Genomic DNA, 65,966 nt, shown 5'->3' with positions numbered 1-65,966 from the left:
GTCACTGTTTAAAAATAGGGGATCACTCATTTAAGACAGAGATGAGGAGAATTTATTTCTCTCAGAGGTTGTGTGTCTTTGGAACTCTCTTCCTCGAATGGCGGTGGCAGCAGAGTCTTTGAATATTTTTAAGACAGAGCTAGATAGATTCTTGATTAACAAGGCAGTGAAAGTTTAACGGGGGTAGGCAGGAATGTGGGATTGAGGTTACATTCAGATCAGCTATGATCTTATTGCATGGCGGAGCAGGCTTGAGGGGCCAAGTGGCCTACTCCTGCTCCTAATTCATATGTTTATTTGTTTATATGATTCATAGATTGGGATTACAGCATAGTGTAGACCAGTGGTTCCCAAGGTAGGGTTTGTACACCCCCAGGGTATGGCCGATGTCTCTAGGGGGTAATTTTTTCTTAATTCTGTAATGGCTGATTTTCGGAGATAAGAATTTTTTTTTAACCTCTGCTCCCTGTTTTCTGTAGTTCAGGTGTTCCTGAACACAAATATCTCTGGTGCTCAGGCTATTGTGATGCTTCTTGCCTTCCTGCTGTTTGCTGCTCTTCTATTCACAGGTTGTGCCCATCCCACAGGTTTCTTCTAATACATACACTAGTGAGGTGGAGTTTTGCCTATTAACAGCGAGCATAGGAAAGAACAGCCTGTGAGCAGCGGGAAGGTGAGTGGCCGTGCATAAGCCTGAGCACCGGCGCGGCAGTGGGTGCAAGAGCAGCAGCTGATGACCAAAATACTGTCTGAGTGTGACGGGTGGCTGCTTGACCCACAGGTGGGCTACTGGGAAAATACTGCCTGCCTGGCCCTGTCCATCACCCTGGTGGAGCCGTCTCACAAAGGTACAAAGGGTGATTGACGGGGGGGAGTTTGGAAGAGGGGCTGTTGAGTGAGTGCATGGATGGAGGTTGGGAAGAGGAGCTGCTGAGTGAGAAAGTGAATGAGTGAGTGGAGGCAGGAGGGTTGGGAAGAGAAGCTGTTGAGTGTGTGAGTGAGAGTGGGGGAAGGGGTTTGGGAAGAGAGGCTGCTGAGTGAGGAAGTGAGTTGGGGATTCAGGGTTGAAAGAGGGGCTGTTGAGGGAGGGTGAGTGGGGGAGGGAGGTTGGAAAGAGGTGCTGTTGAGTGCATGGAGCGAGGAGGTTTGGGAAGAGAGGCTGCTCATTGACTGAGTGGGGGAGGGAGTGTTTGGAAAGAAGGGCTGCTAAATGAGTGAGTGAGTTGGGGGAGATTGGGGAGAGGGGCTGCTGAGTAAGTGAGTGGGGGGAGTGGGTGGGGGGGGGTTGAGAAGATGGGCTGCTGATTGAGTGATTCTTTGGGGGAGGGATGAATTGATATACTTCTCCCAACTTCAAGTGCTTATGCTCCAACAGAGAAGCTCATCCATCACATTAAAGGCAAGTAAAAAATGATAATTACAGAATATGTTTACCTGTCATGTGTAATTATAATGATTTACAAAATGTGTGGTCATTAGAGATGTAATTAAAAAAAACCTCCTGTGGGGGTGCACAAAAATTGGTAAATTTGAATAGGGGTTCACAACCAGAAAAGTGTGGGAATCACTGGTGTAGAGGTTCGTCTGAAGGAAGCTGTACCCTACTTGCAACTCAGTGTAGCACATCTTACAGTATCTGAATTTGCAAATTGTGGAAAATGTCCTTTCTCCCTGAACTGACACTCATCCTATTGATATGGATAAATATTAATTCCAAAATATGAATTTAACAACCATTCCCTGATCAGCTTTGAACAAGGTCTTCAGTTTGTTTGCTTTCAACTACAGTCCATAAGAATGCCTGGCAACTTCCGAAAGAGTGGCTTGGTGAATTTAGTAGATGTGAACATAAGTAGGTACTGTTGCCTGACAACTTAGAATCAGCTTTTTTTCTGATTATGTTATTTATATTCTGTTTAAGATTTAGTCCAAACTTATTTCTCATCAATTTCCTGTCAGTGACATTTCTAAAACCACCATTGTGTCTAGTATGTTCTAGAAATTCTAGAGCAACTTTCCAATTAAAGGCAACAAATTACATAACCAATGATCTAAGGGACAATAATTATTGAACTAACGAGGCAAGAAAAAATACAAATAATGATATAACAATGGAATCGGAAATGAGGCAATTACTTATATCCATCAGTTAGGTACCAACCAGACATTTGAAATGGTCATTGAGGTATGGAGTAACGATGTAAGAACAGTGTGCTGCGGTATTATCTGATCAGCACTTGAGGTTATCATACACTTTAAAGTTAGTGATGAATTAGAGCGAACAGAAAATGTAAAATCTCAATAAATATATTTTACAAGGTTGTCAATACTTTCCATTTTGTTAATGATTTATTGATTTTTCATATTGATTTATTTTAATATACAAAAGTCACTGGGATATAAATCCTCCATCTCTCTTTCCCTGTCCATCATTTACTCCAATTAAATTCAAAAGTGCACATTTATTAAATTGCTACCAGGATTGCAAAGTGACACCACAATAATATTGTACAGCAGCGTGGTGCCAGTTTTGGTTAGTGAGTAAATTACAAGCATGGTACACCTGAGATGTGCTGCATCTGTAAGTACTGAGGATCTGGTGATGTTCCTGTCCTTCATTTATCAACAAACTTCAAGAGCAGGCCCTCCACATGGTTGGCCCATGAACCAAAGATTGAAGGGAATATCCAAGTACAACTGGGCTCCCAAGTACAACTGGGCTCCTGGCCACCGGTCTTGGCACTTTCTGGCTGTTGATGAAGAGCTGCAGTGTGAAGTCCTTGTGGCCTTTTGATCATGAAGGAAGGGAAGCGGGAATCAGTAACCATTTTTATGCTTGCCTGAGTGATCATTAATCTATTCCTGGGACCCCTGAAGAACTTGCCTGTGGGCATTTTGGGGCAGTTCTTTGCACCAATTTTCTTCAGCAACCTTCCCCCACCCCCAACAACACCCCTCCCCCGACCCACCACACTGGGAAAATTAAACAGGATGTAGGGTGCATCCCATCCTACTTCATTATCACCTTAATGATGGAACTACAGAAGACATAGGCCAACTTACAACAACTGGAGAACTCCTTGGTTAGAGCAGGGGGAGCGAACTTCTAAAATAATGGTTATCTGCCCCATTTTCCTCTAAACCACACCTGGGAAACTGATTCCCAATTGAAAGGGAAAACTATAGTTGCAAATTTTATAATGTATTAGTTGCTTATTGATGAAACCATTTTCGTCTTTAACACATTTTAACAGGGAGAGTCCAAGGCCACAAGTCTTAGAGTTATACAGACAATGACTAGCTTTGAATTTGAATTGCTGTTAATTTTCATTTATGGTTTTTGGGTGGGATTAAAAGGGGAAGGTGTTCATGAAAAGGTTTTGGACAAACCTTCATATCTTTATATGCAACTTAATACTACAAATCACATGGAATCCCGTCATCATAACAGTAACATCATTATGGAAATTATGTGCAACCCTTCTGGCTTGTGTCTCACCCACCAGTCCTCCCCCACATCCACCCACCTTCCTTTTTAAAATAGTTTACACAAGACGTGGCTCTTGTGTAACTAACTGCCTAGTTAAAAGTTTAACCTGAGTTTAGCAAATAGCTCTTAAATTTTGTCTTTAGTTGACTAGAGATTCTTTTTGGAAGACTTAATGTAACTTATTCAGGACAATTCAGTGGCAGTACAGCAACTCAAAGCTGAGAATATCTTTCTGCAAGTAGTTGGTCAATTTGACTATAATGAATAAAAAACACAAGGCACACTTCTGTCCATAGGAAAAGGATATTGTGTATGGCTGTTTGTTATAATGTCTTCCGAAATCCTCTGGCATCTTCCCCCACTCTGCACCATTTTCTGCCTCAGTCACCCAACCAACTGCATCACCCACAAGACATGGGTTTGATATTATAAATTTTTTGCAATGTTTCCAATGGCTTTATAGTGCATGGAAGTAGTAGTATTGAGCAAATTGAATCAATCACCAATTGTGGAAAGAGGTTCACCTCTGCACCCCCTCAAGGACCTCCTAAAGTTTGGTGACCAGAACTGGGCTCAACACTCTAGTTGTGGCCTAACCAGAGATCTTTAAGATCTCTTATGTCAGACAATCTCAACTGAGTGGCAGAGGGACTACTAAATTTCCAGTCAGTATGTTAAGGTTTGAGGAAAGAAAAATGTGCCAAGGTTCCTGCTGCTCATCACTATCCAAAGATACCCTCTGGACGTGCGCATGTCTGGTCAATCTGTGAGGACAGGATCAAGTGCCTTTACATTCACATAGAATCCTAACACTAGCTGTCCAAGCTCGAACATCAGAGTAGCCACCTGAATGAACCAGTTGTTGCTCATGGATCCTTGCATGTATTCAGCAGGAAATTGAATATTTTAAAGATTCATACAGAAAATAAAATTCTGAATCACGAACTCAAATTTCCTCATCATGTTCAAGTTCACAGATCATTTCTGTTAGTGTGATGGTGCCAGACCCTGGTTTCAGCAGTACAGTCACAAGACTGCAGATAGAGACAGGAGAGGCTTTGCGTGGCTTAATACTGAGCTATACAGACCAGTTTCCATTTTCAATCTGTGCTGTGTTGGCTGATCTCAATGAAAGCAATAGTTTGGGGCCACTCTTGGCCTCAGTGACCCTGTGGTATGTTCTAAGAAGGGCCTCAAAGAAGGAAGAGAGGTGGAAGAGTTCAGCGAGGAAATTAAAGAGAGCTCAGGGCCTTGGCAACTGAAGGGACAACTGTCACAGGTGGAATGATTAAAATTGGGCATGTTGAAGAGACTAGAATTGGAGGAGGACCTATATTTTGGAGGGTTGTAGGGCTGGAGAAGATTATGGAGATAGGGAGAGGTGATGTCATAGAAGGATTAGAAAACAAAAATAATAATTTTAAAATTGAGATGTTGCTTAACCCAGAACCAATCCAGGTTTGGGTATACAGAACTTGGTGCAAGTTCGGTAACAGGCAGCAATACTTTGGATAACCTCATTTTTATGAAGGGAAGAAGATTGGAGGCTGGCCAAGAGTGTATTGAAATAGTCTAGTCTAGATGTTTCAAAGCCATGGATGAAGGTTTCAACAGCATATGATTTGAGGCAGGCCAGAGTCAGGCAATGTTACAGAGGTGGAAATTGGCAGTCTTAGTGATGGTATGGCTATGTGGTTGGAAGTTCATCTCAGGGTTAAAAGCAGGATTACAAACAGTCTGAGTCAGTCTCTGACAGTTGCCAGGGAGTTCAATGGAGTCAATGGTTAGGTAGCAAAGATAATGGGTCTGATTTTAACTCACTCAAAACTTATTCACTTACGCATAATTAAAATCAGGCCAACAACAATATGCCACTTCCAATGTTCATAAAATGTTTTTTTCACCACCTTCATGAGGCTTTATGCAAAAGTTTACTCTCTGTGCATCTTTTCTGAGAGGTAACTGCTCTTGCCCCTCTAGTAATCTACCTCTCTTCGAGGAGGGACAATAGGATGACCATTTAATATTTGGAAGGTGCAAGTTTAGGGGGATAAAGGAACAAAGGGATCTCGGTGCACAAATACACCAATTACTAAGAGTTATGTCACAGGTTAGAAAGGCCATAAAAAAGCAAACAAGCACCAAACTTTATTTCTAGTGGGATAGAATAGAAAAGTAGCGGTAATACTAAATATGTATCAAACTTTGGGTGGACAACACTTAGAGAATTGTGTGCAGTTCTGCTGACCATATAATGAAAAGGATATAGAGGCTCTGGCGAGCAGGCAGAGACGATTTACAAGGATGTTACCAGAAATGCATGGATATACATATCAGGAAAAGATTAACAGGCTGGATCTCTTTTCTCTTGAAAAAAGAAGGCTGAGGGGGGTATCTAATTGAGGTCTTTAAAATTATGAAAGGTTTTGATAGAGTGGATACAGAGACAATGTTTACTTTTGTGGGAAGAGCATAACTAGAGGCCATCAATATAATAGTCACCAAGAAATCCAATAGGAAATTCAGAAGAAACTTCTTTACCCAAAAAGTGGTGAGAATATGGAACTCGCTACCCCAGGGAGTGGTTGAAGTGAATGGTACAGATGCATTTACGAGGAAGCGAGACAAGCATTTGAGAGAGAAGGAAATAGATGGGTAGATGATAGATTTAGATGAGAAAAGATGACAGGAGGCTCGAATGGAACATAAATAGAGGCAAGGATTTGCTGGGCTAAATGGCCTGTTTCTGTGCCATCTATCTACATAAACCTTTCTTCTATCTCCCCAATTGCTGATAAAACTATGATCATTACTAATTTGGACTTTTTTCCTTTGTCCTTCTTAGAAGTAGAGGTCATCCTCCTCTCTACAATTACCATTGTGTTGAAATCAAGATTCTCTGTAGAATTCTAACTCACAGAATCAAAGGATTGTTATGACACAGAAGGAGGTCACTCGACCCATCGTGTCAGTAGAGTCATAGAGTCATAGAGGCCAACAGCACAATAAAAGGCCTTCGCCCCATCGAGTTTGCGCTGGTCAAACAAGTACCTAATCTCATTTTCCAGCACTAGGCCCATGGCCTTGTATGCCATGGCATCGCAAGTGCACTTCCAAATACTTCTTAAATGCTATGAGTGTTTCTGCCTCTACCACCCTTTCAGGCAGTGAGTTCCAGATTCCCACTATCCTCTGGGTAAAAAAATTCTTTCTCACATCCCCTCTAAACCTCCTGTCCCTTACCTTAAATCTATGCCTCCTGGCTATTGATCCCTCCACCAAAGGGAAAAGTTCCTTCCTGTCTACCCTATCTATGCCCCTCATAATTTTATAAACCTCAGTCATGTCCCCCTCAATCTCTTCTGCTCCAGGGAAAATAACACCAGTCTATCCAATCTCTCCTCATAACTAAAACTCTCCAGCCCAGGCAACATCCTAGTAAATCTCCTCTGCACTCTCTCTAGTGCAAACACATCCTTCCTATAATGCGGATTCCAGAACTGCAGGCAATACTCTAGCTTTGGCCTAACCAGTGGTTTATACAGTTTCAGCATAACCTTCCTGCTCTAATATTATATGCCTCGGCTAATAAAGGCAAGTATCCCATATGCCTTCTTAAGCACCTTATCCTCCTGTCCCACTACCTTAAGGGATCGGTGGACATGCACACCAATGTCCCTCTGATCCTCGATACTTCCTAGGGTCCTACCTTTCATCGTGTATTCCTGTGCCTTGTTTGTCCTGCTCAAGTGCATCACCTCACACTTATGCGGCTTAAATTCCATTTGCCACTGACCAGCCCATCTGACCAGCCCATCTACATTACTCCTGTAATCTAAGGCTATCCTCCTCAATGTTTACCACCCCACCAATTTTCTTGTCATCCACAAACTTACTGATCAATCCTCCTACATTCAATTCTAAATCGTTTATATATACCACAAACAGCAAGGGACCCAACACCGATCCCTGTGGAACCCCACTGGACACAGGCATCCACCCACAAAAACAACCCTTGACCATCAGCCTTTGCTTCCTGCCACTCAGCAAATCCTGGACCCAATTTGCCTTGGATCCCATGGGCTCTTACCTTCATTATCAGTCTCCCATGGGAGACCTTATCAAAAAAAGCCTTGCTGAAGTCCAAGTAGACTACGTCAAATGCATCGCCCTCATCTACACACCTGGTCACCTCTTCGAAAAATTCAATCAAATTGGTCAGACATGACCTCCCTTTACTGGCTCTCCAAATGAGCATCATGGCTTAGTGCCATTCTCCTGCCTTTTTCCCATACCCTTGCACATTGTTTCTATTCAAATAATCATCCAATTCCCTCGAATGCCTCGATTGAACCTGCCTCCACCACACTTGCTCCTCAAGGAGAACAGTCCCAGCCTGTCCAATCTATCTTTGTAACTGAAGTTTCTCATCCCTGGAACTATTCTTGTAAACCTCTTCTGCACATTCTCCAATGTGTTCACATCTTTCCTATAGTGTGACACTCAGAACTGTACACAATACTTCAGCTGAGCTCTAACTGGTGTCTTATATAAGCTCAGCATAACCCCCTTGATCTTGTACTCTATGCCCTTATTAATAAAGCCCAGAATATTGTAAACTTTATTAACTGATCTCTCTAACCGTCCTGCCACCTTCAATGACCTATGCACATATACACCCAGTTCCCTCTGCTCCTGCAAACCTTTAAGAATTGCACCCCTTACTTTGTATTGCCTCTCCATGTTCTTCCTACCAAAATGCATTGCCTGACACTTCTCCACATTGAAATTCATCTGCCACCTACCTGTCCATTCCACCAATGTTTCAATGTCCTTTTGAAGCCCTACATTGTCCTCCTCATGGTTTACAATTCTCCCAAGTTTCATATCATTCACAAACTTTGAAATTGCCCCCTGCACACCAAGATCTAGATCATTTATATATATATCAGGAAAAGCAAGGGTCCCAATACCGACCCCTAGGGAACTCCACTGCAAACCTTCTTCCAACCTGAAAAATATCCATTGACCATTACCCTCTGTTTCCTGTTACTCAGCCATTTTTGTTTTATCCATGTTGCTACTGTCCCTTTTATTCCATGAGCTATGACTCCTCTCACAAGTTTCACTCATTCTTTAACAGGACTGCGAGCCCATGGGACTGATTAGCTTCTTCTCCCTACAATGTTCCAACTTTTAAAATGTAACATTGGAGTTACCTAAACATTATTTCCTGCTTTAAACCCTTTTCAATGTTTGAGGCGCTGGTACTATGGACATCAACCCTCGATCAGGAGATTGAATTAACATAGCCATTCACCAATGTTTTATATTTTAAATAATGTTATAATGATCTGGAATCCATTATCTGAAATCTTGGTGAAAGTAGATTCAGTAGTAACTTTCAAAGGGGAATTGGCTGCATGGAGAGAATTGCAGGGCTACAGTGAAAGAGTTGGAAACGGAACTAATTGCAGCGCTCTTTCAAAGAGCCAGCACGGGCACAATGGGCCAAGTGCTCTCCTGTGCTGCATGATTTTATGATTCAATGTCTCTGCACTCTGATAAGATGGCATGAAAATAAATCCGCTGAAGAAAAAAGGAGGGATTTTCTAAAAATATGAGTAACTTTAATTAGAGGTTGCCTTAGCAGTATTTGATTTTGAGCTGGTAGTTCTATTTTTTGAAAGCTCCTCTTGTCTAGTTAGGGATTGAGCATATAGATATAACGCTCCAGTTAGTTATTTATACCATTGCTTTTCAATTTGATTTGTGATGAGTTCCTGTCTCCGGAACATTTACGGTTATACCCACTGTAATACATCATCATTTTTGTTTGAATCCTTCAGTTCAGAATACGTAAAGAAGCCGCGGGGCTGTTTCGCTGGAGTCTAATCCGCCTGCTGGTATCACAGAGGCAGCTTTGGCATCCGCCTCAGTTGGATTTACAGGAAACCAGCCGGCAGCTCGCTGAATGAACATTTACAGCCGAACATGATCCGAGTGTCGCCGCCCCGACATAGGAGCCGGGCTATGGTAATGACCCGACGCATTTTAACAACTCATTACACGGAGAGTCTGAACTGCAATGCCACGCCCACTCGACATTTGAAACGTGCTTGTGATTTTAGGTTGGAAATGTTTGCATGAATCGGTTGAAACCTTTCACTTTGTCATAAAATGTGTTTTTTTGAGATCAGTGATGGTCGAGGTCAGCTCATTCCGAACCATGGGTACCGGGAATGAGGGACAGCCCGCGTGTTCAATGTTGGGGCAGGCTTCTCGTGTGATTAGGCAAAACCCATACCGCGTCCTCACACCAAAGCACAGACACAAATTCGGCGCTAAAATTCCTCCTTGTGTTTTTCTTAGACCGGGCTCACTAAGCCACTTCGAAACTCATCTTATAATACCAGCTTTCTCAAAGGATGTAGCTCCGTGCTCTGAGACATGGTTTAATCTTTGATCATGTACAACCAAGGAGTTTTCCCTATTGTACACCTTTTAGCAGAAGGTGCACTTCTGCTTCAACACTTCACGGAGACTATCTTTTTAGTGGTTCAATTACTGGGTGTTTTTACTCGGGGAATATGAATTCTTAAATTGCTGTGGAGCTCCACATATTCAAGCTTAACTACGTCGAATTTAACGGGTTGAAAGAGAAAGAAACAGTAAGATATTGAATATTTCGGATAGGGTAAGAGGACATGCTTAGTACAGTGAGATTCACTGTTACACAGCGAACTTTGGCGCCCCTGCAGACAGCAAATCCATTGAAAAGGACCAGATCACAGGAGAGATACAGTTGAGGAAGGCCCTTGTTAGTTTAGCCATCCAGAAAGAGCCGACAGCCTTTTCACCGTCACATTCAATTGTTTGTTAAATGATCCCAGAGCTTTCATCTCCTAAACGCCCATTCCATACCTCGGTTACTCTCTGTGCGAGGAGCTTCCTGACATCAGTCTGCCTTTTCGCAATTTGTCTTTTATCGTGGTTTAGTTTGAAGTATTGTCCCAACCTACTTTTTTTTCGAAATAGCTTGTGTTCTTTGTTCTTTGTTTACAAGTTGGCATACGTTCTACTCAGTGCATATGTTATAGTTTACAAAGTAGATTGTGCTAATGAGTGAACTTTGATTCAGGGCAAATCTAAACGAGTAAAGAATGAAAACAGAGCTCATAACTTTGAACTCATTGAGCACCATGTAGTGCAATACCCTCTCCAGGCTATGACAGAGGTGCTCCAGAAGAAACTGTTGAGCATTGCCCTGTGATTCTGGTGCTGTGGAATATTTGTTGGCAGTTTGGATTCTATAACTATGAAGCACCAACATACATTTTTTTTCCTAAAAATAGACTTTATTCACAGTATTTGCACGTTACATTACCAGTGCAGTAGTATACATGGTGCAATGCAGGTCAATTTGGTCAACACAGTACATGGTACTGGTGGGTGCTTCACTCCAATTCTAATGCAGATTTGGTCACATTTACATTATATTAAACATGGGGTTTTCCACAGTTCCCCCAGCCCTTTGGGGTTCTGTGGTGGCAGGGTCTTCAACTGTGGCCTTTCCCATGGAGCCTTTGTGTGGCTGCCCAAGCTCCAGAGCATCGCTCTGCTCCCAGATCTTGGAAGATGAAAGTTTGCAATGCTTGGTCATGGACAGCTCCTTGACAAGCATGATCAGCAGGTTTAGGGCTTAGTTGATGGTCCTCCAGCAGCAACTGATGTTTGTCTCAGGGAGGGTCAGTCCCCTCGGGCTGTCGGCAGAGCGCAGAGTCCTGTGTTGCACTGTTGGTCGGGATGAGGCTTGACAAAAGGCCACTGCATCTCCTTCCTGACATTCTTCTCCAATGCAGCTGTCAGGAGGTGGGCCACGCGTTGAGGACAGCCTATAGAGGTGCAGAGGTGTGCGGTGAACAGGAAGGTTCTAACGGGGAGGGCACTAACCACCAGCAGCCAGGATATGTCTTGGTGCTTGTTTGGAAGTTCTGGCAATGAGTGTGCTGCCAAATGACCACGACAGTCTGCTCAGGGAACCATTCAATAGAATCCACTTGTTTTTCCACAGAGCCTCTAGGACCTTACGTGCAGACTGGGGCCTGATTGACCTGTGCTCAAAGGGGGTTTTCTGCACCAACTTTTCTACAAGGGACAAGTGGGATGGCACAGTCTATCTGAACAATGACAATGTGGCCAGATCCATCTTTCATTTATTCACCACTGAGTAAAAATTTAGAAAAATTCTCGCGGGATCTGCTGGGCATTTTAAAACTTGAATCAATACCACTCTCTCTGGTGTCACTCCCAAGTGGTCTGAGATGGTCAATGTGCCGTTTGAAAGCAGATTGAGAGCGGCCTCTAGGAGTTACGCGATCATTTTGAATTTTATCCTGATATTGTTGGCGGTGGTGGGCTTGGGGTTTGGGAAGGGGGTGGGGGGTGATGGTTGGGCAGTGTGGGGGCCTTGCGCCACCAGTTCCAGAAATGTAAATCTCTATTCGCTAAAACTTAATAAACATTTTGGCGAATCTAGTGATGATCGGGGGCTGTGAAAAGGTCAACTTCATAGGAACAGGAAAGATAAGCACTTCACTAACACTAAAAGGAAGACGGCTGCCAGCTGACAGTGATGTATATTCTACACGGTGCCTCGTGGTATCAGGGCTGCTTTCATTATCTTCACTTGCTCGGAATGTTGTAAAGTAATGGGAAAGATCCGCAACGTGATTATCAGACTGACCAATGAAAGCCACAAGGTGAATGTTCTTTCGATGGCCGTAACCATCATTGTGCTCACCCATGGGGCAGTCACTCCAAAGGGCAGGATGGTTTTCCGGGTTCCGGCAGCCTTGTACAATTTGGTGTTACTATTCACACCCACAGGAAACCAGTATTCCGCTGGATGTTAATTCCGAATTTAGAACTGGCTCTGGTTGGAAACCTACACAGTCTGGCAGGATTAAGATTAGGATTAAGATTAAGGTTTGCTCTGGTATTGTGATTATACTCTAGCTAATGCAGCGCATTGTACCGCTACCAGGTGTCCTTTGCGATTGACCCCAAAAGTTGCATTGCTGCACAAATGGCAGACATCACCAGTATTTGGGTGAATGGACCCCATTCAAGGAAATTGCCAAACTCGGTGCATTGCTGAGCTCCTCCGTACCAGGTTCAGTTGCGCTCCAAAACTGGCTAAATTCTTGTTGATGCATGCAGAAAAAAAATGACAGGACTTCTCATGCAGTTCCCCTTCAGTTTGAAATATGTCACTCCAGTAAGCACAATAACGAAACTAAAACTCGTTCTTCAAGAAAATGATTCTGAATTTCTGATGAAAAAGACGCTTGCATTTCAAATGTACACTGTAAAACAATTTGCTACCTGGTATGTATCTGTTGCCGGGCTAAGTGCTGCCATGTGGAAAATTGTTTTAAATTCGCAGAAACTAATATATGGACAGATTTTAGTTTTCCGGCATTAAAAAGGAGCATTGAATAACAAGCTAATGTTTACTCAAGATGTTTCTAATATTGGTTGTTAAGGGTTTGGTAAATTGTTACCATAACACAGCACGACTTGCAGCAGCCCCGATGTGTAATAGAGCAGACTGGATTGACTGGCTCTGCCCGGACTCTGACTGACACATTTACCATATGAAAAGGTAAACAGCGTCCATCAATGTCAGATAACCAAACCACAGACTGTGCGTACCGTGAAGCTTGGATCCTATCTGCCGAATTCATTCGAGCGAAGCATCTCTTTATCTGCCCTTCTCGCCTCCCCATCCCCCCTGAGTCGGGCTGCCTCATTGGGAGGTGGGAGTGCGGGAGCGCTCGGAAAAGCTTCCGCTCATTGCGATAACCGACAGTAGCTACAGGTGACGGCACATCGCGCACACCCGGCCAGTCTTTGCATTGGCTTGAGAACACCTCCCGAGTGCTCCATACCCACATGGACTGAAATTGCAAGGCCGAGCTTCCCAAAGCTTTTGAAAAGCAGAATTTAACATGTAGACTAGACAATTGGTTGCAGGTTCGATATCCCCCCTCTCTATATATATAGTCTGCCTACACTCGCCCACAGAATTAATGTTTGAGCCCATAACTGCGACCCGGTTGTGCAACGTCCGAAAGGAAGACATCACTTTAATGTTATTGGTCATTTTCTTTGTTGATTGGTTATTTTGGGGAATAGTCGCCGAATGTTTATATCTGCCTGGTGGGGGGGGGGGGGGGGGGGGGGGGGGGGGAGGGGTAGCGGCAGAAACCCTTAATGTCTCCCCTGCCGATCGTACACCTACTGTGCAGACTGGGAGATTAGTTTGTTCCCAAAGAAAGTAGTTCTGACCCAGGAACAGGAAAATGAATAACAATAACTTAAGTTTAAGGAGGCATTACCTATTTCCTACAGTCGAAATGTCTTAATTACACTGCTTTGAATATACAGAACAGACATCAACCGCTCCTAACTTCAGCACGTTGAAATCAATTAAACAGAGGATGACCCGGTGGCACCCAGGAAGTTTACGCCTATGAATATAATTAAAGGTTATCAAAGGAACTCCCAGTGCTGTTCTAGGAATAAACATCAAATGGGTGGGGGAGGGTATTAACATTTTAAATATTAGTTAGTCGCCTCTGATGTGTGGACTCAATCAGAGGGAGCGTGTGGTTAAAGTTGGCACTCAATTAACCAGCTTGATTTTTATCAATGCCACATCTTATTCTAATTGTGCTGCCCCTGTGTCCCTGACTCTCATCACCAGAAACAGTCGGAAAACAAGCTTTGTGGATTAACAGAAATACGGCGGAAACAGAAATGAGTTAATTAAAAAATTAACAGGACAACACTGTTAAGAATAGATTTTGGGAGGTCATTATCTGTACCTTTCTTCCAACAATGGTTTCCAAGCAGCAGTATTCCTCTTTAAAATATCAGTTTTATTTTAAAAAAATTAGTAATATTGAGTTTTGGAATTTCTTTTATGTAAAGGGGAGGGGTTTGGGTCAGCTTTGACAGAAGTGGTTCAGTCTTAATGTACGGAAACGAATGGACTTAAAGGCTCCTGATATCTTTTCTGTTTCCAATGCTCGATTTGTAGTTGTTGGGGGCAGGGGTTGTTGTTGAGTGGGATATGTCTGTGTTTGATCATTCCTGTTCGATCACGCAGCGGGGTTGGTGTCTCTTTAAATCCGACCTGCAGCTCCTGCGGAACTTGGCGTTGTCGTTTACAGTTCTTTGAAGCCCCATTTGGTCAGTTCCTTCGCCTCCAGGCCTGACATCTTCTCGCCTGATGAGATCCCTGATAACTGGTCTGGGAGAGATGATGGACTAACAGATAAATCCCTTAATTTCTTTAAACGGGTCTTCAGCCGTTCCGGTGTGAAAGGGCGGCTTAATGATCAGTCAGACTTCAGATGAAAGGGAAGCCAGAGGTTTAATGAATGAGCGATTTCCTGCACAAATGAAACCAGCCAAAGAGCCACAGGTCGCCCCAAAGGAACACTCAAGAGACAGGACAACAAAGGAAGCGTCTGTATTTCATAATGCAGATATACTGTACTCAGGATGAACGGAAGAGGTTCGGTGTACTCTACCAGATTGTTAAATATATCATTAAAATATCATGCGCGGGCGAACACACGCACTGTCTATCTATATATATGAAAGGTTACCCCACATCGCAGTCCAAATTAGATTAATAAGTGCAAACAGGAATTATTTAACATTACACACAAATTACACTTGGAGCCATTGAGTGCAGGCTCCCGCCCCATACAGAAAGTTTCGTGGATTTACATTAACATTCTCAGCATGTGCTCGGTGGCAGGAGACAGTTGTTTTGGTGCATTCAAATGACTGCAGCAACAACAAAGAGGAGTTTAGGAAGTCGGGATTCCCCCCCCCCCCCCACCCCGTGTGATCTGAGCACAAAAGCACTACCCAAAGGTACGGGCTGATGAAAGGGTTCAGCTCCTATAGACCTGGATTTTTAATATTCCGACGCGGGGATTTATTTTTTGGCTGGGTAAGTAGAAAAAAGCCTAAGCGAAATTCAAAAGTTTAAAAAAAAATACTTATGTATGTTTAATAATGGCCTTTGAAAGCGAGATTTCGTCGTTGCGGGTCTTTTTAATGAATGTTTCCTCTGCCTCTTTTGTAAACCACATTCGTTTTTCTCATCTGAAATCTCTTTTCTGCATAATGGGAACCAGCAGGATGCGATAGAGGGAGAATTGCGCTGGATTCCGGTCTGCGGTTTATTTTACAAATGAATAATAAAGCTGCCGAGGGCCGAAGGCAGTGAGAGGCTCAGATGATTTTTCTCCAAGGGCTCATTCAACATTAGGAACATTTTTCTTAGTAGCATATTGAGTGCCGTGTGTCTGAGGGAGCGTTTGGGGAGTTGTGTACATCAACAAAGTAAGAAAATGTGTATTTTCTTAAGTCTCATTGAGATGGGGTAAAATATGCTAAAATAAACTCGAGTGAAATAAACAAGGATACAATAGTAACAAATTATTCTTATTTTTTAATGTTTCAATTGGTTTCCTTTAATGTTGCAATAAAGTTCAACCGAACCGATTTAGGCTGGAATATAGATTGTTAAAATATAGCAAAAAATATAGTTAATGTTGCAATTTGTTGTAAAAGTTCGCCATCTGAGTGAAATCAGACCAACAATCTTGTAGTGATCATCTCTGGTCGGATGCACCGTTTCCTCTGATCCAATTAGCGGGATATTTCCCACCAATCTCCTTTCAGCGTAAACCTTGTATCCCTAAACCGACCAATCCTCTTCCTACAAAAAAAGGTTGTCGCCTCCCTCTTATCCAATCCGAATCCACGAGCCGCGGCGTGTCCTAAAATACCCAATCAGCGGCGACCGGATGTCTTGTATCCTCTTTATTCCCATTTTTTTCCGCTTCTGGGGCGCCGGAGACCAATAGGCGGCGGTGGAATGCAAATTTATGGCCAATGAGCAGCTGTGGAATGCGAAGTGTCGACCAATGAGGGTGAAGGGAACGTGGTGTGTGTTTGGTGTAGAAGGAGCAGCCGTCAGTGGCACTGAGAACAAGTCCAGAGCAGGCTACAGTGAGCAGAACAACTCCGCACTCCTATATATAAAGCAACAGCTCACGTTTGCAGACTCTGGCTGCCGGACACAGCCTCACATGCAGATGCACCAATAATTACACAGCAGGTACACCAGGCTTCACAAGTAAGAACACAACAGTCTTACATATACAGTTGTCATAACGTACAAACACATGCAGCCACACCGTGCACTGGTGACAGCTTCATATAGGAAATCAGGTGTCCGGACGGGAGACCATCATACAAAACAATCGCCGTGCCTTACGGAGAGTGTCATTACAAAAAAGGAAAGCGCCCATTGACAAGCAGCAGTGCGGCTGCAGTGAGCGTCGCGGAGGGAATACCCAAAGGCTGCTGCTGGACATTGTACATGGGCAGTATGTAGAGTGAAGGGCTGGCCGCCGGCTCACTGCACCACAGGCTTCTGCTTCTATCAACTCGACCAGTTGCCTCGACCTCACTCTTGTTTCGATCCGACGACTTAACGACGTGACTCCTAAATATTAGGTGATTTAAGGCTTGAGACTGGATCTACCTTCTTGGAAAATACTTTTGCATATCACACACAATAAAATGGATTTGTACTTGGTGGATATATGGAAATAGGTAAGATTCCTTGACATTTTATAACTTAGAAACAGTTTTTTTTAAAAAATCTGGTCGGCTTTTACAAGCGCGTATTAATACTCATAGCACAGCATAAGATTTTTTAAATCCCTAAATGAAAATGGAAAACTGATTTTTTTGCCGGAGATTATAAAATCTTCAGGTTGAATCCTCTTCCACTTGTGGAAATGGCCAATCTAGTTGAATGACCCCAGTGTTGTTACTGGAAAGTCCGCCCCCGTGTGGTGTTCTACATCCCCTCGAGTACCAGCCTGTTGCTGCTGGATTCATTCATAATTTCCCCCCCACCCTGCCCCCCCTCCCTTCTCCTCCCGTCTCTCTCTCACTTCCCTCGGCTCGGTGAATGATCGATTAACCAGAGTTGATGTGCGCTCCGAGAGGGCGCTGCTGGCTCCAGTCACCCTGCATTCGGCTGCGGGTCTTTTGATGGACCCTTTTCTGAGCCCTTTTCATTGAAACAATCGCCGGGAAGCTGCTCGCCAGGCAGCAGGAATTGAGGGGCCACGGATCCTTCCCCTTTGCCCATTGCCTGGCGGGGAGAGGAGACGGTTCTTGCAGAGTTTCGGCACAGCAACTGCTATTTGCTACAAGGTGATTGTGTGTGTGTGTGTGTGTGTGTGTGTCCGGGGGGGGGGGGGGGTGGGGGGGATCAGGCTTATCGGTTTGAGTAAGGCAGCTGGAGAAGGATTCGGATACGTGCAACATATTGAAGTGCTGCGGGACTGTAGGAGCTTCCCACTATTCTCAGATGAGTGTCGGAAGGGTTGAGAGCTGAAATTATTATTGCATGACTGGTGAGAGTTGTTGAGCTTGGGGGGTGGTGGGCAAGGGGGCGTTTTCTCTCTCCACCACCCCCCCCCCCCCCCCCCCTCCAGCTGCCCACAGTGACTGTGAAGTCGGTGTGTTTTTCAGTGCTCTTGACTGCAGCATCGCCCAAGGATCGGGCGCCCGTTGTGTGTGCGGGGAGAGTGTAGCGCCCGTTGTGTGTGCGGGGAGAGTGTAGTGCGCCTTGTCTCTGCAGTGGGGAGCTGGCTCGGCCCGGCCCCTGGAGGCTCCCCTTTTGGACTCACTTGCAATGCTGAGCCGAGTCTGATTTGTAACCCTAAAACGTGGTTTGACTTTAAAGCAAAAACACCCTGTGTGTGACGGTGGCTTTTTTGGGTTCGGATTCCCATGAGCGCCTCTCCCACAGCAGAGCGGTCTGCAAAAATGAAACACAAATCCGGTTTGTTCTGCAACTCTGCCAACACAGACAGCACAGGCCAGAGAGCAAAGTCAAATGCCAAGGTCAGGAATTGTATGTGAGTTGGTGGGGGGAGGGGGAGAAAGTTCAGGGCTTTCTGCCCAGTGCAGCTACTAAGGTAAACGCTGAAGTTCGAAGTTAACACAGGCGAGAGAGTCTTCCCAGGTCACGGATTGAGGTCAGTCTGGGGAATTCTCTGGGTGCATGTTGAGCAGCATGAAACTCGAAGCCCTTCCCGTAACCAGTCTCCTCTGCATGTTCTTCGCTCTTACAAGCACAAGCAGTGAGTGAGAAGTTAGTAAACGCTGGCATTTTCCTGGGCTTGTTAAATAACAGAAACAGTTTGAAGAAGCATTGTTATTATTAATTTGCAGGTGCCAGCCTACGTGTCTCTCGTAACTTGCAAAGCGAGAAAGGTTTTGTTATAAACTGCTGGCTGAGCCATGTTAAAATGTTCAGCGCCGAATGACTCCTTCGGGTGCAGTTTCGAGCGAGACGACTTGTATTTGAGTCAACATGATGGACAATTCACCAGGGTTCAAGCAGTACAATATGTTCTTCTGGTGAGGATTTAACTTTTAAACTTGGCTGTCATCCACCCCAGTTTCACCTTTAGACTTTTATTAAGAGGTAACTTGCAAACCGGCCAAAGGAAGAGCGGAAGATATGGCATTTTTGCAATGGAAGCTAATGTGCTGCACTTGTAGTTGGCTGATCTACTGTGAAATTTTATTAACCACTAAAATATAACTTCCTGTCAGTATCACACTGTGATAAAACATGATGGGCTTTGGATATGAAGTGACTGGTACTATCAATGATTAGATAGATTCTAGTAATTTCATATTCAAATTGTGCCTGCAGAAAAAAATAAATCTGGTTTGTTCTTCCATACTCTGTTTTCATGGAAAAATCCAGAACCGCAGAGTGGTACAGCACAGAAGGAGGTCATTTGGTTCATCATGTCCATGCTGGCTCTCATGCAAAAGCAATTCACCTAAGCCACTCCTCCACCATTTCCCCTTTGACTCAAACTAGATGCCATGTTGTCTAAGGTCTCATCAGATGTGAGAATTTCACCATTTTATAGTTGGAAACTTCCAGAAACTATGACATATTTTGTTCAGAGACCCATGTAACACAGCATCGTAACTATTTACTGCTGGCCACTGTTACATCACTCATCAATCTAGATACTTTTAAACTGTGTGATAGACTTTGGGTTAAAAACAAAGTGCTGGAAAAACTCAGCAGGCCTGGCAGCATCTCTGGAGACAGAAACAGAATTAAGGCTTTGAGTTGAATATGACTCCTTTTTGGAACGTTTTCCAAAGAAGAGTCATACAGACTTGAAACATTAGCTCTGTTTCTGTCTCCACAGATGCTGCCAGACCTGTTGAGTTTTTTCCAGCACTTTCTGTCTTTCAGATCTCCAACATCCACAGCAATTTGCTTTTATGACTTTGGGTGATGGTCCTCTTTGGAGATAAAGTGGGAGAATGCCTGCTTTTCTCCATAATTATCAACTCTTAACAACATTGCAGGAGCATGCAACTTTGAACTTCAGAATTTGTGAGAGGACGTTTTCATTAGTGGGCCATTAATTAGGAAAAATACTCATACTCTCCTTGTTTTTGTTGAGAGAAATTTTATGTCCTGTTTTAGGAACACCAATACCTGGTAGGATACCAGTCCTCTAATTTGGTGGGTCTCTGAATTTAATTTTCAAACTCCATTCTGGCCTCCTCATGCTTTTTCTCATCTACATATTTTCTGTATTCCCATGCTGTCATCTCACACACATCATCTTCCACCAATTTTTCTCTGTGTCCTTGCCCATGGCACTGAAAGCCTAATGTTTAAAGCATTTTGTCCCTTCCCTTAATCAGACATGCTTAAGCTGTAGACTTTTCAGTGTTAGGTTTGAGCGCCCACATTATTGCTTCAGGTGCTGTTGTTACTGGTGTTGGGACACAGGCTGAAGATGTTTGGCTCTGGATATGTATATTTGCCACTTAAGCTCATTATTGTCACTTGTATGGAAGGCAGGCTCTGAATTCTTATACTTGTGCATTGCAACTTTTAAAAATGTAGTTTCTCAACAGATCTCATCAAGTCAGAATGAATATGAAAACTGTTATATTGTGCTCCCAAAAACCTACCCCTTAGTGCCAGGTCCTCCACGAGGACATTTATCATACATAACAGCTTCTCATCCCTTCAATTGTGCAACTGCTCCTTAATGCAAAGCAAAATAAAACCTTTGTGGTTTTGGTGGGGAGGGACTTTCCAACCTAGTTGTTAAATTATGAATACTTTTCCAGCGTTTTTTCCAAATCTGTATTATATTTGTGCAAGAATTTAAGGACTGAGCTGTATTTATTAACCATACCACTATATTCTACTTCATGTGTAGAAATCAGTCAGTAAGTGGTTGCATTTTTGTGGCATTTTAAGGCAAGAATGCCTCTTGCACAAAAATAAGCTAGCGCTGTGCAGTGTTGTGGAAGCTCCCAAATTAAAACCGCATTATGGATGCCACATGGTAATAGTCTCTTAATTCAGTCCTGTTTGTGCTGACCGAAATCCAGTGTTTCATTGTCAGTATAATCCTGCTGCTGCAAGAGCAGAGGACTAGGTGCTTAGGGAAATCCAGCAGATCCTGGCAACTCTGTGTAAGGCAATTATTTTAACCCATTGCTATCCCCATTTTAGTACAAGAACTTATACAGTTTGAAATCTCTGCAGTTTTTTTTAAAAAGCACTTTTCAGGTTGAGGGAGGAATGGGAGTGAGATTACCTGGATAATGTACTGCTGGGATGTAACCAACAGCTAATTTGTAGGAATAATGGTGATGTATTAAATATGCAAATCATTAAGTGTGCTGCAGTTATGTTATCTATGGTTCTAATAGACATTGCCTTTAGAAGGATATATAGAAAGAGCATGGTGCTGTAATTCACAGTTGCAAACACAAAACTGCTTTGGAAGAATTTGGGGAGATGATGCTGTGAAATATGTAAGGTACTTGGTGGAGAATGATGACATTGAGCATTATGTTTCTGACGCTGTTCTCCCGTCAGTGTCATGCATAAGAAACTAATACATTAATCCTGCAACTACTGACTCCACTTTGTGTGGTTTTAAACATTGAACATCAAAAAAACCAAGCCATAGTTTTCAGTTTGAAAATCTAAATGTTACATACTATGAGTAAACTTTTTGAACAGATATGCCTCAGGATAACTTCATTTGTAGTGTTGTCAGTATAAGTCAAATTATTTTCTTCCCTTGACTTTTTTGACTGGTTTTAGTCTTTTTGGGGCTATGTTACAGTTAATTTTCACTATAAAATGTAGTGGTAAAACAGTTCTTTTGCAATATGTCATACAGTATGTATCTCTATGACATGTTGTGAGTACATTTGTATCTTCAGAAATGATTGCATTGGAGTAGCCCTATTCTTTACACAAGGTCTCCCTCTCCCTCCACCTGAAATAAATAAAATAAATTTCCTCTTCTGTGCACATTCTTTGCTGGGAAATTGGGGTGTTTTGAGCTACCGCCATCTTCATTCCTCTTCTGTAGTATCCAATAGGATGCATAATTTGAAGAGACTGCATCAGATATGGCTGTTCTCGCTTTTTCTCTCCTCTTTCTTTCCTCTGCCCTCCCCCCTCCCCCACCCACTGTCCTTCAGATAAGATTATTTATTGTCAGCATACCTAGCCAGCTGAGACAGGTGAGGTCAGGGGACATGGCATCTTTAGAGTGGGACTTGGAAGTGTGACAATTTGTCGGGTGGGAATTGAAATTGTGTAGTTAAGCTTATGCCCTAATCCCCATATCCTTGTTTGATAATTTTAATTGTAAAGGATTCTATCTAGTGGGATGTGCACTGCTGCTTATTTCTATTATTCAGCATTGAAGGAGATTCATTGAGCTGGTTTTAGGATAATCTGTTATTTAAGATGATTTCGTGGTGGGGAAGGGGGTCTTTATTGACCGTGAACGATTAGCAACTTAATGCTAACACTTTTGGATATTACACTCATACTTATGCATATTTAACTTTTCATCTCCTGAAGATACGGGTTGAAGCCACAGCACCCATCCTACGCATATTAGCAATCCCTCTAGTATCTCATCCAGACTGCCATTCTTCATTCATTAGTCTAGATAATGAGTGCTGACAGTTTATGTGGGATCTAGGGGATGGTGATGGGTTGGGGGATAGGAGGGAACAAGGCTATGAGTCACAGTCAAACCTGATCCCACTATCACTGGATAGCCATCAGCAGTAAGTACTTCGGCTGATTTTTTCCCCCTAATTCCATAGCCCAGAAAAATCAAGCTTTTACTGCCATTTCAGGGGAGATCAGCTAACAGCATAGAGCAGGGATTGAACATAAGACCTTCCGGGGGCATTGGTGAAGTGATCAGTTGAAAGTCTAATCACTTTTAAAATTGAAAAAGGTTTAATTTATAATATAAGCAATTTGAATTTGATATCTTTCTCTTATCACAACATAATTTGTACTTATGCTGTTTAACAATACTCATATATTGTATTGATCTTTATTATGCATCTATTTTTATTTCTGGTAATTTTTCAAGTAACAATGCCAAACCTGTTGAAAAGTGGCTCCACTTCCGAGCTGCAAGTGATTAGCTGTATAGTGTGGGAGTTGGTGCTGGTGACCTTTCCTTTCACCGAGCCACTTGTGTAAACTTCCACCCACTGTATGAGCAAAGGTTGGAAGAAAGAAAACACAATAATGGTTCTGGTCTTGGCAAGGTTGTACTTTTATCCATGAGGTAGCGTAGAGTTTAAAAACAAATTGCAGCAGCTCAGGAAACAATCTTTTGGCAACCATATGCTTTGTTATGGCTGTCTGGGGCAAGATTTGAACCTATAGTACTGTACAGGCTGAAAAAAATAGGTATAACTCCCATTAAACAAATTAAAAGCTTTCATGCTCCAAAGCTGTGATGTAGTGTTAGGATGTGGGATAGGTATTCCTCTGATTCATATATTGGAGTTTCTTGGTCTCAGCTGCATGATCAAATAGAAATACTGACTGCAGTCCAAATAGAGAGAACTGGTAAGCCCAGCTGGTCTCATGTATCTTCTGGTTGTCAGGTGAAGGGTGGTATTGGTTGAACCCTAAGAGTTTGTCACCTACTGGGAAAGGTCTAATGACAAGAACATTAAAGTAATTCACAGTATTTCTGTGGTGCTCCGCAAGACAGGATGGCATCTCCAAGGACTACATTAAGGAGGGAAAAACAGTGGTTGTTGACCAAGGAAGGAAAATAGGATTAAAGTGAGGGAGGGACTGGGGACATGGATAAGCAACAAGTTTTAAAGTGGTCTTCAAAAATAAGGAAGGAAATGACAAGGTAAGATAGCTGGAAAGGGCATTCAAGAGGACAGGAAAATAGCTGAACTAGTGGTCATCCATTTCCATTGCAGATTTCAAAAAAATATTTTCTTCCTGCAATGAAGTCTCTTGTCATGTTTGTTGTGAAATAAGTTATAGGCCTGTAACATGAAAGAGCTTCAGCATTTATAAACCATTCTGTGGTTTCTCTTCCCATGTCAGCATGGCCGGAAGGCTTCATCCTCAGTAACTGGGGCCTTGTCTGGGTAGACGGTGGCATAGTGGTAATGTCACTGGACTAGTGTCTGCCACTCTTACCTGGTCCGTCCTACATGAGACTCCAGACCTACAGCAATGTGGTTGACTCTTAACTGCCCTCTGAAATGGCCTAGCAAGCTACTCTGTTCAAGGGCAATTAAGGATGGGCAACAAATGCAGCAGGCCTTGCCAGTGATACCCAAATCCCATGAATGAATTTTAAAAATCCTCCTCCTCCTCATATGCATGATGCTTCTTAGGAACTTTGTTCACCCACGTACCTCATTGCTGCCGAAATGCTTTCATCTCCGGTTGCTAACCGATCTCTTTTTAAAGTAAAATGGAAAGACCTATGTTTATTGTTTAGGTGCCACTATGATGGACAGATGGTAAAAATTGTTGCCTTCACGCTTTCAGTAATCAGTAACGTGGTAGGTTACCTGAGTCAGCCTTTGATTGATGGCCTTAATTTTACGGAGACTCAAGGCCATTTTCACCTTCAACACCTGAGCAGTGACCTGGCAGAGCAGATTGTCCTCGTACTGTAGGACCCACCTGATTTTTTTCACCACATTGAATGAGATGAACATTGGGCAGGTCCGAAATGGGTACACAGTTTTCATGCGAACAGATTACCAACCAGGCAGTGAAGGTGAAAATTACCTGCTCTGTATGTACCTGTGCCAGTGTATTACTGTTACTGCTGTATGCTTATCTGGGAATGAAGACTGATGTATGCTGCAGTATATAAAATGTAGTCTTAAAAGCAGTACCTAAAGACTGTGCAGGTCCCCTTTTGGGGAAAAAAATCCAAAGTGCAGTGTTTGATTCCTTTCCCCCCTGCTAAAAATGAAGTCTGGAGATGCATGCACATCACATCCATGATGTGGGCATAGCATGCATAGCACGTGACATGAACTTGATTAATAGTGGGAAGCTCCAGGGACTTATTTCTTACATTCTGATGAATATGGTTTTTTTTAACTGATTCACAACTGAAAAACTCCAAGCATTTTTTTTGGTGGAAGTTGGTAAAAACTGACTTTAATGATTCCTTTCAATGCTAAACTTTGCTTCCCTCACATGTTAGACCTTGTGATCTCCAGTGGTCCCCTGATCTCAAGCAGACTCTCTTCAAAATTCTCATCTTCATTCGTATATCATCCTACTTCTCCAGCATCTCAATGTCTCAGAATGCATGTTTTCCTCAGCTGTCCAAATTCTTTACGGCCCTATTTCTGGCAAAGTCTCTGGCCTTGTGGCTGGCAAAATAAATTTTCTTCTGAAACCCCTCTACCTTTCTATGTCTCTCCCCAGTTTATAACTCCTGATTGCTCCTATTTCATATCACACCTTTGTCTGTCTGCTCTTGCCTTCTAATACCTGTCCTTTTGTTAAGCACTATAGGCTGTCTTGCTCTCTCTTTTTATATATATAAAAAGTTGTCTTACTCAATATACATATGTACAAAGTGCGATAACAAAAAGACAAAAACATGTTTTCTTGCCTCTCACAGTACCCACTTTTAATGTTCTTTGCTTTTATCTAACCCTGTGGCAGACCTGCGGAATTTGACTGGGCAGCATTGACCCAGCCTCCTTCTGTACAGTTAGAACAATCTTACCAAGAAATAGGAAAACCTTCCCATTGCGGGGTAAGGAGTTCGAATGAGTGTGCAGACTGTTAATCAGTATCTGGCCCAAAGTAGAAATAACTTTTGTTGCCAATAAGGTTGCCTTGTGCATTCAAATGCAAACTTTCATTGTGGGAGCTATGGCCGCAGTCCAGTGGGTTAAGTGCTTTCTGAATCTATTCTTTTGCAGTAGCCTGGGATCCTAGTGATCCCTTAAGTTATTGTTGAATGTAGCAATGTGACTCTAATATATCTTTTTCATTTCTACTTGTTTTGGCAGAAATTCAGATGCTTGCCAAGCCTACAGTGAATGCTGGAAGTTGTGATCACCACAGATGGAGGCCCGTATTCAGCATGGCGGTGGTGGTTCATTGGTTGTGATCCAGCAGCCCTCTCTCGACAGCAGGCAGAGACTTGACTATGAACGGGAGCTGCAGCACACTGCCATTTTATCCCTCGATCAGATTAAAGCAATCAGGACCAGCAATGAGTACACAGAAGGCCCTGCTATTGCGAAGAAGGCTAATAGCATTAGTAGTAGCAGAATCACACAGCGGCATGACAAGCATGAAAGGACTCACGAAGTGATACCAATCAATGTGAATAATAACTATGAACATCGGTCCACTCACCACACACACGCCGGTCACCACTCCTCCACCAGGATGCCTGTGTTGAGCAGGTCGACCAGCACGGGTAGTGCAGCTAGTTCAGGGAGCAACAGTAGTGCGTCATCTGAGCAAGGACTTTTGGGACGTTCACCACCATCACGGCTAACCTCCAGCCATCACAGATCAGACAGGACGATTAGAATACAACCTAAAGCATCTGCCTGTACAATGGATGTACCGAAATGCTTAGGGAAGGAGGATTTGGCAAAACATAGATTTATATGTGAGCAATGTGGGAAATGCAAGTGCAGAGAGTGCACAGCGCCAAGGACCTTGCCTTCATGTTTGGCTTGTAACAAGCAGTGCCTGTGCTCAGCAGAGAGCATGGTGGAGTATGGTACGTGCATGTGCCTGGTAAAGGGAATCTTCTACCACTGCTCCAATGACGATGAGGATTCCTGTGCGGATAATCCTTGTTCGTGCTCCCATTCATACTGCTGCTCCAGATTCTTGTGCATGGGTTTAATGTCCTTGTTTCTGCCCTGTTTACTCTGCTACCTTCCAGCTAAGGGCTGTATCAAACTTTGCCAGGGGTGCTATGACCGTGTAAACCGGCCTGGGTGCCGATGCAAGAACTCGAATACTGTGTATTGCAAACTCAAGAGCTGTCCCACTCCAGGGGAGGACAAACCCTCTTGATCCGGGGCAGCAGAGTTCTTTAACACTTCCTTTTAATTTTCATTTTGAAATCATGCCTGTGTGTTTACCCATTTCAGCCTAGGACTGGATATCATCAAAATGCAGCAACTGTTCTAAACTTAGCCCATTCTACAATTGAGGGATGGCTGCTTTCTATCAATATGGAACAGCTCCAGTTCTGCCTGTCAGGCTTAGGATCATGAATATTGCTGGTCCCCATAGGTGAAGAGACATCACCACTTCAGAGGAGTAAACCATTGCTTTCTCACCTGCAAACAGCCCCCTTAACTAGTTTGTATTGTCCACAGATATTTCATGTTACACAAACTATACTGGTATTTTTTACAAATCATCAAAATTTTTTAGCATAATTGAAACAAATTAACCAGATTCTGAGGGGTGTTTGATCTGTTTAATGTATGGATGTTACAATACAATTTCTGACATGCAAGATAATTGGGGGAAACCACTGATGCGATGGTCACAAGGTACCGACCTGCACCAGACTGGCTATCACTAAGCTAACTATCTCCATTCAAAGAGCCAGCTTTTGAGAGACATTTACAAGTAATATAATAGGTTAATTAGGTCTTGTTACTCTTCATAAAATTACCTGATATTTTCTAATATATGCAAAAAAAAATTCCTGAAATTATCCAGGGTATACTTTTCCCTGTTCACTGTTTATGGTGATGAGGCAGATGTGATAATAAAGCTTGTGTTCTCTGCTTTGCACTCAATGTGCTTTACTGTGAATCTGAGTCCTTATTCTGGCCACCTCAAAAACTACTTTTTAACAACAATGTATCATATTAGTTAACTGTATTGATGGATGAGAAGATTTCCAGTGTTTGCTACTTGTGGAGAAATTGTTAATGTGCTCTTTATGTTGGATTTATAGTTTTACAACATTTAGCCAACATTGAAAGTTTTCACCTCAGTTACATTGCAAGAGTACTTGGCAACATTTATTAATGTAGAATACGAGATCTCAAAGAATACAACTTGTTTCACTGTATGATACACAGTGAACTAGTATGATTTCAAATTCTGTAGTATACTGCATGTCAAAAGTTCTTAACACATATCTGTGTCTAAGTTAATCGAACAGTAGAAAAGAAGATTAATATAATAATTATTTTATAAGGAAAGTTAAATGACTTGTTTTATCACTATTCAAATTCTGCACTGGTCTAAACAATTGTAAATTGCAGTGTTCTGAACAATGTCTACCATATTGTCAATTTCTCCTCTTTTAAAGGGAGGTCAGTCTTGGTTTTTTATTTCAACCTAACCCACAGTGGGTGTTTCATGCAGAGGTACAGAATACCCCTTAATTTTGTCTTGATTTAATGGTGTGTTTTAAACAAAGGAGTAACAATGTCTTCTGAGAGATGATAACTAGATATCAGAGGCATTAGCAAAATGCTTGATCGGCTCTTGATATATATCAATTACCATTTTATTGTGACATCCATAATTAAATATTGGGTTGCCTTTAAATTGATGGGACCGTACTCTGGTTTATTTTCCTAAATTTGCCCCATTAACTCTCCATACTTCTGTCTCAAGCCAAATTTGGCTTTCTTTGTGTATATATTTTATGTAAAAAAAGAAAGTTTTGAGGAATCTTGACTGTTTTTAAAATGTCTCAAAACTTCTTTTGTTGTAAAGAATATTTATTATGTGAAGCTCTATTATTTTATGGTATTTATTTCAAAAAGCTGTCTGAAATTTTACTCATTTCTGAATATAACAAATATCATTACTTACTGAGAAAAATTAAGGGTGGCACAAAAGAAAATGCATATGTTAACTATAAGGCAGAAATATATAAATTAATGAAAATACCATCTTGTGTCTTGCCTGAATCTTGTCCTTATTTTGGATTCCCATGCAATGTCCTAAAAAGACTACATTTATATAGCGCCTTATCCCTTTTTGCAAAAATATCCCCAAAGTGCTTGACATGAATTACTTTGAAATGTAGTTTAACTTCTGGAAACTGAGCTACCATAATTTTCAGATATTTGCACCACTACCAATCCAATCAATCATTCAACTTTCTGTTGAAGAAACCCTCTCCCCCAAAACTGCATAATTGCTCAGTGGGTAAATGCAGTATGTTGATGCAATACTCCCATTCCACATATCAGATAGGACTTCAGTCTGATCCATGGTCTTTTTAAAAAAAAAACATGCTGCTGGCATTGGTGGTGGTGAATTTGACCATATTTAGCACTGCAAAATACTAAACACTAGAAAGTGGATTGTTTTCCAAGTGTTCTGTCAGAGTAGGAATTCCATTAAATAGAACATGGTGTGGTTTAGTCTGTCAGAATATTGTGGTTGGATTGGGCATGTGTTTATCCAGAATTTGATGGTCAAGCCAAAGATTTGAATAAGGATATTATTTTATTCCAGTCACTGATAATGACTCCCAACACATTAGGACAGGGATTGTCATTAGATTATGTGCATAATGCAATGCCGTAAAGCTGACTGTAAACCAAGAATAACGTAAAATTGCACAATAGATAACTGTGCAATATGGTTGGCTGTTTTGCCAATCCAGTAAAAGAACTTCATAAATCACCTGTGCAGTGTACGGATGTTTCACACTTATGAAGGAATGTTGGTAATACAGCTCTGATTTGATTTGAGTGTAATTTAGAATTGCTTCAAGCTGTTTAATGTTTTTCTTTTTGCTTCTCATTTAAAAATTGACATTTAAAAAAAGGCATTAATTCAGATGCCATTTCTCGCAACCTCCTATGCACCCCTTGCCCCTCCAATTTGTTCCCTTCTAATGAAGACGCTGAGTAGAACTGGTGTAAAGCTCAAAGTATATCTTCTACGTTCAGCTCCACTAATTACATGAATGAAGAATGTGCTCACAATCCGCTGGCCCATTTGTGATTTTGCAAGACCTGTTGAACGTAAAAGTGCCTGCTCCAGACTTCTCCAGCAATTGCAAAGCATTAAATGGAGAAATAGAGAGTGACCGGTAAATAGGCCTGATACATGTAGATCAAATTACTTGATTATACGCTCCAGTATATGACCAAGCTTGTTTCACAGGTCAGGGTATGAAATGACTTACAAAGAAATAAATTTTGGATTGTAATGTCAGATATCTACTTTGTTCAGTGTGCGAGTATGAATTCGACTGTATTTTTTCATGAGGAATATTACAAAGTGAAAGATGTACTAAGTACACCTGTTATGTATAGCCTTCCTGCATAGAAGTGAATGGTTGTTATCTTGAAGGCATTTTAAATGGATATCAAATATTAATTTCACCAGTACTTTTCTCAAATACTATTTTCATTTTTAGTCAATTAACATGAATGTTTAGCATGTTGGCATAATAAAATTAAAATTAGGCCCTATCTAGAAGCAAAAGCTAGTGTTAACATACTAATGTTAGATGCAAACGCTTAGTATCGTAAAGCACTTGAGTACATGATTAGCATCTTAAGTGGGGAAAACTGTTTCCCCCTGGCAAAATGGCACCAAGATCTCACCACAGATTCTGCCAGACCTGATCAGGAAAAGTATTGGCCTTGGAAGGGACACAGCATAGATTCACCAGAATGATACCAGAACTTAAAGGGGTAAATTCTGAGGATAGGCTGTATATACTTGGCTTATTTACCTTTGAGTTCAGATGGTTGAGGGGCAAGTTAGTTAAAAATGATGAAGGCATTCATTAGGTTAGATATAGAGAAACAAAACCCCCCGGTGAGAAAATCCAGAAGGGGTTATAACCTTAAAATTAGAGCTAGGTCATTTAAGAGTGAAATCTGGAAATTGTATCTTACACAATGGGTAGTGGAAATCTTAAATTCACTTGCCTAAAAAGCAGTGGATGTTGGGTCAATAGACATTTTCATGACTGAAGCCAATAGATTTTTGTTAGAGGAGGGCATCAAGCATTATGGAAAGAAGGCTGGTAAATGGAGCTGAGGTAAAGATCAGCCAGGATTCAATAAAATGGCAGAGCAGGTTCAAGGGTCTGGTGTACTCATGTTATGTTTCTATAATTGCTATGATTCAATTTTGAGTTTATTGCCAGTTTATGTTGGATTGCACCAAAATCAATTTTGCTGTGAATGCAACCTTTGAGGGGCAGTTTGATTTACAGCAGTTCTGTCCCAGCACCTCTTCCGTTTGATTCTTTGGACACTGGAGATCTGGTTATCAGCCCTCTGGTCTGTTGTATCCATTACAGGTAAAGCACTTTTGTCTCATGGCTGGAGCCAATGAAGTGAACAATTGTACTGAGGCTTTTCTGTTGTTCTATTAATCACCTTTTCACACATGTTTTTGGGTAAGGTACACTATAGGATAAATGATACCCACAGATATATACACTGAGGGTCTTACATAAAATCCTGGAACTCCTTGCCTAATAGCATCGTGGATATACCTATACCACATGGACTGCAAAGCTCAAGAAGGTGGCTCACCATTACCTTCTGAAGGGCAATTAGGGATGGGCAATGGCTGACCTAGCCATTGCATTGCACATACTACAAACTGAAAAAGTTAATCTTTAATTCACAGGAGGGTTAGGCCAAGAGCTAATCGTATACAAGCAGTCACTAAAAGCAACGCATCCTCAAGCCCATCTAATCTCCATGGTGGCAGCAGATCCATGGTGGCAGCAGACTCTACAATGGGTTTCTTAAGTAAAGTCTACACTAAAGAATTTATGTCCACGCACTCTTGTATACAAAGCTTTTCTTTTTGTTGTGAACTTTTTCCATTATAATTCCATTACCTCATTTTTAATGGAAATTGCCTATGTAAAATTGTCATACTGTCTTACTTCTTCCAACCATTGATGGTGCTATAGTACCTCATCAGCCTGTACTATAAATTCTTTATGCTCCAACAAACTATTACAGCCTAAGTTTTGCTATTTAACTACAAACAATAATATTAAATCAAAAGTAAATGAAACAAGAACAGAATTTATAACTATAAAATGGGAACTAAATTGCATCTACATATCCTAACCAATTATTCCCCACCCTCTAACACCATTTCACCTGCAAACTACACACGGTCTTCACTCCCTGTATGGGACACCATGGAGATTAACTAAATATTTAATAAATCTTTTAAAAAGAAAATTGTAATTATGTAAGTGCTTTTCATGACTATCAGACATTGCAAAGTGCTTTATAGTCAATGGACTACTTTTTGAAGTGTAGTCACTGTTATAGGAAATGCAGCACATAACAATATGCACATAACAAACTCCCACAATTAGCAACATCATAATGACTGGATAATCAGTTTTTTGTGATTCTGATTGAGGGATAAATATTGGCCAGGAGACCAAGGACATCTCCCCTGCTGTTATTTGAATTAGTACCATGAGATCTTTTACACCCTCCTGTTTAATGTCTCACATGAAAGATAGTATCTCTGACAATGCACTGCTCCCTCAGTACTGCATTGGGGCATCAACTTTGATTTTTGTGCTCAAACCTTGGAAGTGGGACTTGAACCTAAAACTTTGTGACTCAGTGGTGAGTACACTACCAACAGCCACAATTGACACTAGAAAAGTCATTTTATAGTGAGGCTTCAAGATAGAGACTGCTTTCTAAAAACTGTTCAAAACAGTATTGTTAATATGGTCCCTAGGGAACTGAAATCCTTGATCAAGGCGAATGTTGCGGATATTTGACTGACTTAACAAAATGGTTAAAATGGGGAAATCCCCACTCTAATTACAGCTGCAGCTCAAATTTGCACCCTGGCTGTGCCAGACATTGAAAGGTGAGACCTTTACCATAAGTAGCAAGCTACAGGGGTTGGAGTCAGGTATTTCAGAATTCAGGATGTCTGGACCAGCAAAGGAGTGAAAGGGGGAAGGGTGGTCAGTAAGGTCAATGGTAGCTGAAAGGAAATCTTGTTACTTACCTCTTCAAATGCAGCATTTCAACCATTATAGTGTGTTACATTTCCAGTCTAACAACTTTTTTTTCACCCAAAGGCCTCTGTTGAATTCTGTGCAAACCTAGTGGATTATTAATTTCCTGCCTTGTTTCAAGAGCTACAATTTGAGGCCATCCACTTCTGTTTGTACACAATAGGAAACAATAGCTGACTTTTTAGGGCTCTTAAGAATGAGGAAGTTTTACGAGTAATTATTAGTTAAAGGTAATACCTTGCCCCTGCGACTCAGTTTCAATGAAAAGAGAAGTATGTTCACTATCTTGGCTCCAAATGAATGCCCACTTGAGTGAGTTACCCAGAGGTCAACTGGTGGCTGTAGAATCACACCCCTTCAGCAGTGACATTAAACTGAGACATTCGTCTCCTCTTTGCAATAGTTCAGGTGGAAATTAAAGATACTATGGCTCTATTGGAAAAGCAAGAAGTTCTAGTGTCCAGGACAGAATTCTCACCTCAACCATAAGTGTCACCATGAAAATGGACCAACAGATCATCCATCTTGTTAATGTTTGTGGGACATTGCTAGCACTGAATGTTGTGTTTGCCTAAATATCAACAGTTAGAGGACTCCCCAAAATAATTCAAATCACAGAATTGTTAGGACGCAGAAGGAGACCATTTGGCCCATCATGTCTGCACTGGCTCTCCAAATGAGCATTATGACTTATTGCCATTCTCCTGCCTTTTCCCTGTACCCCTGCACATTGTTTCTATTTAACTAGTCATCTAATACCCCCTTGAATGCCCTGATTGAACCTGCCTCCACCTCATTTCCAGGCAGTGCATTCCAGATCCAAACCACTCGCTGTGTGAAAAAGTTTCTCTCACGTCACATTAGCTTCTTTTGCAAATTACTTTATATCTTTGTCCTCACATTCTCAATCCTTTTACGAGCATGAACAGTTCCTCCCTATCTACTTTATCCAGCTCCCCAATCTTCCCTTAGCCTTCTCCTCTCCAAGGAGAACAATCCCAACCTCTCCAATCTATCTTTGGAAGCTCAGGTTTCTCATCCCATTCTTGTAAACCTCTTCTGCTCTCTCTCCAATGTGTTTACATTCCTCCTATAGTGCAGCACCCAGAACTGTACACAACACTCCAGCTGAGGTCTAACTAGTGTCTTATATAAGCTCAGCATAATCTCCCTGCCCTTGTACTAAATATCCCCATTCATAAGGCCAAGATACTATATGCTTTAAAAACTACTCTCTCTACCTGTCCTGCCAGCTTCATTGATCTATGCACATATATACCCAGGTCCCTCTGCTCCTGCACCCCCTTAAGAATTGTACCCCTTCCTTTATATTGCCTCTCCATTTTCTTCCTACCAAAATTCATCGCCTCACACTTCTCCGCATTGAACTTCGTCTGTCACCTATCTGCCCATTCCACCAACTTGTCTATGCCTTTTTGAAGCTCCACACTGTCCTTGCAGTTTAAAATGCATCCAAGTTTCATATCATCGTATCATTTGTATCATCCGCAAACTTTGAAATTGTCCCCTGCACACCAAAATCTAAATCATTAAAATATATCAAGAAAAACAAGGATCCCAATACCGACCGGTGTATTTTAAGGTATTTCAATTTAATAATATGCTACATAGACATAAGTATTACTTACACAATATGCAGACAGTGAACATTTGTGTAATTTGCTGTTCTGTCGCATGGCTGAATATACCTTCAGGTCCTGTGCAATAAAATCAGAATGATCTTCTGTTCCCTGATATGGTACAATGCAGTGATTCTGTTCATCACAAAACTTCCATGTCAAACAGGTAAAACCCCTGATTTCACTGCAACAGGAGGTAAACCAAAGCCAAAGGAAAGTTTATTGCCATACATTCTTTTTAAAGACCAAGGGTGAAATTTTCCACTCCTGCCAGTGGAGGGAATCGTGGCAGGCAGGAGCACAAAGTTTGAAGTGGTTGCAAAAGACTGGGCACAATCGTCCCCTCCTGTCAGCGGCAGGGTTTGTGGCGGGCCGAAGTGGACAATACAGTGGGAACTGAAAAATCGGTTTCCGGAGGTGGGAAATGACAGAGGGAATTTGTGGACTGACCGTCTTGGCAGGATAATGATGGATGGAGTGGGGGGGCGGGGGCACAAGTAGAGAAGGGGTCTGTGAGTTGGGGTACAGTTGGAGAAGGGTCCTAAGGTTGTGTGTCGGGGGTGGGGTGGTGGGTGGGTGCAGATGGAGAAGGGGTCCGTGAATGGAGGGTAGGGTTCAGAGGAAGTGGTCTGTGGAATCAATTGATGAATCCTGGGGGTAAAGCGAGGGATTTGGTTGTAGGATAGAATTCTGACTGTTAAAGGGGGCAATGTAATGCAGTAGGATGGAAGGTGGGGATGGGGGAGGAGGACATGGGTAACGAGTGGAGGGTAGAAGGTATTGGAGAAAGTTTCCAAGGACACGCCACCATGGCTGCTGTAAAGCTACCCAGTCCCTCAAAGTTCAGATATTGAAATGCTGAATGGGAGTTGGGTCATCGGGTGGGCGGAGCTGCAGGTCAGCTCAACTGGACAACTGAAGGGGAACCCCAGCATGTAGTTCTGACTATGCAAACACATTTGGATCAAATAAAGTGTGAAGAGCAAAGGACCAGGGTGTGTGGGAGATCTGTTGCACACGGCTCGCAAGGGCCCCGGTAGACGTCAATGCCTCCCTGTGCACACATGATTCCGGAGGGGCATAGACCCTGCCTGGATTGTCCCCTTGAATTTAAGGGGTGTACACAGGCTTTAAAACTAACAGACGCAATAAAAATACATCAGATAAAAGTATAAGTGTACGTATATCAACAACTGTGCATTAACAGTGAACAATGATAGTGCACCCGTGCTACCGTAGTGAAATCAGAACTTCGTAATTTTAAATTGCCTACCACTGGGTCTAGGTACTCCCCTGTATTCTGCAGCAGGGGTGGAGGCAGCCTGCTGACCACTATGCCCTGTTGTCTTCGATGAGTTTGAACCTTGAGGCTGGAGGGCCCCAGATTACTTTGAGGCTCCTGCTCTGGGGCAGGTGGACCCTCTGGGGTCCCAGAGGCCAGAGCTGATAGGTCACAGACATAGGGGATTTAGAAGGGCCAGAGAGTCCTGAGTGGAAGTTTCAGAGGTGTCCACCTGTCCCTCCTTCTCCCTTTGGGTGCACGAGGGCCTCTGCCTGATTTCTTGAGAGAAAGGGGCACTTGGAGGGAGTTCGAGGTGCTCCATTCCCCTCTCGTGGGAAAAGCTTGCCCAATACTACAGCGATGGAGTAAAGATCTGTGAACACCCCTGGCAGAAACTGGGCATTTTGCTGGACCAGGTGTTGCATGGCGTCTGCCACTCTCCCCATGGAAACTTCGATGCGAGCATGTGTCAGTACCACTTTATCAGCCAGCAGGTGACGGACTCTTCTGCCTCATGTGCTGCTCTGTTGAAAGCCTCAGACACCTCTGCTTGACGTTCTTGCTTCTCGTTGCATCTCCAGCATCTTTTCTAGGACCGCTAACAGACGATCGTTATCTGACTCAGACTTCACAGAGGCCTCTTCCCCAGCAGTCCTCCGAGTGCCGGCGACCTTGGCTGTCCTTGCCTCCTCCTGCTGTGGACGCATATCTGCAGTGACTACCAGAATGTGAGACCCAGACTGAACTAGTTCTAGTACCCACGAGGTGTGTGTCTCTGTGCTGGTGGAGGGGGCAGGTGTCTGCTGTGATGGCTCACCAGGTGCAATATCATCGTCGTAGTCATCGTCCATGCTCCTCTGTGGACTGGAGCTGGAGCTAGACTGGGGTCTGGGTCTGGCCTAACCCTCTTCTTGCTGGCACCTGTATTGGAAAGAGGAGAAAATGAGTAACGGCATGGACTGCCTCCAACATTGCACTGAGCATGGCCCTTAGGTTTCTATGTGAAGGCATTAAGCATGGTTCCTCACTGGATGGCTGGCAGATGCCAACATTACCATCTCCACATTCACGGTCTCGATCCTCCCCTGCCAGCTCAGAAGCTCGCTCTTCAAATGCTATGAGAGGGTGATGATTGGCCATGCCCCCTCCTGACTTCTCTCTCTCATGCCAGTTGTGCATTAACTTGTCCTGCGCAAGGCAAAAAGATGCTTTGAGGCCAACTGGGATGCAGGTGGCATTTGTATGCTGCCAATCTTCACCACTGGCAAATGTGTGCCATGTGAAAGAAGCACTGCAGTTAATCCACAAGTGTTTTTTGGCAGCTCCCTCCAGAGCGGTGAGCTCCTGCAGCTTGAAGGACGAGGCCAACAGAGGCATGGCATCAGCAGCAAACATTGTTGCTCTCTATGCCAATCCCCACCCCTCACAAAATTATTTTTATTCATTCATAGGATGTGGGCTTTGTTGACTAGGCCAGAATTTATTGCCCATCCCTAATTGCCCTTGGGAAGGTGGTGGTGAGCTGCCTTCTTGAAGCACTACAGTCCATGTGGTTTAGATACACCCACAGTGCTGCTAGGAAGGGAGTTGCAGGATTTTGACCCAGCGACAGTGAAGGAACTATCAGGAGGGGGCATAGCCAATCGTCACCCTCTCATACCATTTGAAGAGCGAGCTTCTGAGCTGGCAGGGGAGGATCAAGACCGTGAATGTGGAGATGGTAAAGTCGGCATCTGCCAGCCATCCAGTGAGGAACTCACTGGAAGTGGTGGCCTCTGTCAATTCTGCAGTATGCCTCGAATGCAGGTTTGTTGCTGGAGCCTGGAGTGAAGGTAAGTGTGGCGGGTGGTGGGGGGAAGGGGGCATTAGTATTTTGGGTAGGCAGGGATCTTCACCTGTGGGAGACCTATGCCTCCAGTAGCTATTCATATTGGTGGGCCCCCCCACCATACCCGCTAGGGCTTACTTAGCATGTTGACTACATTATCAACTGGTGGTTGAATACCAGAGGCAGCAGAATGAGGCCACTTAAGGGTCCCTATTGGCTTCTGAGCAGGAAGGCCATTCTTGAGACTTCCCACCCCAGGCTTAATTGGAGAGGAATCGGAAAGGCAATGAGGTCTCCATTGGGCACCTTCCTGCCTATTAAATGGTGCTTCCGAGTCTGCCTCCAGGGGGGAGAATAAAATTCTGATCAGAGTTAGGTCCCTTCTTCAGAACAGAGTGTTCTGTTCAAGGATCACCAACCTGAAAAATTAACTCTGTTTCTCTCCACAGCCACAGCCTGACCCACTGAGTATTGCAGGAATTTCTGATTTTATTTCAAGTTTACAGCTTCTGCAGTATTGTGCTTTTTATTGTTGGAGTTGTCATTGTTTGAATGTGATGTTAAACGGAGGACCCATGAGCCCTCTTGGGTGGACTTCAAAAATTACATGGTACTACTTGAAGGGTAGAGGAGTTCTCCCAATGTCATTCTCAAAATTTACCCTCAACCGACACCTAAAACAGATGATCTGATCAGTTATTTTGTTGTTTGCTGACCTACATTGACTCCCAGTTAAGCAATGCCCCAATTTTAAAATTCTCACCCTTGTTTTCAAATCCTTCTACAGCCTCACCCCTCTTTATCCCTATAGCCTCCTTAGGCTCTAAAACCCTCTGAGGCATTTGCGCTCATCTAATTTTGGTCACTTGTGTATCTCCAATTTTAATTGCTCCACAAGTTGTGGCAAACTTTGATCTGTCAGGGATCTAAGCTCTGGAATACCTTCTCTAAACTTTTCCAGCTCTCTTGCCTCCTTTAAGATGTTAATTGAAATCTACTTCTTTTGCCAAGTTTTTTGTCATCTGCTCTTATTTCTCCTAATGTGGCTTGGTGTCAATTTTTAAAAATTCATTCATGGAATGTGGGCTTCGCTGGCTGGGCCAACATTTATTGCCCATCACTAGTTGCCCTTGAGAAGGTGGTGGTGAGCTGCCTTCTTGAATCACTGCAGTATATGTGGTGTAGGTATGCCCACAGTGCTATTAGGAAGGGAGTTCCAGGATTTTGACCCAGCAACAGTGAAGTAACAGCGATATATTTCTATGTCACGATGGTGTTTGGCTTGGAGGGGAACTTCCAGGTTGTGGTGTTCCCATCTATCTGCTGTCCTTGTCCTTCCAAATGGTAGTGAAGTGGATTTGGAAGCTGCTGTCTAAGGAGCCTTAGTGAATTCCTGCAGTGAATCTTGTAGATAGTACACACTACTGCTACTGTACGTTATTGGTGGAGGGATTGAATATTTGTGGATGTGGTGCCAATCAAGTGGGCTGCTTTGTCCTAGATGGTTTCAAGCTTCTTGAGTGTTGTGGTAGCTGCACTCATCCAAGCAAGTGGCGTGTATTTCATCACAGTCCTGACTTGTGCCTTGTGGATGGTGGACAGGCTTTGGGGAGTCAGGAAGTGAGTTATTTGTTGCAGGATTCCTAGCCTCTGACCTGCTCTTGTAGCCATAGTATTTATATGGCATGTCCAGTTCAATTTCTGGTCAATGGTAACCCCCAGGATGTTGATAGTGGGGGATTCAGTGATGGTAATGCCATTGAATGTCAAGGGGCGATGGTTGGATTCTCTCTTGTTGGAGATGGTCATTGCCTGGCACTTGTGTGGCGCAAATGTTATTTATCACTTGTCAGCCCAAGCCTGGATATTTTCCAGGTCTTGCTGCATTTGAACATGGACTGCTTCAGAATCTGAGGAGTCTGTGAATGGTGCTGAACATTGTGTAATCATCAGCGAACATCCTCACTTCTGACCTTATGATGAAAGGAAAGTAATAGGTGAAACAGCTGAAGATGTTTAGGCCTAATGCTCTATCCTGAGGAACCCCTGCAGTGATGCCCTGGAGCTGAGATGACTGATCTCCAACAACCGCAACCACCTTCCTTTGTGCTAGGTATGACTCCAACCAGTGGTGAGCTTTTCCCCGATTCCCACTGACTCTGGTTTCTCTTGGGTTCCTTGATGCCACACTTGGTCAAATGCAGCCTTGATGTCAAGGGCAGTCACTCTCACCTCACCTCAGAGTTCAGCTCTTTTGTCCATGTTTGAACCAAGGCTGTAATGAAGTCAGGAGCTGAGTGGCCCTGGCAGAACCCAAACTGGGCGTCAATGATTAGATTATTGCTAAGCACGTGGAGCTCGATAGCACTGTTGATGACCCCTTCCATTACTTTACTGATGATGGAGAGTAGACTGATGGGGTGGTAATTGGCTGGGTTGGATTTGTCCTACTTTCAGTGTACAGGACATAGCTGGGCAATTTTCCACATAGCTGGGTAGATGCAAGTGTTGTTACGGTACTGGAACAGCTTGGCTAGGGGCGCGACAAGCTTTGGAGCACAATCTGGAGTACTATTGCTGGAATGGTGTCAGGGCCCATAGACTTTGCACTATCCAGTACCTTCAGCTGTTTCTTGATATCATGTGGAATGAATTGAATTGGCTGAAGACTGGCATCTGTGATGCTGGAGGTGGCTGAGATGGATCATCCACTCAGCACTTCGGGCTAAAGATTGTAGAAAATGCTTCACAGCCTTATCTTTTCTATTGAGGTGCTGGGCTCCCCCATCATTGAGGATGGGGATATTTGTGGAGCCTCCTCATCCAGTGAGTTGTCTAATTGTCCACCACAATTCATGACTGGACGTGGCAGGACTGCAGAGCTTAGATCTGAACCGTTGGTTGTGAGATCACTTAGTCCTGTCTGTCACTTGCTGCTTATGCTGTTTGGCACACAAGTAGTCCTGTGTTATAGCTTCACCAGGTTGACACCTCATTTTAAGGCATGCCTGGTGCTGTTCCTGGCATGCTTTCCTGCACTTTTCATTGAACCAGGCTTGATCCTCTGGCTTGATGGTAATGGTAGAGTTGGGGATATGCCAGAACATGAGGTTACAGATTGTGTTTGAGTACAATTCTGCTGCTGCTGATGGCTCACTTGGGTGCCCATTCTTGAGTTGCTAGGTCTGTTCAAAATATATCCCATTTAGCACGGTGGTAGTGTCACACAACATGATGGACAGTATCCTCAATATGAAGACGGGGCTTCTCTCCATAACAACTGTGAGGTAGCCTACCCTACCGATGCTGTCATGGACAGATGCATCTGCGGCAGGAAGGTTGGCGAGAATGAGTTCAAGTATGATTTTCCCTCTTGTTGGTTCCCTCACCACCCACCTCAGACTCAGCCTAGCAGCTATGGTCCTTTAGGACCCAGCCAGGTTGGTCAGCAGTGGTGCTACCAAACTATTCTTGGTGATGGACATTGATGTCCCCCACCCAGAGTACATTCTGCGCCCTTGACCCTCAGTGCTTCCTCCAAGTGGTGTTCAACATGGAGGAGCACTGAGGGAGGGCTGTACGTGGTTTGACCTTATGCCATGAGACTTCATGGGGTCCGGAGTCGATGTTGAGGACTCCCGGGGGAACTCCCTCTGTGCTGCCACCTCTGCTGTGTCTGTTCTGCTGGTGGGACAGGACATACCCAGGGATGGTACCCTGGGACATTATCTGTAAGATATGATTCCGTGAGGATGACCAAGTCTATGACTAGTCAATTTTGGCACTAGCCCCCAGATGTTAGTAAGGAGGACTTTGCCGGGTTGACAGGGCTGAGTTTGCCATTGTCGTTTCTGGTGCCTATGTCGATACCGGGTGGTCCGTCTTGCTTCATTCCTTTGTAGCAGTTTGATACAACCAAATGGCTTGCTAGGCCACTTCAGAATCAATCATTTCAGAATCAATCTCATCACTGTGGGCCTAGAGTTACATGTAGGCCAGAGACTTGGCCTAAATAGCCAAGTGGTTATGGTACTGGGCTTGTAATCCCAAGATCAAGAGTTCAAATCTCACCAGGGCAAATTATAAAACAATGTAATTTCATCTGAATATAACAGATGAAAACATGTTTGTACTCCAAAGAGTTACATATAGGCCAGACTAGGTAAGGATGGCAGATTTTGTTTTCCCTAATGGAAACCACAGATGGTTTTTTACAACAATCAACAATGGTTTCATGGTCATCATTAGACTTTTAATTCCAGACCCAGGTGCCCAGAGCATTACCCTGGGTCTCTGGATTACCAGTCCAGCAACAATACCTCTACGCCATCACCTCTTATTGAAGTTCCTCGGCACATTCTACTATGTTAAAGGCACTGAGTAAATGCAAGGTGTTGTTTGTGGGATCTTGCATTACAACAGTGACTATCCTTCAAACTTTATTGGTTGCAAAGCATTTAGGGATAACTTGAAGTTGTGAAAGGTGTTAAATAAATGCATATCTTTCTTAACTTTTCTTCCTTTTAACCACTTGCTTTTAGTGTGCTCTCACTTCAGACCTGAATTGTTATATTTATTTGGACTGTCAGAACTTGCAAAGGAATGTGGAATTTGTGGAGTTGGAAGGAATAGGAGTGCTCCTTCTAGCTCTACAAAACAGGATGCTTCCTGTCTGGCCTCACCTCCCATCTAATCATCTCACTCCAGAGTTATCCAGTGGTTTTGGCGTGGAGTGAAATTGGTGAGGCCCTGACTGGCGAGCTGTGTCAAACCACCTGAATTATTATGTGAGGCTGGAGGGTGCGTTTAGTTTGGTCCTCAGGCCTCTCTGTTGTTGCATGCCCTCGATGCATGCCACTGGAATCCCACCCAATTTGGGGAGCAACAAAGTAGGGCACCAAATTTTTGGTCCTCTGGACCAAGTAAAGCCATATTAATGATGCCTGTGTGACAGGGAAACCCTCTCTTTCCTTCCCTCCATACTGGCTGTGAATAGCTGATGATCAATGCCTGAAACTCTTCCAATCCTCTATTGGATGTGAATGAGTGATTATGAATGAAACTTCATTCTTTTACCTTTCACTCTGGAGGAGGTTGGAGGGCTGTGACCATCTTAGAAGTGGGAAGAAAGGGAGATTAAAAATGATGTGTCTATGAAAATTTCCATTTAAAGAATGACCTTTCCTTCCATTTAATTTGTTACATTTTCCCAGGCTCTGTGTAATTTATTTGCGTGCTCAGATATGAGCACATGAAACTGGATAAAGCTGACTCACTCAAGTAAATGGTCTGTCCTTTACCCCCTGTGCAGGATTAGTTCTCTCTCAGCATTTCCTGCTAACTGCCTCTTATTAAAGAGAATAGTTGCCAGAAATTCTAACCCTCCCTCCATCCAACCGTAGAGTCTTATCCGTGGTTCAATATGTAAATAATTAAACCTTTATAGCATTTGACTACAATGCTGATGAGACTGGAAGAGGAACAAGAGAAGTTGTGTTAGCATATGGAAAAAAAGTAATCGAACTACTGAACACAGAATGGAACCAAAACACATGTATATTTATGTTGATGAAGGAGGTATTTAGCAATAATATAGGCTGGCACCTTGAATATAATCCCCAAATAGTTGTCAATAGAAGGAATGCAAATACAGTAATTGAGAAAATTACTTCAAAGCTTTTGTCTCTGTCACGCTAAACCCAAGCTTTAGAATCAGTACCTGTTACCAGAGGTATTTTCTCACATTAATTGTCCAAAGGATCTTTTGCAACTTTGAAATCCTGTAAGGATCAATAGAAAATACAAGGTAAATTCACTGATCCCATGCTGCTGGTGCAAAGCTCCACTTTAAGGGAGAGTGGGGCTGGAGGATTGGAGCCAAAGTATTGTTGCCCTATCTTCAAACCCATTTGTAGAAGCATGGCATCAGTGAATTTACCCTTATATTCAAGGCATTTTTCAACTTCCGTCCTCTATTTTGAAGGGATAACCTTCCCCTTTTCATGGCCCTCAATTTTTTAACATGTCACATACCATTCTCTGGGGTCCATTTGACACTTTCCATAATGGCCTGGCTGAGATCAGGAATTTACATCTGAGATATTAGCATTACTGGGTTACTCAAAATGCATCACCTTCTGTGATAGAAGATACAGGCCAAGAAGATCCAACATTTGAACTATGTTTTGAGCTCAACCACAAAAGCTGCTGGCAAAGGTACACATGACATCAGCTCTACTGGACCTAAAAGAATAAGTATTAGCTAGGATGTCTGCTTGTCATTGTCATCCAATGATACCGGGGACAGGAATAGGGTTTGCTGTGATTCTCTGATTTGGGTCAGAATAACAATTGGGTAGAACCTCCACTGACTCTTCTGAATCATCCTTGACTCCAAACAATTTTCCTGGATTGGGTCATTAGTCATGCAGGACCAGCTCCCAGTGGTAATCCCATTACCAAGAGGGAAATAGGAACATAGCAACATAGGAACAGGAGAAGGCCATTTAGTGCCTTGAGGCTGTTCCTTCATTTAAAGAAATCATTGCTGTGACCTCACTCTAGCTACCCACCTTAATAGCTGCATATCCTTTAATATCTTTGGTTAACAAAAATCAATCAATTTCAGATTGCTCCAGTAAGGTTTACCTAAGTCTACAAATGATTTGAGATAGGTGGCATGGTTTTGCTAAAGCTATTTATTTACATTATTTAGAAGGCATCATCATAAGCACATGGTATTCAGGACACAGACTATTCCATGCCTAACTCTCTTGGAGCCTGTCATCTGACCCCCTGATGTCACAATTATATCATTAATATGGTCATGTCTCATTAACATAACCATTAACCCATTACTCTACGTTAACAATTGATTGAACATCACTGCCATTTGCAGGAGAAAGTTCCAAGCTTCTACTGCCTTTTGTGTGTAGAAACATTTCCTAATTTCACTCCTGAAAGATCTGGCTTTAATTTTTAGACTAAGCTCCCTGGTCCTACCAGCAGAAATAGTTTATCTCTATTTACTCTATTTGTTCCCCTTAATATTGTGAAGTGTTTGATCAAATCACCTGTTAACCTTCTAAATTCCAGGACGTACAACTACTTGTGCAATCTCTCTTTGTAATTTAACCCTTGAAATCAAGATATAATTCTGATAAATCTACTCAGCGCTCCATTCTAGGCCAATATACCCTTCTTAAGATGTGATACCTAGAACTATTTACAGTACTCCAGGTGTGGTCTAACTGGTGCTTTGTATAGTTGCAGCATGATTTCTATCTTCTTGCATTCCAGTCCCTAGATATAAAGGGCAGAACCTTTTATTTTCTGTGCCTGTTCATGACATTTTAATGATCTATGTAACTGCACTTCCAAGTCTCATTGGACTTCCGCTGTTTCAAACTTTTCACCATTTAGAAAGGACACTGCTCCATCCTTTTAAGTTACAAAGTTGATTACTTCACATTTATTTACATTGAAATCCATTTGCCACAGCTTTGCCCATTCACTTAATCTAATAAAACCTCTTTTCAATTTTATGCTTCCACTTACCTTTGTGTTGGCAGCAAACTTGGATATGTAGCTTTTTATTCCATCACCTACATTGTTAATAAATATGGTGAGAAGCTGAACACCAATACAACTCCTTAGGGCCACCATTAATCACATCCTCCAAAATATAGCACCTGCTCCTTATTCCTATGCTCTGTCTCCTGCCACTAAACCAATTTCCTAACTAGGTCAATAATTTGCCTTCAATTCCATGGGCTTCAACTTTAGCGAACAGTCTCTTATGAGGAACTTTATCAAAGGCCTTCTGGAACTCCCTTTAAATAACATACATAGACATTCCCTTATACATCACTTCAGTCACCTCTTTAAATATATCAATCATGTTTATTGGGCGTGACTTACAAATCAATTTGTTTATAACTGGGATGGGAGGAGTGCACATTTTCTCTAGCCCCACTAATACACAGATTGCACCATAAGTGTAAATGTTTAAATCACTCACCAAAATGGCCAACTGTTTACCTTCACTACTGCTAGACTCAATAAAAGAGACTTTAACCGGGCTTTTTTCTTAACTCAGAATAATTGATTTATTATGAAACAAAACTTATTTTTTAAAACAAGTTGAAAAATCTGGTTAACGTGCAATTTGTAACCCAGAAGTTTAATGATTTATCCCTTTTAAAATCCAAAAACAAACCCACACAAAAGCAAAGGATAAAACAAAAAAAAAAGGTCTCTGTAGAGGTTGGCGTAATTTCATGAAAAAGGATAAAGTTCCTGCATGCGAAGACAGAGCGCTGATCATAGTAATTGTCTGGTAGTCTGTCCACAGGATCTTCAATGAAACACTGTCTTTGTTGCTTGTCACAGCTTCGCAGGCTTTCAAATACAGACGAATTACTCTGGGATGAGGAGTAATTCTGATTGAAGGTGACCACTCACTCCTGACTGTAGGCAATACTGGGGGAGAGAGAGAAAGAGAGAGCGAGGAGCAATCTCCCTTCACAGTTTGCTGATAAGAAACACTCAGAGTTCAAAAAACATGCTCAGACAGAACCCCTCCCAGGCCAGGTCTTTTTCAGCCAATCAGCAGGAGCCCACAGTCTGGCAACAGCAGTTTTCTTTTATTTTAACTCAAGTAAACAAAATAACTCTTATCTCCTCAGGTGTCTTGCTGGTCATTTAGCTGAAGTAATGTAATTTCTTAGAAAAAGCAGCTTGTTCATAGACCAAATGTGTAACCTTTTAGAAAAAAAAACTCAGGAGACTGTCCAAATAATTTGATTCCCTCTCACATTTTTTAAAAAAATATATAGTTTTTGGAGAATGTAACAAAATCAAACAGTAATATAATGGGAAGGGCACTGCAGCACCAGAAGGTGTGCTGAGAGCCCTTAAAGATGCAGAAAAGCTCCAAAAATATAGGTAAATGTATGGGGGGGGGACAGATTGAAGGGAGTGGAAGCATCTTCTAGACCTTTTCCATTCATCTGCAAAACTCAGCGCCATTATCCAAACCTACTGCCACATTTCATCAGATGGCCCTGGATAACAGCAGTAAAATGGGCAGACTCAAACTTAGAAGCTGGGCTCTATGCCCTTTTTGAGATGTGGTGGGTGTGGAAGAGATAGATGGCAACAGTCCCTGTAAGACGTGGAGGGAGGTGGTGGGGAATAAAAGCAAAGCTTCTGATGGGGATATGGAGTTCTGCTGGCAACATGATTTTACCATATTTTTGGTTGCAATCCTATCTGATTTGGGCAGGATTATGGAAGAAAATCCAGTCCTTCATGTTGCAGTTCATATAGTGGGTGAGGTATCAGAGGGCTGGCAGCCATGGACCTCACACATGAGGTACAACTTCAGCAAAGGACAAGAGATAAAGAAGAACAATGGGGTCAGGGAAAGAAGTCCTGCTGGTATTAATTAAGGTGCAAAGATCCTTGTGGGTTTTGTAACTGTATTCCAGGCATTGTGAAGTAAATGTAAAGTTTGGTGCCTTTCTCTTCAGTAACAATGCAACATTGTGCATAAAAGGCAGGGATTGATTTATTGACAACTTGCAGAGGCGGTGGGGGGATTAGTAAGAGAATTCCAGAGTTTAGGGCCCTAGATGGATGGGGAAAAGGAAATGGGGAATGCATAAGAGGTCTGTGGCATAGAAATGCAGAGTCCTTATACGTTAATAGGGGTACAGAGATGGAGAGGGGTTGGGCCTTGGAGGAATTTAAAAATGATAATGTGAATGTTATATTTGAGATGTTGTGGGGTGTGGGGGGTGGGTGGGGGGGGGGTGGGTGGCCAATGTAGATCAATGAGCAAGATGAGGGGGGCTTGCTGATGGACAGGACATTGATAGTAGAATTTTGGATCAATCTAAATTTATGAGGATGGCTATCCAGGATAGCAGTTAAATCAATGGAATGATAGTTGGATGTGTTCACCAGATTACTGTGCATGCAGTGAAGACAAGATTTAACCCTATTATCTTATTGGCAATTTGTTGTTTGTCCAGTGCTGATCTTCATGTGAATAATGATATTGTCATGATGCTGCATGAACAATGAAATTGCAGCTGACTCCCAAAACATCTTCCTTCAATGCTAATGCTTATGGATGGGATGGGGTAAGATTTTCTCCACTCCTGCCTTGAAAGAGGCTCATGCTAAGGTACAGTATCACAGGTGCCAGGAGGCACCCCTCCCAATTAACCCTTCTTCATTCGGGAGCCCGGTATTTGCTTGTAGGTTATTTCACAATAGGAGGCATCACAGTTCAGTCTGATCCTGTCCTTATCTAACAACCACTTTCATAACCTGGGGATGCTGAGACCAGTTGTAGTGTTCTTACTATTGACTTGACTGAGAATAGTTAGGACCATAGACCAGCAATCAAAGAGGTTTTCATTCAGTACAGCTCATCAAGCCTTCATTCTAGTAATGCAAATTGTGAATTAACACAAACGGATGTTTAAGGGTGCAGTGCTACACTGTAGCTATCAATCTCAGGCATCTTGTTAAGTTCTTTAGAGAAATGTCCATCCCACCATCATAAGGTCAGGGATGGGGTAATTTTCTGACAATTCTTGTGTTTAGTTACATTCTTAACTGTTTTGAAGCTCATGCCATCTACAACTGGATCTGGATAACATTTGGGTCACCGTTGATCAAAAATTGATCTCAGCCAGCCAAATCAACATTGTGGCTACAGACCCTGGCAGAAGCTGGGCAGTCTGCAATGAGTCATTCATTTTTTATCCTTTAAAGCCTCTTTACCATCTACCAAACTCAAGTCAGTGATGGAATATTCACCCACGAGTTTGGGTGCAACTGCAAGAACACTTAAGAAGCTCAACACTATCCAGGACAGAACAAAAACAGAATTACCTGGAAAAACTCAGCAGGTCTGGCAGCATCGGCGGAGAAGAAAAGAGTTGTCGTTTCGAGTCCTCATGACCCTTCGACAGAATTTCCAGCATCCGCAGTTTTTTTGTTTTTATTTTTTTGTTTCTATCCAGGACAGAGCAGTCTTCTTGATTTATCCCTGTACTTCAGTAGGTGCACTTTGTCAACTGTATTTATGGCCAAAGTTACTTCGACAATTCCTACCTCCCCTGCAACCTCTAGCACTGAGAAGGCAAAAAGCATCAAGCACCTCTAAATCGCCTGCAACTCACAGCTTTCTGACTTGGACATATGTCAGCGTTCCTTCATTTTCCTTTGATCAATATCCTGGAATTACCCACCATTATGGAAGAACTGCTGACATTAGGGCTGCAGCAGTTGAAGTCAATGTCCTACTGCCACATTAATAGGACAACAAGGGATGCTCAATGATTCAGGCTTCATCATCTTCGTCCATGTCCTGAGAACAGATTAAAAATAACTCAAGTGCCCACTTAGAGCTGGTAATACCTTGTTCTAACTACCTGGGTGTAATTGGAATTACTGGATCAAGGACAGAACTCTGTAGATGTAGAGCTCTGCTCCCACTGTTAAAATTTGAGAGTATATGCTGGAGTGTTCTTCTTTCAATATATTTATATAAGCTGTAAATAAGTTATAAAATGTTTAATAGTTCTGACTGATCCTCTGATCACTAAAGTTAGTCTCCATGAGGTATTAAATCCATTCCCTCTGGATTTTACACTGCTCCCCTCTAGAACCAAATCAGGAGCCAATATGGAGTTATCTGCAATTTTAAATGGACACCATTTTGCAATGGTGTTAAAGTAATGCAAACAGATCCCAAACCTTGAAAGCACAGCTCCTTCTGCCTAGCAGAACACCAATCATTCTTTTCGAAATTGTTAATAAACTTGTCCTAACTGTTGCATATCAATTGGTAAACTATTATTCAGAAAGAAAGCAGATGTGGTGAATGAACAACGCTTCTTTTGAGACATAAAACAACCTCTTCTACTCTCTTATGAAATGTATTCCTAGTTACAGATTGCAATCTTCAGAGATCATTGTGTCGAAGATAGAAACAGTATTTCGTAATACAGAGGCTCAGGAATTGGTTTAGGCCTGTTTTCGGGCTTAGAATGTTTGGCAGCAAGGAACATGTACCAGAAGCTGGAGGCCTGATGCTCACCCGAAATTGGGCTCCTGGCCTCATTTTAATAAATGCAGCAAATTGCCAGTGTCTGTCAGCCTCCAGATGCCGCTTGCACTTTGCTCTGCTATAAGTTGGATCTAGGATTATAGAAACAGGAGTGGGCCAACCATTTATCAATCTCTCTTTAAAATGATTAATTGAGCCAGCACCTATTGACTTTTGTGCAAGTTTCACACTTCTACTACCCTTTGCGTGAAGATGGTCTGAATTTTCATGGAGGGAGTGGCCCTGCCAGCTGGCTTAAAAGTCGAGAGCGGGATCACCTACACTGGCCTGGGGAGCTGTGACTGTATTTTACAATCATCAGACAGTTAGCTGTGTAGAGTCTTGGCTTCCGCCCCCATGTGGGAGGATGCTCTACTCCTAAGAGCTGCTCCCTTCTCACTGTTTAACCATGGAGCCCTGGTAATGTTCTGATGAATCTGTGCTGCTCTACTTCCAAGGCCCTGTAAGAGTAGTGGTCCTCAGGTAAGTGTTAGGAAGGGTGGGGTGGAGGAGAACAAAATGGGGGCTAGCAGGGGCTGGATGCGGCATGCAGTAGGGCTGTGGCAGCCTTCAGAAGACCCTTTATGGTTACTATTTAGGCCAACTACAGACAAAGTAATCTGTGTTGAGTAGGGGTCCTAACTGGTCCTTAAAGATATTATGCTCCTCATTAAAATTTGCAAGACACCCAATGCCTGGCATACCTGCAGCGCAGCCTGTATCACAGCACCCATAATACAGGCGCTGATTGGCGTTGTGTCCTGAAAGAGGTCCTTTTTGTATCCATTTCTGCTTGGAAAATGGAGGCAATGGGGCCTAATTTCTTCTCCAGGTTGTGGAAGCTAGCAAACAGATGAGAGTTTTTCGCTGGTAAAATTATAAAATGACCAGCCAAGGGATTTACCCTGCTATAATGAATTGACTATTGCCAAAGCTTTTCCTTCTCTGATCCCCTCACCAAAAATTAAGAACATGATTAATAAAAGCCTTAGAAGTAAAAACAAACAGACTGATACTCAGCCTGATTGGCATACTGTCTATGCTTCATGCTGCTGCTTGGCTAGATTTCACCACCTTTATAGAAATTTCCAGATTCAGGGGCTGTGAAGAAAGATGCACCACAGCCTCTAAGTTGGCTATCTGTCATTCATCTCTGCTCTTTTCTTGAATGCTCACCATTTGAACCAGACTGCAAGTCAGTGGCCCCTTATGAGGGTCTCTCTCTCTCTCTTTCTGAGAAGAGGCTGTGCAGCTCAGGGCCAGATGGTTCCCGTCTGCTGGGTTTCTTAAATGCACTTCCTCCCACAGACAAGAGACCACCCCCCGCAACCCCCCAACCCACCCCCGCTCTCCCCAACCTCCTCGCCTGTTCTCTTTTGCTCTGTGACTGGAAATAATCTTTTATTGCCCAGTTGTTCGGAAGTGGCCTATTGCCCTTGATTAGATACCACTAGGCCCTATCAGAGGATTGCTGTTGTGCTGGCGGTTAGTTTTTTTTCCGCTTGGTGATCCAGTGTCAGGAGAAACAATGAGAGGCTTTGCAGAGTTAGAGGGCTGGGAAGTCGCAGCTGGGGGTTGGGTGAGGGTAGAGTGGAAATTTGCCTATAGTTTGAAAAGATTTACATTCTTTTGTTCTTTTTTGTCAGCCTCACACAAGCTACAGTTATTCATCATTAACAGGAATGCATCAACGCAGACTCACGCGGAGGTTATTTTTAAAAATCTGCATGAAGTTAAAGACTAATATGTTAAATGTGGGAATAAAGACTTTGCAAGCTGCTACAGAATAACGGGCATTGCAATTTACCATGTCTCATTAAAAAATATACTATGCAGGGTAATCTTTTGTATTAGACCAACAGAGAGAAACATTTTTAAACAGGCTTTCAAACCTTATTAAAATATAAATACTCTCTCTGTTCATGATGACACTTACAAAAAATCAGTTTGAAGTCAATGGCTCTGAATTTACTGGGATCTCCTCCCATTCTGTCAGGTGTAAACAGGCTTTCTGATACTGAACTCTTCTTCCGCCGTCTTCGTCTCCGGGCTCACTTCTTTGGGCAGGAGTCCTCTCCCAGTTCAACGGATCCTTTTACCCATCTTCAATATTCTCCCTCCACCTGGACCCCTCCCTCTGGATTCTTACCTTCTCTCGATCTTTTCATTGAGAACTGTCGGCGCGACATTAGTCGTCTCAATTTCTCTGCTCCTCTCACCCATTCTAACCTGTCTCTCTCTGAACTTACTGCACTCCATTCTCTCAGGTCCAACCCTGACATTGTCATCAAACCCGCTGACAAGGGTGGTGCTGTTGTTGTCTGGCGCACTGACCTCTACCACGCGGAGGCTGAGCGTCAACTCGCAGACACTTCCTCCTACCTCTCCCTGGACCATGACCCCACCACTGAACATCAAGCCATTGTTTCCAGGACTGTCACTGACCTCATCTCCTCTGGGGATCTCCCTCCCACAGCTTCCAACCTGATAGTTGCCCAACCTCGGACGGCCCGCTTCTATCTCCTACCCAAAATCCACAAACAGAACTGCCCCGGTAGACCGATCGTCTCAGCTTGCTCCTGCCCCACAGAACTCATTTCTCGTTATCTTGACTCCCTTCTCTCTCCCCTTGTCCAGTCCCTTCCCACCTACATCCGTGATTCCTCTGACACCTTACGTCACATCAACAATTTCCAGTTCCCTGGCCCCTACCGCTTCCTCTTCACCATGGACGTCCAATCCCTCTACACCTCCATCCCCCACCAGGATGGTCTGAGGGCCCTTAGCTTCTTCCTCGAACAGAGGCCCGAACAATCCCCATCCACCACTACTCTCCTCCGTCTGGCTGAACTTGTTCTCACGCTGAACAATTTCTCCTTCAACTCCTCTCACTTCCTCCAAATAAAAGGTGTGGCTATGGGTACCCGCATGGGCCCCAGCTATGCCTGTCTCTTTATGGGGTATGTGGAACATTCCTTGTTGCAGTCCTACTCCGGCCCCCTTCCACAACTCTTTCTCCGGTACATCGATGATTATTTCGGTGCTGCTTCATGCTCTCGTCAGGACTTGGAAAAATTTATTAATTTTGCTTCCAATCTCCACCCCTCCATCATTTTCACGTGGTCCATCTCTGACACTTCCCTTCCCTTCCTTGACCTCTCTGTCTCAATCTCTGGTGATAGACTGTCCACCAATATCCATTACAAACCCACCGACACCCACAGCTATCTCGACTACAGCTCCTCACACCCCACTTCCTGTAAGGACTCCATCCCATTCTCTCAGTTCCTTCGCCTCCGTCGCATCTGTTCCGATGATGCTACATTCAAAAACAGTTCCTCTGACATGTCCTCCTTCTTCCTTAACCGAGGTTTTCCACCCACGGTCGTTGACAGGGCCCTCAACCGTGTCCGGCCCATCTCCCGCGCATCCGCCCTCACTCCTTCTCCTCCCTCCCAGAAACATGATAGGGTCCCCCTTGTCCTCACTTATCACCCCACCAGCCTCCGCATTCAAAGGATCATCCTCCGCCATTTCCGCCAACTCCAGCATGATGCCACTACCAAACACATCTTCCCTTCACCCCCCTTATCGGCATTCCGTAGGGATCGCTCCCTCCGGGACACCCTGGTCCACTCCTCCATCACCCCCTACTCCTCAACCCCCGCCTATGGCACAACCCCATGCCCACGCAAAAGATGCAACACCTGCCCCTTCACTTCCTCTCTCCTCACCGTCCAAGGACCCAAACACTCCTTTCAAGTGAAGCAGCATTTCACTTGCATTTCCCCCAACTTAGTCTACTGCATTCGTTGCTCCCAATGTGGTCTCCTCTACATTGGAGAGACCAAACGTAAACTGGGCGACCGCTTTGCAGAACACCTGCGGTCTGTCCGCAAGAATGACCCAAACCTCCCTGTCGCTTGCCATTTTAACACTCCACCCTGCTCTCTTGCCCACATGTCTGTCCTTGGCTTGCTGCATTGTTCCAGTGAAGCCCAACGCAAACTGGAGGAACAACACCTCATCTTCCGACTAGGGACTTTACAGCCTTCCGGACTGAATATTGAATTCAACAACTTTAGGTCGTGAGTCCCCTCCTCCATCCCCACCCCCTTTCTGTTTCCCCCTTCTTTTTTTTTTTCCCAATAAATTATAAAGATTTTCCTTTTCCCACCTATTTCCATTATATAAAATTAAAAAAAAACCCACTAGAGCTATACCTTGAGTGCCCTACCATCCATTCTTAATTAGCACATTCGTTTAGATAATATCACCAACTTTAACTTTAACACCTATGTGTTCTATTGTACTATTGTTGTTGACATCTTTTGATGATCTGCTTCTATCACTGCTTGTTTGTCGCTACAACCACACCAACCCCCTCCACCTCTCTGTCTCTCTATCTCTCCGCCCCCCACACACACACCTTAAACCAGCTTATATTTCAGCTCTTTCCTGGACTCGAACTCAAGTTCTGTCGAAGGGTCATGAGGACTCGAAACGTCAACTCTTTTCTTCTCCGCCGATGCTGCCAGACCTGCTGAGTTTTTCCAGGTAATTCTGTTTTTGTTTAGGCTTTCTGAAGGTGCACTTCCACTGAAGTTATGTCTGTACAGCGGAAGCAGCTCCAAGGAAAATTGAAATCATTTAGATTTATTTATTGTTCTTTTTGATGTTCCGACTGTCTGCCTTTCCCTCTCAAGGTAGTGTTTTACAGACACTGGGCAGAATTTTGCAGTTGACAGGCAGCCCATCCCCGCTGCTGAAATGGGCTGCGCCGCCATTTTGTGCGGGTGGGTCAATTAAGGCCCGTCCAGTGGGGTTCCGACTCCCGTGTTCATCAGGAAAATTAAATCGGCCGCGGGCGTGTTCAGACCGCCAGTTCCAATGGGGAACCGGCAGTCTGTATAAAGAACGGCCAGACAGCCTCCTTTAGGCCTTTCACCATGGCCAGTCATCAGGCAGCACAAGATGTGAGGGCAGAGGAGGAGGAGGGGGGCAGGCTGCAGGGTAGGCCAGCAGGGGGCCAATGTGCCCCCCGGTTCTCGGATGCCGGCCTTGCTGTCCTCCTGGAAGAGGTGTCCAGCCATCAGGAGGTCTTGTTTCCGGAGGATGGGAGGAGGAGGGCCCCCCACGTGACCAGGCAGGTGTGGCAGGAGGTGGCAGAGCCTGTAAGCTCCCATGATGCTGTGTGGCACACAGGCACCCAGTGCCACAAGCGCTTCAATGATTTGTTGCACGCTGGAAGGGTGAGTACCATGTCAGCCTTGGCCACTTGACCCAAAAGGTAGCCTTAGCCTTTGAGGCCCAGCCCCCCATCCCCGCCCCACGTCTTAGTATTGTTACTGCATTGGACATTTGGCGCATGCTGGGTGGGCAAACAGATAGTGACCAAAACAAAAACAGAATTACCTGGAAAAACTCAGCAGGTCTGGCAGCATCGGCGGAGAAGAAAAGAGTTGACGTTTCGAGTCCTCATGACCCTTCGACAGAACTTGCGTTCGAGTCCAAGAAAGAGTTGAAATATAAGCTGGTTTAAGGTGTGTGTGTGGGGGGCGGAGAGATAGAGAGACAAAGAGGTGGAGGGGGGGGTGGGGGTGTGTGGTTGTAGGGACAAACAAGCAGTGATAGAAGCAGATCATCAAAAGATGTCAACGACAATAGTACAATAGAACACAAAGGTGTTAAAATTAAAGTTGGTGATATCTAAACGAATGTGCTAATTAAGAATGGATGGTAGGGCACTCAAGGTATAGCTCTAGTGGGTTTTTTTTATATATAATGGAAATAGGTGGGAAAAGGAAAATCTTTATAATTTATTGGAAAAAAAAGGGAAGGGGGAAACAGAAAGGGGGTGGGGATGGGGGAGGGAGCTTACGACTTAAAGTTGTTGAATTCAATATTCAGTCCAGAAGGCTGTAAAGTCCCTAGTCGGAAGATGAGGTGTTGTTCCTCCAGTTTGCGTTGGGCTTCACTGGAACAATGCAGCAAGCCAAGGACAGACATGTGGGCAAGAGAGCAGGGTGGAGTGTTGAAATGGCAAGCGACAGGGAGGTTTGGGTCATTCTTGCGGACAGACCGCAGGTGTTCTGCAAAGCGGTCGCCCAGTTTACGTTTGGTCTCTCCAATGTAGAGGAGACCACATTGGGAGCAACGGATGCAGTAGACTAAGTTGGAGGAAATGCAAGTGAAATGCTGCTTCACTTGAAAGGAGTGTTTGGGTCCTTGGACGGTGAGGAGAGAGGAAGTGAAGGGGCAGGTGTTGCATCTTTTGCGTGGGCATGGGGTGGTGCCATAGGAGGGGGTTGAGGAGTAGGGGGTGATGGAGGAGTGGACCAGGGTGTCCCTGAGGGAGCGATCCCTACGGAATGCCGATAAGGGGGGTGAAGGAAAGGTGTGTTTGGTGGTGGCATCATGCTGGAGTTGGCGGAAATGGCGGAGGATGATCCTTTGAATGACCATGCTTACATCAGTCTTAGTGGTTGAGGAGAAGATGGGTTCTCCCCACAGCATATGTTGGTGTTTGTCGCATTTGAGTAATCTGGGGACAACCTGCAGGGAAGGCAGCTAGACACGTACTCAGAACTCCAAAACATATCTTATTGATAGTGATGAGATGGTGGAAGGGGAACCTCAAGGTGTCGTGGCCAAGAACCATCTACTGGCCTCTGCGCCACACCTAGTTGCGCCTCCTTGCCATGGGCGCTAAGACCCGTGTGTTATTCAAAGTGATGAATGTCGAATGTGTCCAAGGTGGCCACTGGGTGAGGGAGTTGGGACCAGCTGTACTATCTTCTGGGGGCTGATCACCAGTAGTGTGGACAGGAGCCGCTGGAGGCCTCAGATGGGTCACTGTGGTTGGGGTGCGGCGTGCGTGTGCAGAGTACATGAGCGATCAGCTCCAATAAATGCTCTTCTCTGCTCTGCAGGCAAAAACTGAGAGCAATATCCAGGAGCATCAGTGGACTGGTGGTGGGCACACCGTGCTGCAGCACCTCACCACGTGTGAGGAGCAGGCTGTGGAGCTGGGGAGGAGGCAGGTGGCCAGATTGGCAGGTGTTGGCGAGGCTGGGGTGCAGCGGCCAGGTATTTGAGGGCCATGGTCCCATCCACTCTGTCTCCCCACCATCCAAAGCACTGATGATTGCTGCAATCATTAATGCAGCAACACTGCTCATTCACAGACTGATACAGACAGACGTGTGGGTCATACACAAAGGAACCTCGGCCCCTTGAGGATGTGCATCTCTAGCACCTTCCAAAGTTGCCTTATCCCATTTGTGACCACTATCCCCTTGGCCTAACATGCCATGGCATCGCTGCTGCACATCCAAATACTTATTGCATCTTAGGAGGGTTTGTACCTGCACCACCCTTTCAGCCAGTGCGTCCCACATTACTCTGTCCAAAAGGACCTCAGCACCTCACCTGTCAACCTCATGGCACTCAACTTAAACAAATGCCACCACGTTAGTCATCCCAGCGCCAAGGGGAAATATTGCCTACTGTCCACCCGTTCTATGACCCTCATAACGGTACGAAGGTCAATAATGTGACCTGTCAATCTCCTGTGCTCCATGGCAAATGTCGCAAGTGTATGCAATGTTTCCTTATCACTCCAACTCTCCAGACCAGAATGCATCCAGGTCAGGAACTTCTGCACTCTCCCCACTCCAATGCCATCGCTCCGATGAAGCACAGGTCACAACTGAACGCAGAAGAGTAGATGTGGCCTCGACAGTGTTTTCTGACTTGCAACATGACCTCCCTTTTCCTACATTCTATTCCTCGGCTAATAAAGGCAAGTCTGGTTTCAACCTTGTTAAATGCCTTATGTTCCTGTTCTGCTACCTTAACGGGTCTGCCCAGCAAGGTCCCTGCAATTGTCATGACTTCCCACGGTCCTACCATTACACATGTATTCCCGTACCTTGCCTGTCTTGCCTAAGTGTTTAACCTCATACTTATCCACATAACATTCCGTGTGGCATTCCTTAGGCCATCTGACCAGCCTGTCTGTATGCGCATGTAATGTTTGGGCCTCCTCTTGACTATTTACCACCCCACCAATGTTCGTCTCTTTAGGTTCTTGAAGGGTGAGTGACTTATGAGGCTGGGGGAAAGGGATGAAAGGTGTTACTGATTGAACACTAACTGATGCACTGTCATTGTTGTTAATTTCAGCATCACCACTGCATGGCCGCACCCAACAATTCTGAACCCCCCCCCTCCACACCTAGGGGCCAAGACATGCAACTTGCGGCACATCCTTTCAGCGAGCCAGGCACCAGCACAGCGACAAGCACATCGGTGGGGATTATGACGTTGGCTAGTGTCCCGGGGCACAGTGGAGAGGGCACTTCACAATCACTTGAGGAGATGGCATGGACAGAGAGTGCTGATGGTGCCAGCAGCCAGAGGACTACAGGGGACCAGGCACATGCTGAGTCCGGCAGTGATGATGTGCCTCTGGAGATGTCAGCCATGCAGCAGCTGCTGGACAAGTGGCAGGGTGCGTCGGAGCATCTGGCAGGGTTGCATGAGGATGTCTTCAGTTGGTCTCTGTGGCAGAGGAGTCCAGACAGAGTGTCAGTAAAGGCATGAACCTCAGGACAGAGCTTCAGGCTTCCTCCACTGAGAGATTGGCGACTCTCATGGAGAGGGGCTTCCAGCGGATTGAGAATCTTCTGATCGGGTTACGCTCTGACCTGCAAGCCCTCACAGCACTAATGGCCACAGGTGGTCATTCTCAATGTGGGAGATGTTCTGGGCACCAAGTGTCCCAGCTCGGTGCCCATCCGTCTGTGTTGAGCAGGGAGGTCCAATGTGATCTCACGTCGGCACAGCAGCTGCCTGTCTTCGCTGCGAGCTCCTCTCAGGGCGCTCTGGATGAGGGCAGCAGCTCCTCTGCCCCTCTGCCAGTGACCATTGCATCCGTTAAGGCTGCGACAACTGGGGAGGTGCCAGTTCTGGAACTGGCCACTCCCTCCCAGGCGGGGCCAGCTCAGGCTCCACGGGCCAGAGGATGCCCGCCAAGGTCATCGACACCAACAGGACAGCAGAGTCAGCAGGCTGTCTCACAAGCCACTCCGAGTGATGGGGCGGCACCTAGACGTAGCACCCACAAACGTAAGGCATGGATTTGTCACTGGTGATTTTGTGTTGGCCCTAGATTAGGGAATATATCATTATGTATGTCAGAGCGATGTTTGTGCTTTATTTTGGGGGGAATAAAGTCCACTTTTCTGACCATTGGTCCATGCCCTTAATTGCAGCTGATGAGGTGGAAGATGTAGCACCTAAGTGCCACGTGTGGAAGTGCCAGGCAATGCTGGTCCTGCTGATCCATGTGTGTGGAGCTAGCTGAAAGTTTGTTGGATTAAATTGTCCTGGGTGTCCCCCCGCCTCCTTGGTGTAATAGCAGGTCGGCGTGCTGCCCCTCATCATTGCCCTGTGCTTCCTCATCCTCTGAGGCACTGCTGGATTCATCATGTGCAGTCTCATCCAGGGCGTCAAGGTCTTCATCATCAATTGCATCCCCCCTTTCCAGCGCAAGATTGTGCAGAGTGCAGCATGCTACCACTATCACAGAGACACAATCTGGGGGGTACTGGAGTGCGCCCCCTGAGTGGTCCAGGCAACGGAATCTTGAGAAGACCGATGGCTCTCTTCACCACAGCCCTTGTAGAGCCATGGCTCCTATCGTAGCGCTCCTCAGCTTCTATTCTTGGATGGCGGAGAGGTGTCATGAGCCATCTTCTGAAGGATAGCCCTTATCACACACTAGCCAAGCATCCAGCTGAGCCGGAGCACTGAAGAGTGCTGGCACCTGGGAATGGTCTGAGAATGTAGGCATCGTGGGAGCTGCCTGGGTACCTTGCACAAACTTGTAGAATCAGAATCCTGTGAACACACACTATCTGCATGTTCATGGAGTGGAAGCCCTTCCTGTTGACAAAGGCACCGAGCTCACCCGCTGGTGCCTTGATGCCCACATGTGTGCAGTCTATTGCACCCTGGATACGGGGGAAGCCAACAATGGCCACAAAGCCTCTGGCTCACTGTGTCTGACTTGCCTGGTTGCAGCAGAAGTGGATGAAGGTCAATACCCATCTGAACAGAGCATCTGTAACATGCTTGACACAAGTGTAGACAGCTGATTGGGAGACACCGCAAAGATCACCCACCGAGCCCTGGAAGGAGCCAGAGGCATAGAAGTGGAGGGCAACTGTGATCCTCAGAGCCGCTGGCATGGGGTGTCCACCCACAAAGCTATGGGAGTTCTCAGGGCCAATCATCTGACAGATATAGTTGACTGTTTCCCTTGACAGTCAGAGCCTCCTTCAGCACTGCACCTCAGTCATATTGAGGTAGCTGCTTCACCGCTTGTGTACCCTGGCAGCAGGATAGTGGCGTCTTCTGTGGCCCCTTCCACCTTGGACAACCTCTTGGCCCTGCACCCCTTGTGCCTGCGCCTGGCCTCCCAAAGATGGCTCCCATGGAGGCTGATTGTCCACTCCTGGCCTCCTCCTTATTCTATCCCTCCCTTCCTCCTCAGAGGAGCTGCCTCCAGTGGAGATGTCAGAACCCATACCCAGGCTAAATGGAGGCCTCTGGAAAGCTGCAGGCCTGATAAAGATTACTGTCTGCAGGCTGGTGAGCTGAAGCTTCAAAGTACAGAGACAGCTATTGGAAATCGATCTGAACTGCTAACAATCACACAGGCAAGTTTAAAACACTTTCTGCATTAAGTACTTCAGAAAAAACATGAACAACCCCTCTGAGCCCACATATCCTGCCCGTGAATGAGGTTTGTTAAAAAATCAGTTACCCGCCTGCCCGTTGGGCCCGTGCGCCGAGGCGAAGATCGCACGGGCTTCTCAAAATCGGCTTCAATTGCCGAGTTAAGGGCTTTAACAAGGCCTTTAATTAATGGCGGATGCATGTTGTGATTCATAGCGCGCCCGCCCACCTAAACATCGTGATGCCGCACGCTGATATCGGGCGCTAGCGCAACATTTTAAGCGCTGACGTGTGGGCTCCGTCACCCGCGCGTCAAGCCAGAAAATTCTGCCCCACTGACTCTAACTGATAAGTTGTCCAAATAGTCATTCTCCACAGGTAAGCCTGGAATGTAAATGTTGACAGGTTATTCAATCATCTAGTTAATCTCAAACCTGTTCTCACCCAACATCCACACACTTGCATCTTCCAGCCAGTTAGCAATCTGGGATAAGGATGCTGAGGCTCATTGCGGCAACCTTGCAGCTGCTCCCACTCAGATCAGCTGACTCATGAGAAACGAGGGATTCGATCACACTGATCAGTACAGTCACTGGTTGAGGCACTGTAAATCTTGGGAATTTATTCTTTAATCAATTTGTTCCCATCTTTAGATCAGCTGGATGAAATAGTGAGCCTATCGCACATTTGCACTGTGGAAAATGGAATCAGGCTACAACTTGGAAAGAAGGTGTAGCCACAACGTGGGAGATGGCTTTCATGAGAACTATTTCTGATTCAATCTGAAGATGCCAGTGAACAGCATAGTTTTATTCAGCTAACATCCAAAGTATTGAAACACAATATGGTGAGAAGGCCGAAAATCAGTTTTACGCCATTGTGAAACCAGCTTGCGATTGTCTGCTCCATGCATCAATGGTGGGCCGCGTTTCCCACTGCTGCACATCGGGAGCGTCATTTTAATACATTTGCATCAAATTATAAGTCCTGCTTGCTGGAATCACGCCGCCCCCCCCCACCCTCCACCCCCACCCCCACCCCCGCCCAAAGCTGGATCATCAGGGTGTGTCAGGGTGATTGCACGTCGACGTGTTTCACAACTGTACATTAGCGACATGCATCTGGTGACCTGAACTTTGAGGGGAACTCGGAGGTGAGCACACAATCTTGCACAGCACTCATGAGCATTGCCCCTAGGACAACAAGGAAGAGGCATTAGGTGAGGAGGCAGAGGCAAGTTGCTTTTTCCCAGCTGGCTGGTTTGACCGGCGCAAAGGCTCCAGTGTTGGTCAGGCCTGGGTGGGGGGGGGAGGGGGGGGATGGGAGGGGGGCTGTAGGGTAGGGGTACAAGGCAGCACATACTGAAGGAAGCACACAAGCACATTCCAGGGGTGGGGGTAGGGAAGCGACCACACACTTGGAAAAGCTTGTCAAAAGTGAGCATTCTCCCACAGCTGAGACCGCTCAGCTGCAGCTCCATTGACATGCTTGGAGTCGGGCCTCTGAAGCTTTTCCGCCCACTCAAACAACACAAAAGCATGAAATTGCCACCAAATGTTTTAGAACTATTCATCCCTCGGGCACAGTCTGGAAATTAATGTGCATTTTACGGGGCAGCAGAACAACTGGCCGACCGGGCAAGTTTTAGAACCCCTTGCGAAAGGTGGCTGTGGAGCAGTCATTGGTGGAGGCACTCACAGCCCTTTACAATGTTTTTATTAAGGTTTGGACCGGTATCCTCCATGGTTCAAGCTAACAGGGCAGACTTGCAGTGTGGGTTAGGAGAATATCTACACCTGACCTGAGAACACAGCATGCAGTCCAATGGGCAAAGTTGCCACCAATCAGTCAAGTGGAGCGGGGCAGAGATGGGTGGGGTTTCGGATAGTCATGAAGCGCTCTACACACTGGCCATCCAAGTGGTGGCCAGCACTTCGCTGCATGCGTGAAGGGGCCTTCAGACTTAGCCAAGAGAGGTTCTAAGGACACATATACTAACCCATGTGTCTCTCTCTTTGTCCCTGCTGGATGAGAACATCAGGATCATGGAGACTGATGATGTAACATTATGCCTCATGGTTTACAGGGAGCAGAGAAGAAGAAGAAGCATGTGGTGGAGGCATCTGGCTTGGCTTAGGGAGGAGGGCCTCCCTCAAGGTGAAGGGGTGGCAGGGCTTGTATGCGCTTCGATAGACCCAGGGTCTATCGATGATGCTTGTCATTCCTTCGGATGACTGAGAACCAGTGTCGTTGAAGATTGCACATGTCTAGGAAACTGGTTGGTCACATATGCCATCTGTTGCAGGATTTGGTGCCATGGGGACATGGAGGGATCTACTGTCAGTGGCCGTGAAATTGACTGCAGTGCTCAATTTTTACGCTGGTGGCTCCTTCCAGGGCCCCACAGGTAACCTGTGCGGGATCCAGGAGGTCACAGAAGCCATACTCGCGAAGGCACAGAACCTTGTGCATTTCACCTGAGATCAGGAAAGCCAGGAAGGAAGAGCACTGGGATTTGCCCAGATCTCTGGTTTCCCACAGGTGCAGGGTGCCATCAACTGCATTCATGTGGCACTTAGATCTCTGTGGCAACAAGCAGTCAACTATGTCAACTGCAAGGGCTTCCACCCACTGACTATTCAGCTGGTCTGCGATAATTATAAACACATCCCACATGCCTGTGCATGATTCTCAGGGAAAGTCAACAACTCCTATATTCTTAGCAGGCCTCAAATCCCTGACATCTTCCAGGCTGCATGGAGGCTGCAGGGCTGGCCCTTCGGGGACAAGGGCTACCCACAGAGGACATGGCTGATAACGCCTGTACTGTGGCCACCAACTGCAGAGAGCGATGGTATGAGAAGGCAAGTGCCCTGGGAATGCATTATTAATGAGGTGGGACATGTTGGGAACAGGACCACACAGTGCGAAAAGACTCCATTGCGGCCGGCGGGTAAAACGTCCTTTTTCCTGCCTCCTACCGCACTTTGTGCAAATCTGGGATGATTCTGTGCTGAGAGTGTGGTGGAGGAAGAGTCAGTTGTGGTTTTCAAAAGAGAACTAGATAATTATCTGAAGAGAAAAACATTGCAGAGCTACAGTGAAATGGCGGGAAAGCAGGAGTAGCTGAGTTGCTCTTACAGAGAGCTGGCACAGACACAATTGGCCAATTCCCCTCTTTCTGTGCTGATACCATTCTATGATTCTATGATCCTAAGCTGAGAGCTGCTCTGCATGGGCAATGCTGATCCTCAGCAGTGCTGTCATGTAAAGGAAATATCAACTGCTGCTGAAAATGTTATTCAGTAACTTGTATTCCATGTATGCTAGAGCTCTTTTTAGGCTTGACGCAATTTCAGAAGGATCCCTCTATTAACTTTATTTTAGTGATTCATCCTTTTCTCCCTTTTTCTCATTCTTATTTTTTTTTTGTTGTTGCTTCCCTCCTTTCCACAGTTCAAAAACTGTTGAAACCCAAACCAAGTGGGACCTGATTGACTGCCCATTTTCCACCTCTCCCAATTTTCATTTCCAAAACGGAATCCATCATTTCCAGTCAGGCAGGGTGTAAGATGGATGAACAATCTACAATTATCTGTTTTCTGCCTGGTGGTAAAAATGAAATTTTACCCCTAATAACTACTTCCTGATATGCCTCATTTTCTCTCCGACTGTTTTCACCCTTGGCTGTGTCTTTGCTGGCACTTTAACTCATAACCTTGGTTGCTCAATTTTAAATGGAACCGAGATCCTCTGGGTGCAAAGTCTGGATGCAGAGCACCTGCTTTTTTCAGTGTTATGGGTGATGTTTTGCCTCTAAAAGACCGTCTGCACTCAGTGCACACGTTCCTGGTGCCGACCAGGCTGGATATCATTTTTGTGAGGGTGTTAGTGTACTGGAAGAGAGTGTCCACCAGAAGTATGAGGAGCAGACAGATTGCAACGCCAGTTAGTGTATAATGCTGATTTGATGGCAGTGCTGCCATTTTGGAGCTCCATGTTTCAGCTAACTCTCTCTTTTAACCTCACACAGGAAAACGCAACAGTGTATGGCCCATCAGCAACTTCCAGTTCGGCTGCCGATAGATTTCTACGGGCACTCGCTGTGATTGTAGAAGTGTTTGCTGGTTTCCAGAGTTATTTAACTTTGCTGAAATGTACAGGGAGTGATGTGGCGTGTGCTGAAGGACTTTGTCCTGACTTCAAGCATTCTACACAAACTTATTTCGTCCCAGACATGGGTGCATTTGCCTTGGACTTTTTTCCAATTTATTTGTTCATGGGTTATGGGCATCGCTGGATAGACCAGCATTTATTATCCATCCCTAATTGTCCTTGGGATGATGGTGGTGAACTGCCTTCTTGAACTGCTTCAGTCCATGTGTTGTAGGTAATCCCACAGTGCTGTGAGGGAGGGAGTTCTAGGATTTTAACCCAGCAACAGTGAAGGAACAGTGATATATTTCCAAGTCAGGGTAGTGTGTGGCTTGGAGGGGAACTTGCAGGTGGTGGTGTTCCCATGCAACTGCTACCCTTGTCCTTCTTGATTGTAGAGGTTGTGGGTTTGGAAGGCGCTGTCGAAGGAGCCTTTGTGAGTTGCTGCAGTGAATCTTGAAGATGGAACACACTGCTGCTAATGTGCGTCGGTGGTGGAGGGAGTGAATGTTAAAGGTGGTGGAGGGGTGCCAATTAAGCAGACTGCTTTGTCCTGGATGGTGTTGTGCTTCTTGAGTGTTTTTGGAGCTGCACTCATCCAGGCAAGTGGGGATTTCCCATCACACTCCTGACCTGTGCCTTGTAGATGCCGCACAGGCTTTGGGAAGTGAGTTACTTGTCTCAGAATTCCCAGCATCTAAACTTTTCTTATAGTCACACTATATATACGGCTAATCCAGTTCAGTTTCTGGTCAACGATAACCCCAGGATGTTGAAAGTGGGAGAATTCAGCGATGGTAATCCATTGAATGTCAAGGAGAAATGGTTAGATTCTCTTTTGTTGGAGATGGTCATTGCCTGGCACTTGTGTGGAATGAATGTTACTTTCCACTTATTAGCCCAATCCTGAATATTGTGCAGGTCTTGCTGCATATTGACATGGACTGCTTCAGTATCTGAGGAGTCGCGAATGGTATTGAGCATTGACTACAGCATGAGAAGCTGCTGACAGAGGGAGGAGGAAGAGGGGCAGAAGGGAAGAAGGGATCTCAGCAGGAGGCCATATCACCCAAAGAGTTCAGGGAGCAACTCTCCTACCTGACCCTCAGCGAGGAACATTGTGTCAGATACCTCTGCTTCAATATGGAGCTGCTCAGTTAAATCTGCCATCTGCTGCAGCCTCCACTG

The 65,966-nt window shown here is 44.4% G+C and overlaps 1 protein-coding gene across 7 annotated transcripts; it reads left to right on the top strand.

The window, feature by feature from the left end:
• Positions 1–9,439: 9,439 nt before the first annotated feature.
• On the top strand, positions 9,440–28,901 carry spry1 (sprouty homolog 1, antagonist of FGF signaling (Drosophila)). Of its 7 annotated transcripts, none has more exons than XM_041192592.1 (3): positions 16,558–17,200; positions 18,839–19,027; positions 26,021–28,901. In XM_041192592.1, exon 3 carries the CDS (start codon positions 26,076–26,078, stop codon positions 27,048–27,050), a length of 975 nt encoding a protein of 324 aa, XP_041048526.1. In that variant the 5' UTR covers positions 16,558–17,200; positions 18,839–19,027; positions 26,021–26,075; the 3' UTR covers positions 27,051–28,901. The 7 variants fall into 7 exon arrangements, with proteins under 7 accessions (XP_041048550.1, XP_041048569.1, XP_041048526.1 ...); XM_041192600.1 differs by lacking the exon at positions 16,558–17,200 and adding an exon at positions 17,591–17,812; XM_041192609.1 differs by lacking the exon at positions 16,558–17,200 and adding an exon at positions 17,941–18,015.
• Positions 28,902–65,966: the final 37,065 nt, after the last annotated feature.

The sequence above is a fragment of the Carcharodon carcharias genome, chromosome 1 (assembly GCF_017639515.1).
Source record: "Carcharodon carcharias isolate sCarCar2 chromosome 1, sCarCar2.pri, whole genome shotgun sequence".
NCBI classification, from domain to species: domain Eukaryota; kingdom Metazoa; phylum Chordata; class Chondrichthyes; order Lamniformes; family Lamnidae; genus Carcharodon; species Carcharodon carcharias.
This window is presented reverse-complemented; position numbering and strand designations above follow the sequence as displayed.

Excerpts from the sequence above, each read along its gene's own strand:
- spry1 (XM_041192616.1), top strand. The coding sequence starts at position 26,076 with ATGGAGGCCCGTATTCAGCATGGCGGTGGTGGTTCATTGGTTGTGATC.